The following is a 72089-nucleotide window of genomic DNA, read 5'->3' on the forward strand; positions in this document are numbered from 1 at the left end:
TCGGGTGTTGCTCTGCTGCAACTGGAGCCATTCTAGTGCCTGAGGCAGAGACCATGGAGCCGTCCTCAGCGTCTGGGTCAACTTGGCTCTAATGGAGCCTTGGCTACCGGAGGGGAAGAGAGAGATAGAGAGAAAGGAGATGGGCACTTTTCCTGTGTGCCCTGGTCAGGAATTAAACCCAGGACTTCCACATTCTGGGCCAACATACCACTGAGCTAACTGGCCAGGGCCAGGGTAATGTTTTTCTACATGGGACTATAGACCACTTAATGGTAGAGGACTTTGCGTATCTCCTGGCTACCCTCCTTCCCCAACACTTCCCAACCCAGGGCCAGAGCGAAAGTGAACCTGAGGAACCCACACATTCTCAGCATTCTCTTTAGTAACTGAATCTTTGTGTAATAAAAGGGATTTTATTGGTTCTGTTCAAATCGGAGACTTGATGACCCTACTTGTTTTGCTCATTTTTATTGTTTTGGTAATTACATCAAATGAATAATATCCCCTTCATGACATTCACGTGTGTTAGTGTTTCACACAAATCCACTTTTTTTTTGTTATTAATTTTCAAAAACTTAAGCAACACTTTTATGAAAAATTTCTTATTTTTTTCCAATATTTTATTCTTTTCTGAGTTCCCTTTTTGTATTTTCCATTTCTATCATGCTTTCAATTTCTACTCATTCTCAGGTATCTCAAGGATTAAAAAGAACATGTATATCTACTCAAAGCTTATAAAACTTGGAAAAATTTTCACCAATAATGTACGTCCAAGTAAATGTGACATTTTTCATCATTAAAATTATTTAATTGTCAAGACAGTTCATTTTTTCTCTAAATTATTCAAAGTTATCTACTAAGATTAAAAGGGAACCTTGTTATTCATAAATATAAAAACTCTAAATAAAATTAAGTTAAACAGAATTGAAAGCTTTTATTTAAAAATCTTTCCTTCTTTTTGAAAAAAGAACTTTTGGTTATGGAGAACTTCAGATAAAATGTAGGCGGACCAGTATAATGACTCCGCTCATACCTATTATCTAGCAGTGGTAACTGGTCAATTTATGGTCAATCTTATTCCATCTCACCTTTCCATCTCTCCCCCACCATTATTTTAAAGTAAATCATACCTGTTATATAATTTGATTTTAAATGTCAATAATGTTTCCAAAGATAAGAAAATTTTTACCTAATTACACTTATAATTTATTCTCAAATCATGACATTATTAATTCCTTAATGTCAGTAAATAATTAGCAAATGTTTAATATTCTAGTTATTTCATATATTACACATATTTTTAATAGTTCGAATCAAAATCCAAATAAAGGTCCCACATTGAAATTTGTTGAAATGTCTTTTAAGTTTCTTAATCTTTACATTTTTTTCTGTTTCTGTTTCTCTCATTCTCTCTGTCTCTCTAGCTCTGTCTCTCTGTCCGTCTCTCTTCTTTTCATTTTGTTAGTTGAAAGAAACACCTTGATTATCCTATAGAATTTTCCTCAGTTTGGGTTTTATTGATTACATCTATATTATGTTATTAACATTTTTGCTATTAATATCTAATTAAACCTTAGTTAACATTTTGTAACATTACAAGTATTTGCAATTTTGGTATTCAACATCCAATTAGTTGCCAATGTAAAGAACTGTGGAATGTGTGTATATGCACACGTGTGTATGCGTGCACACATATTTAAAACGAACTGTTAATATTGCAGAATTTTCCTCAGCCACCATATAACTTTTGCATTAACTCTGCTTTTTTTTTGACAGTTTATAAAATCTTTGTCTTTCTAAAAGTCATCAAGGTAGTTGCCAATGTTTTCTTCTAGAAGTTTTTACTTGTAACATTTAGTTTTACTATTTCTTAAATCCATAGCTTGATATGACTTTTGTCAATTTAAAAATATTTTGTCAATATCTCTAAATATAGCATATGCCCAATTTCTCTTTCCTCTTCTCTTGAGATTTCATTGCACATATACTATCAACAGCATTCTTTCCATGGTTTATATGTCTCAAATTCTTTTTGATGTTTCCACTAAATCTTTCTATGTTTCAGTCTAGATATTTTGTACAAAACCATTTTCCAGTTAACTAATTTCTGCCACTGTTTTCCTCTTTTGTCTAATCTATTAATAATTCATTTTCTGAGTCCTTGATTTCAGTTGTTGCATATTTCAGTTTCAGTGTTAACTTTGATTTTTTTAAAAAAAATGATTCTACTCTACTTCTCTAATAAAAATATCTATTATGTCATCTATTTTTTGTACTTTTACTGTACTTTCTGAAATATATGAATCATAGTTATTTTAAGGTTTCAGGTTCATAACTGTAATGTTTGAATTTTTAGTGCATGACATTTTATTGTCTGATTTTTCTCTTGAACTTAAGTCTTTTGGCCTTGCTTCCTTGAATAATTTGTAATTTTTAATTGAATGCTGGACATGATATGTGAAAACTTTAGAGGCTTGGGCAATTTCCTTCAGCCAGATACGGTTCATTTTATTTTTTGGAGAAAGTTAGCATTATGTAGATCATCTTGACCCCATTAGGTATTGAGATATTTTGAGACTGACGTTCAGGTTTTGTGAGGAATCATCTATTTCTAGTTTTCCCTGACTCTGAGGATGTTATTTTTCAAAACTCTCAGCTTAAAACCTGAAATGTCAACCAGAGTTCCTTCTTCTTGGCAGATCCTGAATGCTAATTTATTTGCCCCCAGCTCTATGGGACAATTAAAAGCTCTTCTTAGCTTTTAAAAGTTATTATTTTTAATAAAGTTGGCTTTTTTAGGGCAGTTGAGGGTTCATAGCAAAATTGAGTGGAAAGTACTAGAGTTTCCACACACTCCATGTCCCACCACAAAAACCATCTTCCTTCACTATGAAGCTGCACTAGAGTGGTGCATTTGTTACAACTGACACCTCATTGTCACTCCAAGTTCACAGTTTACACCAGGGTGCACTCTTGATGTTGTGCATTCTGTGGGTTTGGATCATGTACAATGACATGGACCCACCACTGAGTAGCTTGACTGCTCTAAAAGTCCACTGTGTTATGCTTATTCTGTTTACCCTCTTATTAGCTGCATTTGTCTTAATTTGTTGGCTCCTGGATTCCAAAACCTTTGAATTCATCAAATGTTGAAAGTATGGAAACTACATACTATTTTAAACTCTTTTCTTTGAGAGTCCATTTTCTTTTATATCTCTGCTCTTAAAGTCCTAGATACCTTGGTTGTTTTCCAAAGCCTTAAATAGCTGCTGTTTTTTACTTATTTTTTGGTTTTATATTGTATACAGATTTTTTTTTTAGCGAGTGGTTTTTATCTGATCAAAGCTAGTCTTCCAACCATGTCAACTTTATAGAGCCACTAGCATAACTGTTTTTCAACTGAGCTAATCATTGTGTTGACATATAAAGACTATTAAGTTGTTAGGCTAGGGAAAACCTTTACCCATGGTGAAGGCACTCCCCCCCTCCAGTAGAGTACATGTACTCACTCATTCATTAATTTATTCATTCCTCAAAAACTATGAGCTGAGCATGTTTCATATGCTTATATGAAATGTAAAATATGCTAGATTCTGGAGAAATGGAAATAAATTTAGCAATGATTACTAGATTTGAGAAGCTTTCAGCTTAGTAAGTTGCATGCATGGAAAGATTAGGAAGTAGAAATAGATCAAGTTTGAGATTTGGACTAAGGTTATTTATTAGTGTGACCTTGAACAAGTTATTCAAGCTTTAACTGGGGAAACTATTGAGTGTTATAAGATTAAACACAAAGTAGTGACATGCCTATCACTATGCCTGCAACATAATAAGATATACATAATTTGTAATTCCTATTGCTATTTCAGGTAGAGAGATATATAAAGTGCAAAGTCCCTGGGAGTGTTTGTGGAAAATAAGGGAAGGTTTTATAGATGTTAAAAAACACAAGAAATATAGATCACTATCTGAAGTAGGTAGTAATGACAGAGCTAGTGTGTGTATGTGGCGAGGGTGGGTACTGAAATGAGTTTCGGACATAGGAAAAGGAAAGCAATTAGCATGGAGGGAATTGTACAGGTGTTTCTTTTATATCACAAGTCAGGTATTTTTAATATGTATGGCACAATCTCATGAAGATGCAGTGGTGACTAAGATAGACGTCGTAAATGGACTTACTTTGCAAATCTTACTAATCATCAGGGATACAGACAGCAAGGAGGCAATGATAAATAGTGTGGTCCTGTGTATCTTTAGGGTTACAGCTCATCCCATAGCCATTGCTCTCTTTTCTAAAATGGGCCCTCTGTTGGATACCCAATTTAATTAGAGTCAATACGATTATGGCAGAAATTTGAAATTACTATTCAGAGACATTAAGTTTTTGGCGTGTGGCTAGGGCTGTGGTCTGTCATATGACTAGAGTGCAGAGAAAGCTGGTTTGTAGAAATTGACAGGAAGGAAGAAGATATGCAAAAGCTAGCCAAAACCCAAGGGAGAAAGACTTTTATTGACTTTCAATCTCTGGCTCGAGCCCTTTCCCGAGGCCTGATTGCATGCCTGCCCGGATTCTGGTCTCACCACATTGGATGCGTGGCTCACATTGCCTCAAGCTCATTTCCATGTCTTGTAACCAACTTATTAACTAATTCACTTACAACAGATGCTGAGATAGAGGATGCATACTTGGCCCCAGAATCACATGTGAAAGGTGCATAATGCCGCTTAATTGGTAGGACCGGGGAAGGAAGAGATGCCTGATCTAAGCTTGGAAGGATCAGCAACACTTTACCAGGTGAAAAGAAGGAACAAGAGTGTTCTAACCAGAGGGGAAAGCCTGTGTTAATTGGAGATGACAGGTGGTTAAGGGGAACAGCAGAAGTTCCACCTGAGGTGAAACAGTGTTGGAGGCCGGGGAGGAGGGGTAAACAGGTATCCAGTGGGAGAGGTGAACAGCTTCGGATCACCCAGGCCCAGTTGACAAGGAAGGGTGTGATGTGGACCCCCATCCTCATAATTATTTTTCTTATCTCCCACTTCCATTTTGACACCCTTCCCCCAACTCTCATACACTCAAGAGATTTCCCTACTGTCACACAGTAGGTTTCTTACCCCATCTCCCCAGGGGAGAACGAAGGTATTTGGAAGCTGAGTGATAGCCATTGTTCCACACATCCTGATAGGATGGCGCTCTGGATTAAGAATGGGGCTTTTGGTCTCATTATCTTCTCTCTGTCTTCTTCTCCAACCTGCTCTTCCGAAATACAGTTTGTGCCAGCAGGATGAGGATCACCAATCTCAAAATGGGTAATGAAAAAAGATGTAGATACTCCATTCCTGAGGTGGGAAATCTAAACATGCTAAATTGGTTTGGGTTTTGATAAAAGAGTCTGTAGAATCTGTGGTGACATCTAGCATTGATTTATTCTAGAGACTGCTAGGCCAAATCAGACCAGTGAGTTCAAAGTTAGTAGTGAAACACTTGGGTTTTATTAGAGTAAAATATTGTTTGGTATTTTTTTAAAGCCTTTTTATAAACAACTTGAGTTATGCGAAGAAGTGTGCTAAATATTATGCAATTTTTTTTGAAATAATTATTCCTTTTTTTTTGTAATTAACACTTTTCTTAGGCTGGTATTAAAGAATGTGACTTTTATTGTAGTGACTTCGGATGGGGGAGAAAGCAGAGTTGCACGGTCCCTTGTTGTGTCCTGTAGGCTCACAGCAATGCTCTTCGTGGGTGGGACCTCAACATCAATGGCTCTTAGAGACCATGGCTCCATTACCTCCTCCTCTTCCAACAAGGTGCGTCACATTTCCCCATCAACTCTAGACCTTCCCCCCTTTCTGCTGCTTAACCAGAGGCAGGATGAGACTGGATCTGGTGTGCTACCATCTTATCTCAGAACCCTGTGTGCTTGACCAGACTCAAACCCAGACGAGTCATCAATCACTACAGCTGGCCTTAATTGTTTATCTCAGGCAAATACCAGTTTATCTGGAGGAACCGCTTTCTCTCCAATCAACATCTAATATCAAGTGACAGCTAGCCTGAGAAGGATTTGGAGGATAATAAATTAAACGGAAAAATCAATGAAGGCAGGGATTAAGGAATTTATGTAATCACAGCAGGTGCATGGACACGCTATCAGGTAGAGTCAGTGCATCTCAAACACGTGAGGATAGAAGCTTAGAGCAATCAGTGCATTCAGGGGTGGTGTTGATGTCGGGCTGCACTTAACACACACCAAAATGGTAGATACAATTTCTAAATTGTGATATAATAGGCACTGGGTTAAGCACTTTTGGGGGCTCATATTATTTAATATAGGTAACCTGATGAGCTTCAGGCCGCCATTGGCTTTATTCAGTAGAGAAGGAACTCACTGAAGGTCACACAGAATAGTGAAGGGCAAGGGAAAGATGCAAACCTTAAGATGTGATGTTTCAGGGCCTGGATCCTTAGTGACATACTGCCACATCCTTAGACTGACCATTTTGTCCACCTGTTTCCTTTAGCAGCTTGACCTCTGATCTCCTGTTTACTTGGGCTGATTGGACATTTTTACCTCGTGACTCTCTCACAGTCCTGCCTGGTCACACTCACTTTCTTATTATTCCCTCGTATTATGACGAACTGGAGGCCAGACATGACAATGTCCCCAGGTAGGCAGGGGAGCACCCCAGGAGGCGCCGCAGGCCCGCGCACCTAAGCTTGGTTCTGAGTGATGACTGCACCGCGGCTGCTCCTCGCACTCGCTTTGCTTTAATAAAACAGTGTTAGCGTTCCCACATTTGTTCTTGGCTCCGGCTACCCAGCAGCCTGATACCACCCCCCAGCCACACGACAGCAGACTCTCAGCCAGGCTGCTTCGAATGTCAGCTCTCCTTGCCCCTGTGACTTCCTCCCACACCTGCCCCTCGGTGGGCGCTCCCAACAGTCCCTCCGAAGGGCTCGGCGGTGGGCGGGGGGCGGGGAGGACCAGGAGGGGCTGCGAGGCCTGGCTGAACAGTCAGTCTTTTGTCCATTCCCCTGGTTACTATTCCGACATCTTTGTTGAAATGGAATTTGAATTTCAAAAGATTTAAAGAACATTTCGCAAACCCACAATTTCCCAGCAGCTTGTAAAGCTCTTACAACATTACCTTCAATCTGCCGCTTAGTGATGAGTGGATGGTGGGCACTTATGTGAGCTGTGTCGTGCTGGTTAGTCATGAGCCGCCTTCCGCATCTCCTTGGCTCACCCACAAGAGAGCATTCAAACCAACGAGGCTCCCTTTGGTTTCTGGGAAGAACAATCCGATTCTCAGAAAGCTGATACCTATGGCGTCTCTGCAGAGAAGTAATTCCCGAACTGTACAAGGGATGCTCATCTAAATAAGGAAATAAAGAACTGGATTAGACGGTGCAGGGATAAAGAGGGGATTTCTAAGGAAGCACGGGGAGGGGGTTTCTCGTTCCCCTCTCCCTCCCCTGGGCTAGCCTCTGAGGTTGGTATCTTGGTCGTGACCTGTCTCTGGCAACCTAGTGGTCATTTTTATTTAGGGTGAATGAGGCTGCTGGGAGGGCTTCGGTGGGAGTTCCATTGTCAGTTCCCCATTAAAGGACCATTAAAATAAAGTGTTACTGTAAGAAGCTCTCTCTGCTAGACACTTCTCAGAAGAGCTTTGTGCCTCTTCAGAAGGCTGCTGGCTCTGCTTCCTTCCATTTTCAGGAGGAGGAAAAAAAAAATGCCCCTAACAAACTGCACCTTTTTAAATGATTGTAGAAACAGAAGAGGGCCTAGCGGTGGGAACGGCTGGCCACGCCGTTCAGGAAGTGGTGAATCACTGCATATTCATTTGTTTCTCATTGGCCATGATGAATCCTCTTTTGGTATTAAAGCAAATGTGCTGTGAAGTTGCAGAGGATGGGGTTTAACAACTTTTCCTGGCTGAAGGCCTGGGTAATTTTTTTTTTTTTTTTTTTTTTTTTGGTGGAATGGTAGGAGGACCAGGAAGTGGGGAGGGTGTAGGGAGAGGAGCGGGGGGAGTGAAGTGGGAATGTTGGAGCAAGAGCAGGCGTGGGGTAGCACTAAGACGCTCTCTGAAGCAGCTGGAAAGAGGAGCCTTATTTGCGTGGGTGCAAGGTGGGAGACTTGGATCCCAATGCGGTAACTACAGGAATACACGGACCTCAGGGTGACAGCACTCGGCATATAACACCAGCATTTTGGTAATCCAGAAAAGAGGACTCAACTGGGTTCTTTTAGGACAGAAGAGAGGAGCTAGCTCCCCAGGCCTCAGTTTGTTTCCACTGTGTGACTATCTGGATTCCCGAGTAGTTGGAACAGAAGCTGGCTGGATCTTATATCAGCTATGAAGCGTGTCTTACTCCTTCACTTTTTCTTTCTCCCTCTGTCTCTGGCAGCACCCATTGTCCCTGTGTTCCCTCCCACTGTCTTCACCTCCCAGTGTTCCCCTTTTGCTCCAGTAAATCTGGACTCATACAACTATTCCATTTATTTTAAAGGTCACTTTCTTCCAGCCGCAGGACCTTTGCACTTACTATTGCTTTTACTTGAACTGCTCTTTCCCAACCCCCTGCTATTTCCCACCTGGCTAGGCTGGCTCCTACTCATCTTTCCAGTCATCACATAATACTGCCTCCTCAGGGAAGCCTCCCATGGATACCCTGACCAGCATGAGCCCTCCTTTAAAGGCTCCTTTCTGCCCTACATTTTCTTTACAACAAGTACCATAATTAAATAATTGCTAGCTGTACCTGGAATAATATGTATGTTTCTAATAGCTCCTATTAGTCATTAATAACAAATTTACAAGTTATGTGTTTCCATTTATACATTTCATCACGAAAAACTCACAATATTTTTGGAGCTAACGCTTAGTGGTTTCAAGAATTTCATTATTGAGACACTAGCAGAAGAGTATTCCCTGCCTGATTGCGGAGAGTATTAGAACATTTGGTTAGAATTCTGTCCTTGTAGCCTATTCAGCTCATGAAGTCCTACAAATTCTTTCCTGCCCTGTATTAAGTTCTATGTAGGTAATGCCTATGGTAAAAATAAGTACATTATGGTGAACATTGTAGGAAAAATAGCAAACGGTTTAAGTGAGTGTGTGCTTGAAATATGTGTATATATTAGATGGCCAATTATAAACCTGCAGGTGAGGTTTCCCTCAATCAGTGCATGTTTATGTGTTCTTTGGGCCAAGTGGCCAGAAAAAAAGTGATGCTCAGCTGAACCTCAGGAGCACGTGTTATGAGCACTTTATATTTTCACGTGAATCATCCAGGACTAGTAGTTGCTTAATCAAGTCTTTCAAAAGAATGAGCTAAGGGGCAGAAATAAAACGTATATGTAAATATTTTATTTTTAGCTAAAACATAAACATACATCTATTTCTCAATCTTATGCAGGCTGTTCATTTGAGTCTGGGTCCACTGACTGAAGTCCTCCACCATATCTTGAATCATCACACACGAAATGCTGTAGGCACATTTTCTAGTTTGTTTTTTAAAAGCAAAGAGAACGAAATGACATTTCAGAGAAAACCTAAAAGCAGAACCTTCTCTATTTTATGTTTTTCTACTCAGTCTTTTGGAGTTGCTGCACCCACACTTAATTTAACAGACTTTTTTAGTAGCTTGTCTTGATTGCATTTACATAGTTTTCATGGAAACAACTCTTTCCACGCTCACTTTATAAATTTGTGTTAATATGTACCAAAGTTATTTAATTACAATAAATTATGCAACTGGCGTCAGTGGGCTTGGGAAAAAACACAACTGAGTCTTGGAAAAGCTTATAATAGAATCGATGGGAACAGAGGAGTTGAGCATTCAAGCAAAGAGGGATCAGCGGGCTATAAGCATCAATCAGGAGGTTTTATAGACTGGGTGGAGAGTGTTGATTAATCCCTTGAACTTTTTTTTTCTTCTTTTCCAAGTGGGAGGAGGGGAGATAGAGAGACAGGCTCCCGCATGTGCCCGGACTGGAACCTACCTGGCCACCCATGTCTAGGGCGGGTGTTATGTCAGTCTGGGGTCATGCTTGCAACTGAGCTATTTTTATCATCTGAGATGGAGACTCCACAGTATGATCCTCAGCTCTCAGGGCCTATGAGCTCAAATCAATAGAGCTATGGCTGCGGGAGAGGAAGAGGGAGAAAAAGGGGAGGGGTGGAGAAGCAGATGGTCGCTTATCCCATGTGCCCCGACTGGGAATTCAACCTGGGACATCCACATGCTGTCCAAACGCTCCACCACTGAGCTACTGGCCAGGGCCTGCTCAAGCTGCTAATAGTGTGTAGTTAAAGTACTTTATTCTGTGTTTAAATGTGTTTAATGCTTTATTAATGTCAATTGCTTTTGACATACAGAAAATTCCATAGAGGCAAGAACAGCTCCTGCACATAGTAGGTGCTCAGTCAAAACTGGATGAATGAATGCCTGGCTTCCTAAAATCAAAACTCACTCTCCAGTCCAGGCTTTTGCTGATCCTTGCCTTTAGATCGCTTCCTACCTCAACATTTTTTGTAAAACCAACCCGATATTTTGATAAGAGCCATAGGAGCAGCTATTATAACCTTAAATTAAGGCAAGAAGTTTTAGCTTTTTTTTCTCAGCCAAATAAACTAATCAAGTAAGAATTGTCTGACAATCTAGAGATTTTCATTTTTAAAAAGTGTCAAATAGTCCTTATAGCATGAATAAATGTGACAAATAAAAGTGTAACATCATTGAAAAACCACAAAAATATTAGCACAAGAAGTGGCTGTTTACAACATTGCTAAAAATATCTGAGTCAAAACTAAAGGCATTTTATAAGGCTTGATTCTCTCTTAGTTCTTTTGTAGCTCTAAGTACTGACATCAGAAGACTGACTCCTGATGCTTGTCTCTGAACATGTGAGCAGACATTTTATGAGAACCTACTGATTGCCAAGTCCCTTGGCTCTGATGGCTACAGGTGAACATGGTGCGTTTTGTGACTTTAAGAAGATCATCATCCAGTGGTCCAGACAGTTTGAAATAGAATCACTTCCTAAGGCAGAGTGAAAAAGAGTGCATGGAGGAATGAGAGAGTTTGTTCAACTGGACAGATGAAAAAAAAATAAAAAAGATTTCTGAAGCTACACAATATTTAGCAACAGATAAAAAAAGCCATAATCAACCTGCTTGGGGTGTTACCTAGAGATGTTGGCTTCCTTGAGTTCAAGTTCCTGGAACACAGAGAAGTAATGCAATAATGTGGAAGTTCCACTACTCTCATGCCTGCCCTTTGCCAGAACCGGAGTCTAAGTTCTCTTAGTAAAGGATAATAATAATAACAATGCCAAGACAATAACCCCCTGTGCCCCAGGGCAACAATTCCTGCTGAATAGTAGCAAAGGCTGAAGTGCAGCAGATGGGTGGTGGGAGGCTTCCACGCAGCAGCAGCAGCAGCGTATGAAAAACTGGAGGCTGCAAAATCTGTCGTAATCGGGTGCCCCGTCATCAGTCGGGGCTTGTGGCTTTTCCAGGCCATCTGTGGAAATGGCACACACTGTGCCTCCCTCTCCATGGTCTGAGGGCGTGGGCTGAAGGCAGATAATCCCAGCTTGCTCCCTTCTGTGAGGTGACAAGCACATCCTCTAAAACCTCATGAGAAATGTCAGAGGTTTGTGGTAGAAGCAAATGGACATAATAAGAGGTCTCACTAGCCCTGGCCGGTTGGCTCAGTGGTAGAGCATCAGCCTGGGGTGCAGGAGTCCTGGGTTCAATTCCTGGCCAGGGCACACAGGAGAAGCACCCATCTGCTTCTCCACCCTTCCCCCTCTCCTTCCTCTCTGTCTCTCTCTTCCCCTCCTGCAGCCAAGGCTCCATTGGAGTGGAGTTGACCCAGGCGCTGAGGATGGCTCTGTGGCCTCTGCCTCAGGAGCTAGAATGGCTCTGGTTGCAACAGAGCAACGCCCCAGATGGGCGGAGCATCACCCCCTGGTGGGCATGCTGGGTGGATCCTGGTCAGGCACATGCGGGAGTCTGTCTGACTGCTTCCCCATTTCCGACTTCAGAAAAATACAAAAAAAAAAAAAAAAGAGGTCTCACTGAGAGTAGGAAAGGAAGAATTTGGGCTGGAGGGCAAATAGGGAAGCTCTCTTCTTAATTCCTAAGTGGATGGCGGTGGTGATGGGAAAGCCGGGTGTGTAACCGACACCAGGAACTCAGTGCGCCATGCTGTTGATTTTGATTTAAGAGTATCAACAAGCGTCTTCTAAGACTTCCTGAGTGTTGTAAGGAGACTTACTGCCTCCAAGTCCTTTTATTTGGTTGTGTGCCACTCAGCTACTTATAGAGTTAGTTGGTGAATAATGGAGCAACTTAGCTTTTAGGGAAAATAAGCCTTTTTTTTTTTTTTTCTGAGTTGCTTACATAAAACCTATCTCTGGCTATAAGGTTTTTTTTTCTTTTTTAAAGAATATATTTTAGGATCATGGAGCAATCTTCAGGAATATAAGTGTTATAAAAGAGGTAATGTGAAGAATCTATTAGTCTGGTGGGTCATGGTTTTCTGGAAGAATTGTGCTGGTTGTGTAGCATTAGTTAAATTTCTTGGGTCCACAGACACTGGCCAAACACCAACATTCAAATAGATATATCTATCAATATTCTTGAAATGAAGGTGTCCTAGGTTGGTACATTGCCAGAGAGTCAAGACAAATTTACTTTAACTTTTAATCGTTATTCAATTTTTATGAAACACCTAGAGGAAAATCTCAAGGAGCCACAAACCTCAGGTTTATTAATATTTCAGTTCTAGAAAACTGCCTCTACTTCTAATTAACTAATGGCCATATCGCGGCTATTCTAAAGAGCCTAAAGAAATAGCATCTTTGTGATTAATAGTCCACAAATTATACATGCATTTTCAATATGTATTAAAGTCTAAAGCAGATATGATTCTTCTTCAGTGCCCCACAGTTTTTCACACACTTTTATTTATAATGTGGCACCCCTTGCCCTAATTTTTCAGGCATTTTAGAATTCTCAAGACTTGTAATCACTGCCCTTTCTATTTTCACTTTCTCTTCTCAAAGACTCCTCTTATGAAAGGATCTGATATTATGTGTATCTTTAAAGTATATTATATTGAGTTTATTGAGGTTACAATGCTTAATAAAATTATATAGGCTTCAAGTGTACGGTTCTATAATGCAGCATCTGCACATTGTATTGGGTGTTCACCACCCAGGGTCAATTTCTTTCCATTTCTACTTAGTTCCCCTTCTACTCTCTTCTACCTGCCCCCAAAGGTAAGAGCATCATCTTCCTTTTTCTTTTTCCCCTTCTTCTTCCTCTTCTTCCCCCTCTTCCTCCTCCTCCTCTTCCTCCTCCTCTTCCTCCTCCTCCCCTTCTTCTTCTTCTTCTTCTTCTTCTTCTTCTTCTTCTTCTTCTTCTTCTTCTTCTTCTTCTTCCTCTTCCTCTTCCTCTTCCTCTTCTTCTCCTTCGCCGCCGCCTTCTTCTTCTCCTTCTCCTTCTCCTTCTCCTTCTCCTTCTCCTTCTCCTTCTCCTTCTCCTTCTCCTTCTCCTTCTCCTTCTCCTTCTCCTTCTCCTTCTCCTTCTCCTTCTCCTTCTCCTTCTCCTTCTCCTTCTCCTTCTCCTTCTCCTTCTCCTTCTCCTTCTTCTTCTTCTTCTTCTTCTTCTTCTTCTTCTTCTTCTTCTTCTTCTTCTTCTTCTTCTTCTTCTCCTCCTCCTCCTCCTCCTCCTTCTTCTTCTTCTTCTTCTTCTTCCTCTTCTTCCCCCTCCTCCTCCTTTTCCTCCTCCTCCTTCTCCTCCTTCTCCTTCTCTTCTTCTTCCTTTTCTTTTTTTTTTTTATAGCCAAGTAGTATTCCAGTGTGTGAATGTACCACAGCTTTTTTATCCGCTCATCTACTGCTGGGCACTTCACCGGCTTCCAAATCTTGGCTATGGTAAATAGTGCTGCATAAAGGTGAATAGTTTCTTTTTCAGTGTTTCAGGTTTCTTTGGACATTTTCCCAGAAGTGGAATCACTGAGTCATAAGGCTGTTCCACTTTTAATTTTTTGAGGTAACTCCACACTGCTTTCCACAGTGGCTGCACCAATCTACATTCCAACCAACAGTGAGTGCACAAAGGTTCCTTTTTCTCCACATCCTTGCCAGCACTTATTGTTCACTTATTGATGACAGCCAGTCTGACAGGTCCGAGTTATCTCATTGTGCTTTTAATTTGCATTTCTCTGATGATTAGTGACATTGAGCATCTTTCCATGTGTCTATTGGTCATCTGTATGTCTTCTTTGGAGAAGTGTCTATTTAGGTATTCAGATACCTTGTCCTTTTAAAAATTAAATTTTTAGGGTTTTTTTGGTGCTGAGTTGTTTGAGTTCTTTATAAATTTAAGATATTAACCTCTTATCAGATGTGTCATTGGAAAATATGTTCTCCCATTCAGTGGGTTACATTTTTGTTTTGTTGAATTTTTTAAAAATCCATTTAATCAGTGTATAAATTGAGTGGTATGTCAATTTGCTTTTAATTAGCATTTCATTGATGACTAATGAAATTGAGCATCTTTTTTTAATAGTTTTATTTAGACAATTAATTTTTTTTTTTTTTGTAATTTTCTGAAGCTGGAAACGGGGAGAGACAGTCAGACAGACTCCCGCATGCGCCCGACCGAGATCCACCCGGCATGCCCACCAGGGGCGAGCTCTGCCCACCAGGGGGTGATGCTCTGCCCCTCCGGGGCGTCGCTCTGTCGGGACCAGAGCCACTCTAGCGCCTGGGGCAGAGGCCAAGGAGCCATCCCCAGCGCCCGGGCCATCTTTGCTCCAATGGAGCCTTGGCTGCAGGAGGGGAAGAGAGAGACAGAGAGGAAGGGGTGGGGTGGAGAAGCAAATGGGCGCTTCTCCTATGTGCCCTGGCCGGGAATCGAACCCGGGTCCCCCGCACGCCAGGCTGACGCTCTACCGCTGAGCCAACCGGCCAGGGCTAGACAATTAATTTTAATGGAGTGACATTGGTCAACTAGAGTACATAGATTTAGAAAAAACATCTCAGATCATTTTGACATTTGATTATGTTGTAAACCCATCACCCAAAGTCAAATCGTCTTTTGTCACCTTTTACTTGGTTTTGTTTATGCCCCTCCCCTCCACCCACCCCCTCCTTCTTTTCCCTTCCCCTTCCCCTGGTAACCACTGCACTCTTATCTATGTCCATGAGTCTCAATTTTGTGTCCCATCTATGTATGGAATCATACAGTTCTGTTTTCTGAATTACTTATTTCACTTAGTATAATATTATCAAGGTCCATCCATGTTGTTGTAAATGATCCTATGTCATCATCTCTTATGGCTGAGTAGTATTCCATAGTATATATGTACCACATCTTCTTTATCCAATCCTCTATTGAAGGGCTTTTTGGTTGTTTCCATGTCTTGGCAACTGTGAACAATGCTGCAATGAACATGGGGCTGCATGTGTCTTTACATACCAATAACTTTGAGTTTTGGGGTAAATTCCCAGTAGAGGCATTGCTGGGTCATATGGTAGTTCTATTCTTAATTTTTTGAGAAACCACCATACTTTCTTCCATAATGGTTGTACTACTTTACATTCCCACCAACAGTGAATGAAGGTTCCTTTTTCTCCACAGCCTTCCTAACACTTGTTATTACCTGTCTTGTTGATAATAGCTAACCTAACAGGTGTGAGCTAGTATCTCATTTTAGTTTTGATTTGCATTTCTCTAATAGCTAGTGAAGATGAGCATCTTTTCATGTATCTATTTTCCATTTGTATTTCTTCTTGGGAGAAGTGTCTGTTCATGTCTTCTTCCTATTTTTTTTTTTTTTTTGTATTTTTCTGAAACTGGAAATGGGGAGGCAGTCAGACAGACTCCCCCATGTGCCCTACCGGGATCAACCCGGCCTGCCCACCAGGGGGCGATGCTCTGCCCATCCGGGGTGTCGCTCTATTGCGACCAGAGCCAGTCTAGCCCCTGAGGCAGAGGCCATGGAGCTATCCCTAGCGCCCGGGCCATTTTTGCTCCAATGGAGCCTTGGTTGCGGGAGGAGAAGAGAGAGACAGAGAGGAAGGAGAGGGGGAGGGGTGGAGAAGCAGATGGGCGCCTCTCCTTTGTGCCCTGGCTGGGAATCGAATCTGGGACTTCCGCATGCCAGGCCGACACTCTACCACTGAGCCAACCGGCCAGGACTTCTTCTCATTTTTTTATTGGATTGTTTGCTTGTTTGTTGTTGAATTTTGTGAGTTCTTTTGTATATTTTGGATATTAGGTCCTTATCTGAGTCGTTTGAAAATATCGTTTCCCATTTAGTTGGCTGACTGTTTGTTTTATTGTCAGTTTCTTTTGCTGTGCAGAAGCTTCTTAGTCTGATGTAGTCCCATTCATTTATCTTTGCCTTCACTTCCTTTGCCTTTGAAGTCAAATTTATAAAATGTTTTCTATGGCTAAGGTCCATGAGTTTAGTACCTATGTTTTCTTCTGTGTATTGTATTGTTTCAGATTTTATATTTAGGTCTTTGATCTATTTTGAATTAATATTTTTTTTTGCTGTGCTAAACTTTTTTATTTTAATGTAGTTTCATTTGTTTATTTTTTCTTTTGTTTTCCTTGACTGAAGAAATATATCAGAAAAAAATATTGCTATGAGAAATGTCTGAGATTTTACTATTTGTTTCTTAACTCTTTAATCCACTTTGAGTTTATTTATGTTATGGTGTAAGGAAGTGATCTAATTGTCTTTTATTTTTTTGCAAGTACTTGTCTAATTTATCAACACCTTTTATTGATTAGCTGTCTTTATCCCATTATATGTTCTTGCTTCTTTGGTCAGGTATTAAGTGATCATAAAGGTGTGGGTTTATTTCTGGGCTCTCTATTCTTGTGCAGTGATCTGTATGTCTGTTTTTATGCCAGTACCATGTTGTTTTGATTACTATGGCTTTGTAGTGTAGTTTCATATCAGGTAGTGTGGTACCTCTTACTTTGTTTTTCTTTCTCAAGATTACTGAGGCTATTCAGAGTCTTTTAGAGTTATACATAAATTTTTGAAACATTTATTCTAGTTCTGTGAAATATGCCATTAGTATTTTGATAGGAATTGTGTTAAATCTATAGATTGCTTTGAGTAGTATGGACATTTTAATAATGTTAATTCTTCCTATCCATGAGCAGTAAATGCTTCCACTTAATTGTATCTTTCTCAATTTCTTCAGTACCTTATAATTTTCTGAGGACAGGCCTTTTAACTTCTTGGTTAAATTTATTCCTATGTAACTTTTTGTTGTTGTTGTTGTTGCAATTGTAAATGGGGTTGTTTTCTTAGTTTCTTATTCTAATAGTTCCTTATTGGTATATAAAAATTCCACTGATTTCTGAATACTAATTTTGTACCCTACTACTTTACTGAATTCATTTATCAATTCTAGTAGTTTTTTGGTGGAGTCTATAGGGTTTTCTATACACACTATAGTGTCATCTGTCAATAATGACAGATTTATTTCTTCCTTTCCAATTTGGATACCTTTTATTTCTTCTTGTTGTCTAATTGCTAGACCTTTTAGTACTATGCTAAATAAGAGGTGAAAGAGGACATTACTGTTTTGTTCCTGATCTTAAGGGAAATGCTTGTAGTTTTTTTCCTATGAGTTTTATGTTAGCTGTGAGTGTGTCATACCATATGTGGCCTTTATTACATTGAGACATGTTCCCCATATTCCCACTTTTATTATAAATAGGCAGTGGATTTATCAAATGCTTTTTCTGCATCTATTGATATGATGATGTGATTTTTATTCTTCATTTTGCTTATGTGATGATGTGTCATGTTTATTGATTTGTGAATATTGTGACAATCTTGCATCCCTGGAATAAATCTCATTTGACATGGCGTATGATCTTTTTAATAAATTGCTGAACCTGATTTGTTAATATTTTATTAAGGATTTTAGCATATATGTTTATTAGGTAATTGGACTATAATTTCCTTTTTTTGTAGTATCTTTATGTGGTTTTGGAATTAAGGCAATGATGGCCTCATAAAATGAGTTGAGTCTTCCCTCTCCTTAAATTGTTTGGAATAGTTTTAGAAGAACATGTTAGTTCTTCTTAGAATGTTTGGTAAAATTAGACTGTCAAGCCATTCAGTCCAAGACTTTTGTTTGTTGCAAGTTTTTTGATTTTTGGTTTGAGTTCATTATTTGTAATCAATCTATTCAGATTTTCTGATTCTTTCTGATTCAGTGTTGGAAGATTGAATGCTTCTAAAAATTTGTCCATTTGTCCAGGTTGTCTAATTTATTGGCATATTGGTTTTTTTTTCTAATATTTTCTCACCATTCTTTGTACTTCTATGTATGTGCATCTTGATGAAAATTCAAATAAGCATGTTACCTGGGACAAGGGGACAAAAATAAAAATGGTGTGGGGGAAATGTTTTACCTTTTAAACTATTGTAAAACAGAAGATAGCGTTTCAGTTCAATTTTTTAAATAGGTGACACATTCATATGGTATAAGATCTTTCTTATTTTTTTGTATTACTCCAAAATATTGTATGCCTCTAAAGATAAATATAATTTCTCATCCTTTTTTTATTCAAAAGGTTGCATATTATGTACATTGCTCACATTTTGCTTTCTTCACTTTATGCATCTTGAAGATCTTTATCAATGCATAGAAAGAATATTCTTTTTTTATTTTTACATTCACATAAAATTCCATTTTATGGGTATATTATAAATTGTTCAATTAATTTTTTATTTAGGAATATTGAATTGTTTTACTCTTTGATTGTTAAAAATAAGGCTGCAATGAAGAACTCTTTCATGCTCATTTTGAACATGTACAAATATATCTGTAAGAAAATTTCCCAGAAATGAATTTTCTGGGTCCAAGACTATATACATTTGTAATTTTAATAGATATTGCCAAATCACCCTCAGCTGGATTTGTACCCATTCATACTCCCACTGGTGATATTTGAGAGTGCTCATTTCCCCATAGCCTCAACAATTAACTGTGTTGTAATGAAAGGTTTTTAATCCTTATTAAACAAATTTCCAGGATGAGAGAGCTTTTGAGAAAGAAATTTAGTTTATATCTAAAAACCCTCTCAATCTTTTAAAACCACTTCCCCTGGGCAGAAACAACAAAGCAATACTTGCTATGTTCTAGGCATGGAGCCAATAACTAAGGAAACAAAGGTAAATGCATTAAGTTTTACGGAAACTTTTCTCTCTCTTCCTCACTTCCTTCAAAGTTAACAAGTCCTCTCAATGTGATATGTCAAATTAGAATGTTTATTTATGAAACCTCCCTCTTCTCCGTAGTTATATGTGTGATTTTAGCAGCCTCCTGTCTGTTGTCTTGGTCCCTCCTAGCTCTCATCAATAGTCTCTCTGCCTAAATCATCTTTCTAAGATATGAACTAAGCCTTGTCACTCTTGCTCATCTCTTTATGGTACCTCTTGACTAATGGGATAAAGTCTAAATTCTTTAGTCCAGCATCTAAGACTTCACAATGTCATAATAACCTTCCTCAGAGCTCAGTTGCATTGTGGATTCGTCTTCTGTAATTCTCTCCTTCTCCCTCTCTACCTGAAGGAATCTTTCTCACAGTCAGCCTTTCATTTTAAGCACCATCTCCTATTTTATAATTTTACAGATAGTCTACCCCAAACTGTGCCATTCCACCTGGAATTAATTTTCTCACCTTCCTCTCATACCTACAATACTGTTCTCTGTGTGGTTGTGTTTCCTTTACTCAAATGTGAGCTCACTGAAGACAGACAGGGATCATTTCTTATTCATCTTTAGATGTTCAGTGCTGAGCACTGTGATTGGTCAGATAGACTCAGTGACTTTTGTTAATCACTTAATAATAATTGGTTGATAAATATCCTGGACCAGGCCTCAGATCATACTCTAAAGAGAAATTATTTTAGACCTCAGGCTGGAAATGGAAATGAATAACCTTGAATTCAAGGTACCTTCTTTCTGAGTCTGTTTTGTCACAAGTCTGAATTTACAAGTTCAGACTTGTTAGTCTCCTAAGATCTGGGTGACACTGGTGACAATAAGGCAGCCTTTCACACAGTGATAGAGAATGGTTAGACACTCACCCAACCCATTCCTCCTCTTGCACACAGGTGTCTTCCAACTACCCTTAATGTTAGGGGTGCCCAGGGACTGAGTTCAGGCTAATGACTTAGGGATGGAAACAATAAATGCCACTTCCAGGTCTAACACCTCATAAACTCCCGTGAAATGTTCCACATTCATTCTCTATCCCCCTTCCCTGCCTGCACGCAGAAGGTCATGTTGAAAAACTTCAAGGTCTTAGAAAATGGTGGAGTTGTGTATCAGAACCACAACACAGAAGGAAGGCCATTCACCAAATGTCTAATTAGACTGATAGGATTAAAAAGCAAACCTTTTATGGTGTTTAGTTACCAAAGTCATAGGTTGTTTGTTACAGCATTTAGCTTGTCCTGAAAACACACAATAGCCAACACACACGTATCATCATGTTGTTTAATAGCCACTCAGGTCCCTCCCCAGTGAAAAAAGGGTGGTAGGTACATGTGCAAATAGAAGCAAGTCAGAGTGGAGACATCACTTGTTCCCCTGTAAAGGCAGCACTAGGACAGAACCTGCTGGTCATTCTTGCTACACCGCTTTGTGACCAGCACGTGAGCAAAGTGGCCGACAGTGCTCAGTCAAGAATCAAGTGCCAAGATGCCCATCAGTGAGGGATGATGTCATGTTAATACCCACTTTCTTTTCCCACCAGTAATGGTTGCTCTTTATGGAACCATAATGTCCAGACACCATTTTCATTTTTTTCTCCACTTTAATTCCATGTTAGCATGGTTTGCATGATTTCTTCTTAGACCAGTCTTAATTCACAAGAGAAAACCCTTTCTGCTAAATCCATTGTAACCATAAATCCTTCTTCCTAGCTTCAGGACATGAAAAAGGATTTTTCATGGTATTTTCAGCATAGATAGCATTGGTCAATTATTTTTTCTGGATGGCATTTATCAGCGTTCATTAACCCAGAAGTCATTTCTAGACTTTGTATTCTTATTCACTAAGAACCATAGTTACAAGTTTCTTTTTTCTTCTGTAACACTCATTCTCTAATGAATCTTATCCGGTCTCATGACTAAAATAATCTATGTGCTGTTGACTCTCAAATATATACCACAAGCTGTCTCTCCTGAAAGTCAGATGTTTATACCCAACTGCCTACTCCATATTCTTAGTTTGAATGTATAATAGTCATCTCTAACTTCAAACTGAGTTTCTGTTCTTTCTCTCTCTCCCAGCCTTCCTTAGCTCAGTTGATAGAAACTCCATCAGGTCAAAAACCTCACTTTCTGTTCTTCAGCAGCATGCCTGGAATTTGACGCTTCTCACCACCTTCACTGTGACAACCCTTGTCCAACCACCTCTATTTTACCTGGACCTCTACAGCTGATGCCTACTTTATCCCTACCCCTTTCAGTTTGCTTCCTCCACCCCCCTCACAGACTATTTTTTTTGTATTTTTCTGAAGATGGAAATAGGGAGGCAGTCAGATAGACTCCCGCATGCGCCCGACCGGGATCCACCAGGCACGCCCACCAGGGGGCGATGCTCTGCCCTTCTGGGGCGTTGCTCTGTTGCAACCAGAGCCATTCTAGTGCCTGAGGCAGAGGCCACAGAGCCATCCTCAGCGCCCGGGCCAACTTTGCTCCAATGGAGCCTTGGCTGCGGGAGGGGAAGAGAGAGACAGAGAGGAAGGAGAGGGGGAGGGGTGGAGAAGCAGATGGGCGCTTCTCCTGTGTGCCTTGGCCGGGAATCAAACCCGGGACTCTCGCACGCCAGGCCAACGCTCTACCACTGAGCAAACCAGCCAGGGCCAGAAATCATCTTGTTAAACATGTAAGGAATACCATGTCAGACCTCTATCCAAAACTCTTTTAACAGCACCACCTCCACACTAGTCAGGTGGAGTCAGGCTCCGCAGCAGTAACAAATGGACACTAGCAACGGCAGAGGCGTAAGGCAGCAAAGCTTTGTGTTTAACTCAGGAGATATCTGATGTAGGTCAGAAGGTTTTTATCATTTCCATGCAAAACACTTGAATTTGAAGGGCCTGACGGTAGATCAAAGAGATATGGAAGAGGAACAGTGGCTTTTTACTGCCTTGGACTGGAAATGTCAAACATCAGAGCGTAGCACACGGCGTGAGCCTGGCTGTAGTGGAGACTGGGATAGGTAGAAGAACACGTGATTATTCTGTGAGAACTGATGCTTTTGCTCACACCATCTCTCTCAGAGGGAAGGCCGAAGTCCTTGTTATGAGCTACAAGACCTTACAGGATCTTCCTGCTTCTCCCATCCACCTCCTCTACCCTGTAACCCTGACTGCATCCCTACCGCCTTCCTTTCCGTTGCCTCTACTCCAGCTTCTCTGGACCCCTTGCTGTCCTTGAACATGCCAGGTGCGTGCCTGCTGCAGAGACCTCCAGCTGCTGCTCCCTCTGCCCCGGTGCTCTGTCCCCCCCACCTGCATGCCTCCCTCCTTCACTTCATCAGCTTCCAATTCAAAACTCGCCTCTCAGCTCCCGCCCTGAGATTGTATGTCTCCCTTCTTTGTGTTATTTGCCTACTCTGTATGGTATTATCCAACATATATATTTTCCTAATTTATCTTGTTTATTAATTATTTCTTCTACTAAAATATAAGCTTCATGAGGTTAGACCTTGTGGTTCAAACATCCTTAAAGAACCTGATATATATTTGGCATGCAAATAATTATTCAACACATGGTTTAATCATTTCTTTAAAAAACTGTCTAATGAGTCTCTTTTGGCCTTACTCAACACTCTGAAGTGATATAAGTCTAAGCCTCTAAGTTTAGCTACCTTCAGGCTAGACTTGACAAAACAACTTACAACATATGTCAGTAACAAAAGAAAAGTGAAAACCCTTAAGAAAATCAATTCAAAGAACGTGCCTTGTTAATGATGTAAGTAGACGATGTACTGTATATAGACAGCATCATGTTTAATTACTTCTGTCTGTGTGCCCATCTTTGTTGAAATGTAAAATCTCCCAGCAATAGTCTTTCTATCATGTATTTAACCCAAATCTGATTTAAATAAGTCTCTAGTTTGCTCCCATGCAATACAGCACCCCCAACAATGGTCTATTGGTTGCAGAATAAGAAACACTTAAAATTTATAACTCTATATTACAACACATAACCCCCTTCTGATCTTCCTCATAGGATCAGTTTCACATTCCTGAATTTACTTTAAAACATTTCTGATGCTTATTATTGGAGGAAAGAAGCATATATGTAGACAGAGCCAGTTGGAGGCAGGAAGTGAACTCATGGTCTCAATTCTTCCATAAAAAGAATTATTCTGCTGGGAGCTGCCCTTATTTAGTGAGGGATGGTTAACACCTACCAATGGTTTCCTAGCAACACAGATCTTTCCTGCAGCTAGGACGAAGGGTCATTTTTGCATCTTCTCCTCATTTTCTCTTGGACTCTACAAGAAGCTATTAGCCTGGAGAATTTCCAGCACATAAGATGTATCACAAAATTTTGTGTGTGGGGAGTCAGAGGCATGGCTGTGCATCTGGACAAGGAGATGAGGAAGAAGGAGAGGAAGGAGAGGTGGGAAGAAGAATGACATAGAGGATTAGAGAAAAGTTTCTTGATGAAAATGTCAGAGGGGTCAGAAGAATTTTGAGAGTGTGTGTTCTCATTGGAGCCCAAACAACTTGTATTTTGTTAGAGGCCAAGAGAAATGATGTGTATTCACCAACTTAGAGCTCATTTTGAGGGACAAATAAATTGGACAAACAGGCACTTTAGTCCTCTGCTTTCTTTTCTTTTAGAAGCCAAATCCACAGATATTCCCTGTCTAAATTTCATAGGTCTTTTAAGTCATAGCTATTTTAAATGTTGTCAGTTGGTTGCTTCTCTTTCCCTCCTGGAGGAGTGGTCTTCCGAAGGTAAATACATCAGTTTGAAGAACCCAGACAGGTCTGGCTTCATTTTTGATGACTACCTATTAGCTATGTGACATGGATCAAATATGTAACCTCCGGAACTCTCAGCTCCTCACAGAAAAAGAGGAATAAAACTACCTGTATGAGCAACTCAGATAATCATCTTACCACTAGCCCTTTGTCCTTTCTCATTATTAACATTGACCTGATCTGGTTTGGAGCAGCAATGTGTCTGGCTTTCAAAGAAAAGAAAATCCAACTCAGCTTTCCAAGGTTCCTTGCAGGGACGATTATGGAATAGTTCTGGCTAATTAGATAGAAACGGACGTCTACCTGGTGGAGCTTGCAGGGAAGCTGTCGTTTTTCTAGATAGTAAAGAACTAACTCCACTGGAACAAATCTTCAACCCCTTCTCAGCTTCCTTCTTAAATGCTGTCACTCGGACAAAATGCCTAGCGGTGTGGCATTGTTGAGTGACCATGAACATGAGAACTGGCCACTGAGGCTAGGAAAGCCTCAACACAGAATGAGCCCAAATCCTTACCCATTTCCCCCAGTGGCTCTACCCACTGTCTACCTGCAGGTGGGCTTTAACATGTCGAACACAATCCTCTATTTTACAGCCACTGTTTGCTGGTCTCCTGTTTGTTGAGTTTTCGGCTATTTGCCATCAAACTGATACTCTATGTCGTCACAGAGTGGTTGCGAAGCATAGTTCAATATGATAATCAGAGCGCATACCAGGTAGGAGGAGCACATGAAGAGTTCCTTTGCTTATCATTTCTCTAATTCTGTATTGCTGATAAACCATTGTCATGGGTTGTTTTGTTTTTTTTTGAACAAAAATATTGTCACTAACATTACCATTTTATGTATAGTTCACCTCATGGAATACTGTGTATAATCATAATTTCCCCTCATCCCCATAATTTTTCCTAAATAAAATAGAAGGAGTGTAGAAAATTCAGGTGTTATTGTTCTATTTCTGCCACTGGCTTGCTTTGTAATTTGCACAAATTCCTCTCACAAATCTTTCTCTTCTCTTCTAAAATAAAGAAATTAAACCAAGGCTGCATTTTCCAAATTGTATTTTATCAGATGTTTGTACATGTTTTGTGACGAGAGTTCTATCTGTGGTCAAATAACCCTGGAAGATGTTCGGTGCTTTCTCACACCTTTCTGTTCACCTCTCCTGAAGGTGCACTAAGTATGTTACCATATTAAGGGCTCTGAGAGCGATAACAGGGAACAGATGGAGTATTCATTTATTAACCACCATTTCCAAAATTTATTTGCTGCTTAACCCTTTTATTAGCAAACATTTTATAACATATTATGACCTAGGGTTTTTAAGATCCCAATTTCCGGAAGCCAAAATCAATTGATTTCTAAATTTCATCCCAATTCCAACATGCTGAGTTGTTCTGGGTTTTTAATTCCCTGATTCTTTGGGGAATTCTCACCAACCTTGTGGATTTTCACCTCCATTTATTCCAAAATACCAATTACTTGGAGTAACACATCAGAGGAGGGTAATTTGATTAAACTCAAGGCAGTCAAGATGTCTACCTTTCTTCAGTAAATCCACAAATCTTAAAATGAAAGAGTGCCTTAAGTAATCTTCATAAGAGAATTATAAAGGGATATTCAAACATTGACCAAGTAGGGTGACCACTAAGTTTTCTTTCACTTTTTAAGATCTACAACTCAGTTGGTTCTTTAAACATAACGTATCTGCTTAAGTTTTAAGTCATTACTTTTGTCAACCCAAAGACTGCAGTGACATTGAGGGGATGGTATATATAAACCATCATCCCATGAGGAAGTGGTGAGGTGGACAAGGATGGGTGTTGTCTGTCATACCTCTCAACAATGGCAAGCAGCCAGCTGGAGCTCTTAACTCATTTTTGCTCCAGGAAAGTAAAGCATTTTAACATGTGTAAAAGTCTTTAACATGTGTCTCTTTAAGAGTTAAACTAAAAAAAGAAGAGGGAGAAGTAAACAGGTGAAATTTGCATACAAATTTATTCCAATATGAGTGTGTGTTTCTATGCACACATGTATGAGATATATACCAATGGTGAAACTTATGCTAGACAAGGTAGATGAATTCAGGTGATTGTTCCAGCCTGGATTTCACGAGCTTTTCTCTTTAGACTCACTAGGGTTCATGGTGTGAACTTGTTCATTCTAGGGCAATGCTCAGCTTTTGTCCTTTAGCTTAATACTGGTCAAATTTGGGGAAATCATTTGATTTTTACCAAAATTATAACAATCCAACATAAATGCAACATTTCTCCTCATTCATTTATACTATAAGATTGACTTGACCTAAGAAAAAGATCCAAAGTAAATTAAGTAACCAGAAGCAGTTATATCAAAGGAATTATTCAGGTATAAGACCTTGTTGTCAGGAATATTAATTCATTAATTCATAGTTTGTTCACACATTAATCAATCAACAATTATTTATTGTCTACCACATACACGCAAATTTAATTGAAGAGATAAAATTCAATTAAATGAGAACCACTAATATACTCATCATGTGAGTGTTTATTAATTTCTTGTTCAATTCATCTTTGAATGTTGCTTAGCCTGTAGACTCTAACACTATTATTTTGTGTTCTTATCTCAGCTAGAACTAATCTTTCTATGAAATAAACTCTCATGATGCTTAGTAACTCTTTCCCTGAACACTCTCTCTCTGTTACCATTATGCTGTTTACTCTCACTTACTAAGCTGTAAGTTTTCTAGGGCTTTTCTTATTCAGGCTGTACTCAGGCTGTGGTAGACATGGAGACACCTGGCTAGATATTCCAGATTCTACAGGGGTGACAGTGATGAGGATATAAAAACCCAATTATTTTGGTCAACAAAGGATACCCTAATGCAACATTTTTCAAATGCGAATCTGCAAACTGGTCTACCAGCAATTTTGTGCTGGTCTGCAAAAGAGTTCACCACCCTGATGTAGTATAAAGATAATGGATGGACCCAGTGATCTTAGTTGAATTTACTTATATGCTCAGGGTGGTTTTTGACAGAGCAGTTCCTGAAATAATTCTCCTATTTTCACTGGTCCCCAGGTGTAAAAAAGTTAAAAACCACTGTTTTAATGGACTTTACGAGCTTCAGGACAACCTGCAGGTTGGTCAAGAATTTGCTGGATCTGAGTTACAGTTCACTTTTCCCTTTCTCCAATCCTGATCCTCCCTCTTACTTTTCCAGGTGTTGATCCCACAAACGTTTTGAACCATAGACTCCATCTCAACATCTACTTCTGGTGAACCTAACTTGGGAGAAGTCCCCCTTAGTCAGTGAGTTGGTAAATAAAGCTCTCATGCTCAGCTTTATTAGTCTGGTTTAAAAGAGATTTAAGGTGAAGTCGGGTTGAGAGAGGAATAGTTGTAGACATTGACTTTAGGGTCACAGGGTATAAAGTTCTGGCTGGCGAGTCACATAATGACGGCAATGATGATGATGGTGATGGTGATGGTGATGATGATGAAAAGGAGGAAGAGGAGGAGGAGAAGGAAGATGATAGCAGCTTATATTTTGTGAGAGATAGACTTCTATGACAATACTATGAGACAGGTACTAATATCATTTTCAGTTTAAAATGAGAAAAATGAACAGCAGAGAGATATAAAAATGTGCCTTTTGCCTAATAAATGGTAGAGCCAAGATTAGATTTCATATCTTAGCCATTACTTACCATTCTTATCTCATAATCAATGTCCCAAGAGAGCAGGAATTTTTACCACTTGTCTTCATTACTGACCCCCTACCAGAGCCATATTAGTAACTGGCATATGGTAAAAACTCAGTAAATATTTGTTAAAAGAATGAATGAGTGAATAAATAACCATTATTTAAGACTTCTGGATCAGTTTTAGAAAATTCTTAGTTTGATAGCATGTGTCAGTTCTTTCATCCTTTTTAATAGGCCCGTATTATATAATGTGGCATTTTGTACATGGTACTTATACTATTGGTGTTTGCAAAGTAAGTTAAGTAAAACCAGAGCTTTCTATTTACTTGCATAATATATGCTAATTTTATATTTCTTAACTTAGTCTTTGCAAGTTAAACTTGGGAGATCTCCTGGACTGTTACCCTCCAGGGAACCTCAGGGAATTCAGGGGTGCTATGCGTTGACATGGAGCCGGCGTCGATGAGATGCCTCTTAGGGGAGCCTTGTGTGGCTCAGCAACTTTCCCTCTTCAGAGCAGCTCCTGGAACCCAAAGTTGGTTCTTTTTTTTTTAAATTATTTTTATTTATTTATTCATTTTAGAGGAGAGAGAGAGAGAGAGAAGGGGGAGGAGCAGGAAGCATCAACTCCCATATGTGCCTTGACCAGGGAAGCCCAGGGTTTTGAACCAGCGACCTCAGCGTTCCAGGTCGGTGCTTGATCCACTGCGCCACCACAGGTCAGGCCCAAAGTTGGTTCTTGCTAGCTGTTATACATGCAGGGACCCTGAGTCAAATAACGAAACCTGAAAGTAGCCACCTGGACTAAGGAGATAGTCTCTCCGAGATTCTAATGATGGAACAAGGACACCAAATCGGAGCGTCTTTGAATGGATCATGGTAAGTGTGTAACAGTGGTTCGAATGCCTATGAACTCTTGCAGTTGCTGTCCCTAGAGACTCCCTGGTTGCTCCCTTAGCCAAGGTTTGGTTGTCATAGGAGATAACATGGTATCTTGCTAACAGACATCCTCTTTGGCTGAATCACCCATGTTGGTTTCTGGGACTGGCAACACAAAGAGCTAAAACAAATACTTTGTGGGTCAGACAGTACTTATGTTCATTTAGCAGTGGGACCAGATATATTTACCTTGTCCAGTAAAATGGGGAGATCTCGGGTTTAGTGGAGATGCACACAAGGCCTTGAGTGGAGGTGGGAAAAAGCTTATGGTTATTTGGGGTCTTTTATTTATAACTTCAGCTGGTCAGTTCCAGATTCTTTCTGGAAAAAGGAGAAAATAGCAAAGGGGAATAGACTTGAAGGATTGTTGCTTTTAATTTTGGATTCAGGAAGCAGCCAAGATTTTTGTGTTACCATAAGCTTATAGGGTTTGCCTAACAGTATTTTTGAAGTCCTGCTGAATTTTCCCTTCTGTTTTCCTCCCCAGAAAGATCATTAAGTGAGCTCTCACTCTTGCCATGTTGGCCTCTCAAGGAAGACTCATGATTGGATTATGTTCCTAAGCAATATAAATCAAACTCGACGGCGGGGATATGTTGATGGCTTGAAGTAAGTGAAAAATAAATTAGGAAACAAGAAGGCCTGGGGTAGCAAAGACATAAATTTAAAATTTAAATCTCCAAAGATGAACAAACTACAAAAGCCATTTTGAAAATCTGGCTTAGACTCTTACAAATCACTGTAAATGGGGAGCAAGGGGAATGTGTTGGAAGCGTGTGAACAAATTGGGTTTACATGTAAGTCCTCAAAACTCTATAAAATCTATGTGTTTAAGCAATACCAGAAGGCGGTAGCATTTGAAAAGAGAACTTTGTATTGAATGTATATACAGTTACCAGGGTAGGCAAAGCTACTACGATGAATTTATTATATTCATTGGTCTTATTTTTTCTACATTCTACTGCTTTATCTACCTTTTTTTTTTAAGAGGCTAACTACACATGACTCAGAATTCCAATTACCTTAGTTATTGGCTATAATGGAAACAAACATCCCTAAGAATAGTGTAAGAGAAAGGCGTTGGTGACTTCAGACTCATATAAATTTTGAATGGGAGCCTGTCGCCTAAGCAGCTGTATGATTCTGGGCAAGTGGCTTGGCCTCTGAAACCCAGTGTTCTCAGCTCAGAGAACTTGGCAAAAATGAAGTGATATATGTTCCCAAACCAAAGCCACAGTGTCAGCTGACAGTAGATACCTAATAATTCTAGATTATTAATAGATCCCCCTTTCCTTCCCTCTGAAACTGGAAACTGAACAAAGCAAGCTTTTAATTTATGTAAATTTGTCTTAGTTTAGAGAGAAATAGCTCCCTTGTGGCAGAGATAAGGAGGATGATTATTAAGTTCTACTAAATTAATAAAAGTGTGCGTTTCTAATCTACAGAGGCTTCATTCTACCAAAACATATACAAAGTTTCTGTGTCTAATGGTTTATTCACCCAGAATGGACATCTGCTGCTCCTTCTCACATCTCGTTCCTAGGGAGATAGGGAATGGCACTGGGTTGTGTATTATATACATTGGAATTAAAGGGGAATTGCATTCAAAGTATTTTAGATTTAGGAAGTTTGAATACATTTTGAATGATGCTCTTTTTTTTCTTTAAATACTTGTTTTCCCAAACTTTATTTCTAGCTATTTTTTTTTATTTTTTTGTCTTTTCTTCTTCCTTAAATGTTTATTTTTTTTTCTTTCCTGAGCTCTAGATGTGTGGAGCAGGATTTAATATACATATGGCATCAACTGATGAAGAGCGAAGCTGGCTGGTGGCCCAAATGCTTGGGTCTGGCTGTTGGGTGTGGGTGCTGCTGGCCAGCGAGCAAAGGCAACTTGAGCAAAGATAGGGGTAGGGAGAAGAACTTGACTTAGTTTAGTTTACATATAAGTTCGTACCTTCTTTCAAAGGCAAGGTGCTTAGCTGTTTCAAATAATAGTATAGCATTTTTCTGAGAGCTGCTGGTGCTGGGGGTGTGTGTGTGTGGCCTTTCATATCGCTCTCCTGGACTGAGAACCTTCCATCATTCCCTGAAGGGCCCCTCTGTGGGGACACAACTTTCCTACAGTGAGGAGCCATTGCAGTGGCTCTGTCCTCTGGCCAGAGAGCCTGGGTTGGGAGTTGCTGGAAGGGTTTTCAATTCTTCTCTACCTTGTGATAAAATGATAAAAGGATCTACCCTGAAGGGAACGGAAGGGAAGTAAAAGTTTAAAGAAGCTTATATTTCTTTCAAAATATGCACGTTTATTATAGAAAAAAAAGAAAATTTAAAAAGTAGAGATAGCCACTGATAGAACAGTTGTGAATTTCTTCCCAGGAAATTTCCCAGGTGTCCCAGTGATGCTGGAATGAAAGCTTATCCCTCTCATCAGACTTTGTGGGACTGATGGTCTGTGATGAGTGAAAAGGTCGCATGAGGATGTCGGGAACTTGTCATGGGTCCCAGGGACTTGGCTCATTTTCTCCCACATTATCCTGGGTCCAACTCATTTGTCATCTTGGCTCCGAGTGATGAGTAATGCTCACCTCCTTTGCTCTTACCTTATGGCTCTCATCTCTTGAACACATGTGCATGCTGCTTGTCATTTGGTTTCTGTCAGCTTTCTGTGTGGCGGTGGGGGCTTGCCAGACCCATGGGGCTGACTAGCTCACACATGGTCTGTGCGAGTTCCAAGGAGAGAGAACGATGCAGAAAGACAGGACATTAAAGCGCCAGCAGTTCCGAAGACGTTTGCCAAAGCCTCTCATGCAGGCTAGCTGAAATGACATTTCTCCTAGGACACGAGATTTCTCAAGCAGCCGGCCACAGTTGTATGAGAACAGCGATTTGATAGGACAAGTCTTTTTCTCTCTACACAAGGAAGGACACAGAAATAGTTCCTTACAATGATGGGGTAGACAAACCGCTGGAATTCACTGAGAGGTCTGGCTGATAACATAGACTTTCAAGTAAATAAAGCATGCTATTCTGCAGGTCACAGGGAAAAAAATCCAAACTGCTTAAAAAAAATTTTTTTTTAAATCAACTTCTTGCTATAAAGAAATGTGAATCTGGGCAGACAGAAAAAAACAAAATATGATAAAATTGTAAATAAAAACCTCTCAGCCTTCATAGCCTTCTTCCTTAATTCAGAATCTTTCCAACTGACGAGCTCAGGAATAAGAGATTTAAAAGTAAGAATATGCAGGGAATGAACAATGTGCTTCTCTTTCCTTATCCCCCACTGGAGTGCTAACAAATGAGACTCTTTGGTAAAAGGCGAAAGATTTATGCGATCTGAAGAGAAACCAGAGTATTGACTCTTTGGGATCCCAGAAGGCCGAATACAAGAAGATTGCACTGTTAGCCCCATGTTAGCTCGTCTATGTCAGCCACAAAAACAAGCCTGTGGCATGACTTGGGGTTACTGGAGAGTAAGGAGGATAACCAGCTAGAGAGTGAAGGAGCTTGAGGCTTGACCAGTTCAAAGGCCTTCACTTGCCTGGAGCCCACCATCTGTTTAAATTTCGTTAACATCCACGTGGACATCCAGTTTAACAGTCTGGACTCTCAAGTTATGAAATCCTTTCCATTTGACCATCATATCTCCAATCCTTTTCAGATCTCTCCAAGTTGTTCTACACATGAGAACTTGCATTAAATGACCTGCCCTTCGACCACCCTCTCCTCTCCTGAAAGTTCTCTCGTGTCACTACACCCACAGCCCCTGCCCTTGGATCTTACTGAGACATCCGAGATCCCAACTACTCCTTCACCACTGCCAGCCACCCCCTGCCTGCTCTTCCTTGTCTACTCAGGGTCTAGTGTCCATCTCTATTATTGTTCTCTTATCATTTATCTTACGCACTTATTTTTCTAATACATCTGCCTGTCAAAACCTTAAATTTGGAACTCCCTGTTATGAGTGCCCATACCTGAGTTGGAGAGCCCTGGAGGAGAAGAGCCACACAACTATGAAGAGCTGAGACCATAAATTCATAGTCATAAACTCAACTCGAGAAGGTTGTGTAGTGGTTAAGGACACGAGCTCTGTGATCCAACCGACCAGATTCAAATCCCAGTTCACCACCTACCGGAAGTGACACCTGGGGCAAATTCTTCTTCTTCTCCTTCTTTTTTTTTTTTGTGGCTCCATTTCCTTATCTGTATAATAAGATTATAAAAGCAATTGCCTTAAGGTCTGTTGTGATTATTAAATGTCATGTGCAGAAAGAAGTATATGGCATGAAACTTCAAACCCATCATCATCTATCTCACTTTCACAAATGATACTTTCCATTTCATAAAATAAACAAAAGCCATTAAATAAGAGAAACTCATCATTCATTCATAAATTCAAGGAGCTGTTATTGTCTTCAATTTTTAGGGTTTATAATAATCTTCTAGTCATGCAGATGGTAATCTTGATATTGTTCTGACCATGTCCAGAGGGTGAATGGAGTATCCTATAGATCATACAGCTGATGTTCCCATCATTTACAATGATAATATTAATCTGACAAATATGCATTGAGTAGATAGTTGGTTGCAGACACATGATTAGGCAAAATGAGGGATAAATACGCAAGTAAAATGAATACCATCAAGGGGAGTTAGGTTTTCCTTGACTGTCTAAATATTGTCAGCTCTAAGTTGATAAAGAACCTATGTGCGTCTTATCTTACCTCTTCATTTTCTTTTCTCTAGCTTGAAAAATCACTCCCCATGTTTATAATTCCATGTGAAATGTTTGCTACTGGAGCACATATTGAGAAAACCAAAATCAAAAGTGTCTGGATATTAAAAGAAAATGAATTATGTGCACTCAATTGGACCATAGCTTCTTTCTTTCTTTTTAAAATTCAGGAGTTTGAACAATAAATCCAAGTTTATTGAATTAGAGAATTTTAACTTGGAAGCAAATCAGTTGATACACTTGGATATACTTTTCTTGTGCACTGCAGCCTTACTAACTCCTGCAAACTTTCTTACCTTCCAAAAATGACTTACCACCACATAAAATTTCAACTCTAAGCAATATGACAGAACACCGGCCCTGGCCGGTTGGCTCAGCGGTAGAGCGTCGGCCTGGTGTGCGGGGGACCCGGGTTCGATTCCCGGCCAGGGCACATAGGAGAAGCGCCCATTTGCTTCTCCACCCCCCCTCCTTCCTCTCTGTCTCTCTCTTCCCCTCCCGCAGCCGGGGCTCCATTGGAGCAAAGATGGCCCAGGCGCTGGGGATGGCTCCTTGGGCTCTGCCCCAGGTGCTAGAGTGGCTCTGGTCACGGCAGAGCCACCCCCCGGAGGGGCAGAGCGTCGCCCCTGGTGGGCGTGCCTGGTGGATCCCCGTCCGGCACATGCAGGAGTCTAACTGTCTCTCCCCGTTTCCAGCTTCAGAAAAATACAAAAAAAAAAATATGACAGAACACCAAAATTAAATAAGTAACTCACTGTTTTATGAGCTACAGTGCTTTTAAAAAAGGTTCTTGGTGCACTTTCTTTTTCATCCCAGCTAATTTTTTATTAAAGTATAGTTGACATGCAATATTCCATTACTTTCAGAGGTACAACATAGTTGTTTTGATATATTAGTGATTTACAATGTGATCACCATGGTAAGTCTAGTAACCATCTGTCACCACACAAAGTTATTCTAATATTATTGACTGTGTTCCTTATGCTGTGCATTACAACACATGGCTGATTTACTTCTGTGATATAAAAGGGATATTCTCTGCATATAATGTCAGTTAAAATAGTAGAGTAGTGAACTCTAAGACTCTGTCTTTCCATAAAACTGTGAATAAATTGGCAGAACATTGTCAGAACGAACTTCATCAAGACTCTGAAAACTAGCCAAATATTTACAGCAACTGAAAAAATTTAACAAAAAGAAAAAAAAAAAAGAAAAAGATGGCTGACTTTCAGTAGGAAGACTATGTGGAGTCTTAATTTATCTTGAGCCCAGTCCTTCTCCCTGCTCAAGAGTAATCTTGAAGATGGCAGCCTGCATTCCTGGTGTGGTTTGTTGGTGCCAGTTGAAGCAGAGAAGGTCTCTTTCCAGTGAACGGTGGTTGTGACCTGGCTGGTGGCTCCCTGAAGGACTAGCTCAGAGGAATTGCTTTTATTTGACCTAACTCAGAACTCTCCCTGGTGTAAAGATGGCCACATGTGAACATTTGTTAGAAACCAATCAAGGCAACTGTGCTAGCTACTGCCACTCTTCAACAAATGGTTCTAAAACAACTTGGTATCTACATGAAAAGGACCAAAGCTAGGCCTTTAGCTCACACCATATACAACAATTGTTTCAAAATGAATCAACTCAAATGTCTGTCAACTGAAAAATGGATAAACAATGAAATATTATTCAGCTATAACAAGGTATGAAGTACTGACACAGGCTACAACCTAAATGAACCTTGAAAAGGTATTCAAAATGGAAAAAGACAGACACAAAAAGCCACACATTGTGTGATTCCACATATGAGGAATGACTACTTAATGGATACAGAGTATCATTTTGGGGCGATGAAAATGTGGAATTAGGTAGTGGTGATGGTTGTACAATATCGTGAAAGTACCAGAAGCCACTGATTTGTACATTTTGAAATGGTTAAAATAGTGAAATTAATGTCATGTAAATTTTACCTCAATTAAAAAATCAATCAGGGATACAGTAAAAATGGAAATGCCTCAAATGAACAAAAATAAAAATAATCACTTTAAAATGGCCTCAAATCATCTAGACTCTTTCTTCTTCAGTTACAGGCTTCAACCAAAAAACACTTTGTTTCCTCAGTAATGCAGCCTTTTCTGTAGGCACATGCTGCAGTAATTATTACAATTTCCTTGCAAAATTTGTAAAGCTATAGATGTATTTTCGGCTGTCTTCTACTCCTTCCATTACCATGTTTTATGCCAGGAACTACAATAATTTAATCAATAGTATAATTAAACAGTTCTCACTATAAGTATATATTTATATACTATGGCATTGACAAGTGGCTTTTAAAAAGCCTAGAGTTTAATAGTTCTGTGCATCATTTACAGTTCCTCTGTACCACTGACATGATTGATTAGCCCCACAATAAGAAATTATGTCTTCTGCAGAATTCATCCTATTTTATAGGGAGAATTGATTATATTTCCCCAGGGAGGTTAGGTCCCATAATGCAAATGTTAATTAATTTTTTTGTATTAAAAGCCAAATACAAAGATTGAATCACTTTTATTAGGAACTTCTTTTAATGAATTCACTGCCCTTTGAACCAAAACAGTTTATCTTTTGGCACATGCATGCTATTAATGAACAAAAACAACTGATTGTGCAATCACCCACGTGGAGTCTCCTTACGAGGTTGTAGAGATATGTTGCTATGGCCTCTTAGTCAATGTTGAGTTTAATCTCGCACACTTAGCAGATTTCCTTCCCTTCATTTTTCTCATTTTACTTTCCCGTTGAGATATAATTTGAAGAATAAGTCAGGAAGTTAAAATAAGTAGCATCATTTTATTTCTTAATGTGAGGGTTTCGAATGGAATGGGACTTCATATCCTGTTTATTTCACATATATTATACTGGAAAATCATCATGTCAAAAGTCGTCATGGCTATACACATGATGAAACAGTCTATAATTAAACTAGAGAACTGCTAGGCTATCTGTCATAGGCTTTTGTACGTTATAAAAATTCATGAATTTTAATGGTGATCACCTCATTTGTATTTTACCAGAAATTTTACCGGAAATTGAAGTTAAGTCGTAGCATTGGTGGTTTGCAGTTGACTGGTCTTTGCGATGGCTAGGTCTGTCTGCAAGGTGTGCGGAGTTTCGAAACTGTTCTGATCTAGCATTTCTGTATTGAAACTAGTTTTAATTAATTTTATGATACATACTTTGGTTACCATTTTACCGAAGTCCAGATTTCTGGGACCAAAGTATTGTTTTTGGCTCTCCTCAACATAGGATCATTGCTATGGTTTATTTTCTTTATATTGTTCTTGTCTTCTTTCAAAAAGTTTTATAAGCCCACAAATTAGCTTGAAAAAAATCTCATTAGGTATCAAGTGAGGAAATCATTAAATGTGGTCATGCAGAAAACATGCCATCCTTTGAAACCTGTATTAGTTGGACTGTTGCACTTCAGAGCCCCATGCTAACTAGGCCACTACAGGAGACTGAGTCAAGCCATCTTTCATTTACGTAGCATATTTGTGGCCCATTGTATACAGCGATGGTGATAAACATTTCAGGTGCCCTCCCATTTTGGATTATTTATCACCAGGCAATTTTCCTAGACTGTAATCATTTTGATATCTTGTAGAGCTTCTTTCCCCATACCTCCTGACCGGGCTTAACTAACACATAACAACAAATTGAGTGGGTTGTCTTTAGTGTGATTCTTTCTACTCATCCTTCTTCTCTCTTCTGGCATCTTCCTTGACTTCTTTTCTCGAGGCCCATTGCTTTCTCACTCCCAGAATGCCCTACTCAGACACATTTCATTCAACAGTACGTGGTTCTAGGGCAACGGGAGGTCCGCACCCCATCCCATCTTCCAATGCCCCAAAGAGGGGACAAATCGTAGCTTCCCAAAGCATGACAGTATATAAAGTCTGCCTCATGAATTGTAAAACAGAAATCAGATTTTATTTACCTTGCCTCAGTATAAAATTGTATGTTTTCAACAACAATGGGGACAATAATAGCAATTTTTAATAACATGTTAATTGATTACAAACATGTTCATTCCCTTACTCTCTTACTCTAGGTAGAAAGTGAAGCTTCTGCTAAATTGGGTCAGGTTCTAGTGTTTGGAGGAACTGGAGAATGGACAAATGGCAGCCAGAGATCCCAGATAAATTTACCCACATGATAAAAGTCTGAGCCAGAAAGAGGAAGGGCAAGATACAAGAAAGCTGCCAAGAGCTGAGCTTCTGATAACGTGAGGGAGCACGGAGTTGGGGGAGCCGCTGTGGCTCCAATAACTGCGTTATAAATGTGCTTTCCTTTGATCATGGAAAAATATACTGGGGTAAGTTAGGTACTTTGTAACCATTTTAGATGCTCAACTGATGTATATATTTCAATGGCACCCAAGATAGAGCTAGAACCACAATGAGTTTTATATGATACTTTATGCAGCTATTCCTATGCGTGCCCTCTTGTGGGAAGTTTGATTACTACTACTACCTGTCTGGACACTCAGGTGTTACTCTTTCAAGCTTTGACACATCCAGTGAATTTTAAAGTCTTTCTCCTCCATCAAAATTACCTCTCTTAACCAGCTGCTTTTTTTTTTTTTAAAGAATCTACTTTCTTCTGCCTGTCTTTTGGATTCATCTGGAATGTGTCTGATGGAAGGTGACACATATTCCACTTGATATGAGTTTCCAAAAAATATGCTAGACTCAAAGGAGAGTTTTCAGTTGTGGGAATTCTAGGCATGTTGACTTGCCAATGACACTTTTTCCCTGATCAACAAAACACATCGAATAGGAAACCACTTCTACTTTATATACTTGCTTCCTACTGTTTTTCTTATTTTTTTTCTTTATGGAGATTTATTTCCTCTGAAGTCAGTGATTAGGGAATTTATGCAATTAAAGAGAAGTTGGAGTAAGAATCAAATATATGACCAAATACATAATAAACATGCCATTTTTCTAAAGACGGGGGTTATGGTAGAATACAGAAAAAAAAACTTTCAAAAAATATTTAAAAGAAAAAAAAGAGAAAACTTTCATATCCTTAAGTAATTTGTAATCAAATGGAAGTGAAAAACATATGCCAATAAATATTCATAAATATAATGATACATTTATGAACTATGATAAGACAACAGATAAGATTTTATGAAAGCGTATAACAGAGGACTTGTCTTAGGATAACATTAGGAAAGGCTTCTCTGAGAAAGTAGCCATAAAGGCAAAATAATATTTGTAAGTATTAATTAGGCAAAAGGGATGGAGAAAGAATGGTTCAATCAGCCAAAGGGAACAGCATTCACAAAGGTCCTGAGGCAGGTCAGAACATAGAACATTTATCCAAAAAGCAGAGGGAAGTCAATGTGGCTGAAGTACTAGGAAGAAGTAGGACGCAATACGAGCCTGAAGAGACAGAAAGGTCAGAATCATGTTGGATTTGGGGGTTAATTAAAAATTTTTTTAAAATAAGAGTTATGTAAACTCATAGATGTGTTTTAAGCAGCAAAGTATCAGATTTGCTGTAAGAATATCAAACGGAGAAAGATAAGCAATTAAGATGAATTAAAGATTGTTGCCATAGTCCCGAAGAGGTATGATGGCAAGTTGGTCTAGTTTTGTTATATAAGTGAAAGATGTTTAAGAGATACGGATGAACAAGGCCGAATAAGGAATCAAATACAGTGTTAGGGAGAAGACGGTGTTGAGAATACCTTCCAGGTTTCTGGCTTCTGCAGCTGAGCAGAGGAGGGTAGTTCACCAAGGTAGAAAACAACGGGAAAGACTAGATGGGAGGATGGTACAAACGAGCAGGGTCAGAAACGAGCTCTGTTTGCAATGCTAGAGTTTGAATTGCTTTTGAGTTGTCCAAAGTGAGATGATATCATCTCTAGAGGGAGCCTCGTAATACCTGTCTCACAGGATGGCTCTGGGTTTTACAGGATAGAGTGTATGGAAAAGCATGGTTCCTGTCACTTAAAAAGGTCCTCCATATTGAAGCTTGCACGCCTGCATGTAAATAATCCTCTCCAGTTATATTTTAATTCCACCAACATAAAGCTACTATTATATGGAGGATAGTTCTTGTATTTCTAATTAACCTCTGAACTCCTGAGTAATTTAATTCCTAATACGAGATAGACAAGATAATATATAGCTAACTTGTGCTATGCCGTTTTATCTCTGCGTTCATTGGAGCTTAGGAGTTCACAAAGTCAGTAAAAAAAAAATGGTAGCCTGGTTCTAAATAATTACAGTGTTTTAACTTTAATTTAATTATGGTGCATTGAACGGCAGACCTTTAAAACTATGTAGTAATTTGCCTCAGTGAGTTAGACTAATCAGTAAAGCCTCATTATCGTCAACATATAAAAAGATACATGTCTCCCACGTTCCAACACATTCCTTAATGTGCTCCCACAGTTCCATCCACACTGATGCTGGAGCACTTTCAGACCTTGTGTTTTTTCCCCCCTTTAAATGAAAATCCTCAAGACTAAGGTTTTATAAGAAAGAGCTATTGGGAAAGAAAGTTGGCAAACTGGAAAACCAGCTTTCTCCTGGCAGCATCTGGATTCTGAAGGAGCCACAGAGCACTGGTGACTAAATTTCTGTCTGACAGGTGGACTAAAGATGATCTATGGAGTCATTACTATTTCTATGTGGATGGAAAGGGAACATTAGAAAACTCCAAATGGCAATAACGTGGCGACGGACATTCAGGTGATGTTCCTCGGTAAGTCCACACAAAGATTTCTGCGTGAAAAGACGTGAGATGCACATCCTTTGAAAAGACTGGGCTAAAATTAATGTTATGGGAAGTCTGACAAAGCAATAACCAGCTAAAATGAAGTGAAAGGTTTTGTTTTTGTTTTTCAATAGAATGAGCAAGTTTATTCCAAAGGAGAACAGTTACCAACACAAAAACAGTTCTTGAGCTATTCCTCAAGTTCTCTCTTTGACTAATTGCACAAACACCAAGAGTAGGACATTGGAATGGGCAGAGCTAGGACTCCAGTAAGTAAGTAAGATTTGAATATGAGAAATTATGTTAAGTACTTGGACAGTGAGAATGACTGGTCAAAAGATTTTCATCTTTAATGATTTGACTTGACCGTAGGAACAGAAGATGAAATATTCCTGGCATCGAAAATGAAGGCTACGTCTTGAAAGACATCCAGATTGAGAAGGCTTTGGGCTTGAATGGCTCTCGCCCACCTACAGGATGGTGTGGAACAAACCTGGAGTGATCGCACGGACCACGGACCAGAGGCACCGGGCCATGGGTATCACATAACAGGCCTATAATCCCTGGGACACGAAACAGGAATGTGGCTTTACTTATTTCCTGATGGGTTGCGGGAGATGATCAGGCACCTGTGGTTTGGATAAAAATGCACCATTTCTTTTCCTAATCCAGCTTCTAATATCCCCCCATCCATTAGACGTGGATGGAAGGCTGGGGCCTTTCAAAGTCTCTGTAGTGGAAGAAAAGCACGTTCCACTGATGGGCGGTGGCCGCGCAGGCTCAGAGCGCTGCACGGAAAAGGTCCGCACTTCCCCCGCTGCATATTTTCCATGGCATCCTGGGAGGATTCAAGGGTCTCTCTTCCAACAACCAGATCTTGGAAACATTTTTCAGAATGATGCAGATTTGGACCAGGAATCGACTTTGTCTCTTTTGTTTGACATTTCTCTGGCCCCCTCCAAGCCCAGAGGGCTATCGGAATGACACTCATAGTGAAAGAGAGCTTAGTGGGAAGAACTCCATTTTCCCAGGATTTGATAAGGAGAGAGCCTGCATATTGGTAGGTATATATTTCTATTTGGGTGCCATTCATTCATCCAAACTGCCTCAATTTCCCTGGTTGCACTTCCTGACGTCTTCCTAGCTATCTTTCCAACCCAGGAGCAGATGTCTCTAGAATCTCCTCTCTCTCTCTCCTAGGCCTGTTCTCTTTCAACTTTCTTGGGTTTCTTTTCATTCTCCTGGGCCGACGGCAAAACCAACACCATTCTGTGTGGGTTCCCCAGTACTTTCTCTTAGGTCAGCCTGTCCTGTCCTGTAAAGTAGATTCTGACCTTCCATGGGCCCATATTCTCCTACGAGAGTCAACATCTCTTAACTTTCTCGCTTTCCTTGGCCATTTTCTCTCAGCCTCAAATACTTTCCTCTGTTTAATCCTTTCCTACCTGACTCTTGCTGACGCTGGCGACCCATTACCAGACTCCTTCGGGGTGTTCTCGCGACCTTTCAAGTTGGATCCGATTTTATTTCTGTTTCTGAGGACAGTTTTCCTTTTGTCTGGAGCCCCCAGGACACCCCTTCCTTTTGTCTGTCTCTCATATACACACACACACACTCACTCACATGCACATTCACACACACACGCACACATGCACACATACACACACACATACTCATGTGCACATTCACACACACACGCGCGTGCACGCACACACATGCACACACACACACACGCGCACGCACACACATGCACACACACGCGCACGCACACACATGCACACATACACACACGCGCGCACGCACACACATGCACACATACTCATGTGCACATTCACACACACTCACGCGCACGCACGCACACGCACACATGCGCACATACACATATGCGTGCGTACACACAAGTCAGCATCAGCAGGCATGTGGCCGGCCCTCAGCAGATATTTTTGAATTCCCATTTTAGGACTTTCATCCCCTGGCCCCATGGCTCTTTTCCTGCCCTGGCATTTCTCAAGCTAGTTGGCATTTCACAATTTCTTACATGTACAATGAAACAGGGAACTGTGTAAGTGAGGTTTGGGGGGGGGTTCCTACTGTCACCGCCCTGAGGTGGTTTGCAGTCCACCCTGGAAAGTACGTCTGGAGAGTTCAGAGCAGGTGCTATCTGCATCAGGTACAGCCAGCACACAGACGGGATCTCTTCCAACGCAGCAGGGAACCTGTCAGGGGCATATACAGTGTGTCTGTAAAGTCATGGTGCACTTTTGACCGGTCACTGGAAAGCAACAAAAGACGACAGAAATGTGAAATCTGCACCAAATAAAAGGAAAACCCTCCCAGTTTCTGTAGTATGATGTGGCAGCCTGTGCACATGCGCAGATGATGACGTAACACCGTGTATACAGTGGAGCAGCCCACGGCCATGCCAGTTGAGATGTGGATGGTACAGAGGAAAGTTCAGTGTGTTCTCTGGCTCGCTAAATTCGAATCCGTGACCAAAGTGTAATGTGAATATTGGCGCCTTTATAACGAAGTGCCACCACATAGGAATAACATTCCTCGGTGGGATAAGCAGTTGAAGGAAACCGGCAGTTTGGTGGAGAAACCCCGTTCTGGCAGGCCATCAGTCAGTGATGAGTCTGTAGAGGCTATATGGGATAGCTGCCTAAGGAGCCCTAAAAAATCTGTGTGTGAGCCCACATCGGACTGCACTGAATAGGTATAAAACTGGGAGAGTTTTCCTTTAATTTGGTGCAGATTTCACATTTCTATCGTCTTTTGTTGCTTTCCTGTGACCGGTCAAAAGTGCACCATGACTTTATGGACACACTGTATATTGCAACAACATAGTTTCTTGATTTTTGTGATAATTGTGATTTTTTTATTTTTTGGGAGAGAAAGACAGAAGGAAAAGAGAGAAATGAGAAACATCTACTCCTAGTTGTATCACTAGTTGTTCATTAATTGTTTTTCACATGTGTCTTGACAGGGGAGGTGGGGGAGGGCTCCAGCCAAACCAGCGATGCCTTGCTTAAGCCAGAGACCCTGCGTTCAAGCCAGCAGCCATAGCATCATGTGGGAGATCCCTAACTGGTGACCTTGTGCTCAAGCTGGTGACCTTGGAGTATCAAACCTAAGACCTCAGTTTTCCCAGTCGATGCTCTATTCACTAGGCCACCACCGCCAGGTGATTATTGCAAATTTTTGATGGCTGTCTCTATCGAGTCAGAGTAGCAATGACTTGTTAACACTATGTGAATATATGACTAGATAAGAAAGCTAAAATGAAATTTGTCATCCTGCACAGATATAATGACACTATCATACCTACCAGGAGATGATTGTTTTTAAGAACACACATATACACAGAGATATAAGAACTCATTTTCTCTTTTATTTTTTCTATTTATCACCTTAAAAATGCCTTGGTTTATGTGACACAGAGTTAGTTATTCCTATTCCAAGTTTATAAATTAAAGCTTTGAGAATGAGTTTATATAACCGGAAAGTGAATTCTTCTTTTGCAACTGATGCTAAAGAAATAAGTTTTTTTTTTCTGTCTCTAAAATTAAAATGTTTGAATATCGTTCAGTTGTATTGCATGTCTAAAGGGTTACTCTGGTGAGAGACTTTATATTTTAAGCTAGGTACAGATAGTTTTTAAATATCCCCAGTGTTGATGCAGAAACATTTAATTAAAAATTAATAAGGGCACCTTCAAGGACTAGCTGAAAATCCCTTCAGAAAACCCAGGCTCTGGTTGTTGTGACCTGAGGGTTGAAGCTCTGTCCCAGGGGAGTGCAGCTTTTTCTGTACCCCTTGGGAACAGAGTACAGGTGCCCAGGGAAAGAGAGAGGTTTAATACAGGGTGTTTCCCAGGGTGAGTGGGGTGGAGAGAGTGAGATGGCTTTCCCAAAATGGTGCTTCCTCAAAAACACTGTGTGTCCCAATACAGGGAGCCCCACCCTCAACCACTGAGCACCACGTGGTCAGCAACCTTTTTAGAAAAGTTATAGTTTAATTGCCTTTTTGTGTGTGTGAGTACAGAGCCCAAAGGAGTGTACACAACTGTCCCTTCCTGCCCCCCATTCTGGTGTCTCTTCATTCTGAACAGAGGTGGCCTTCTTCCGGGAAACCTTGACGTCCCCTCTGTCTTTGTTTCCTTCCTGCTTTCTTTTTTCTTTTTTTTTTTTTTTTTTTTTTTTTTTACAGGGACAGAGAGAGAGTCAAAGAGAGGGACAGATAGGGACAGACACAGACAGGAAGGGAGAGAGATGAGAAGAATCAATCATCAGTTTTTCGTTGCGACACCTTAGTTGTTCATTGATTGCTTTCTCATATGTGCCTTGACCATGGGCCTTCATCAGACTGAGTAACCCCTTGCTCGAGCCAGCGACATTGGGGCCAAGCTGGTGAGATTTTGCTCAAGCCAGATGAGCCCCGTGCTCAAGCTGGCGACCTCGGGGTCTCAAACCTGGGTCCTCCGCATCCGAGTCTGACACTCTATCCACTGCACCACTGCCTGGTCAGGCTCCTGCTTTACTTTTCTATCTCTCATTTCCCCAGATCCACCCACCCCATACCACTATCCCTGGTCCAGCCTTTTGGATCCTATCACATGGTTCGATCCGGAGAAAGCTTTTTTCTGTCTACCTTGCCCTGACCTTTTTTTTTTTTTCATATTTATTAAGGTACAATTTACATACAAAACATTGCACATAATTAATGTATATGCAATTTGCTATACATATATTTGTATTTCCATCACCACAGTCCACATAATTAACATTGCCTTCACCTCCTAAAAATTTTCCTGTGTGTCTCTCTCTTTCTTTGTGTGTATGTTAAGAATGTAGCATGAGATCCATTCTTTTAACAGAGTTTTAAGTATACAATACTTTATTGTTAACTACAGGCATTTTATTACCTAGAGGATCTCTGGAACTTCCTCCTTTTGTGTGACTATAACTTTCTAACAATTGAACAACACCTCTTCTTATCCCCTCCCACTATTCCCTGGTAACCACCATTCTCTTGTCTACCTCTACGTCTTTATCTATTTGTGGCACCCCATGTAAGTGGAATCATGCAGTCTTTGTCTCTCTGTAACTGACCATCCATGTCGTTGCAAGTATCTACAGGCCAGCTTTAATGAGAGGTGGCCATCATCAGTGGCTCCTGACATTCATTAGACTGATAAACCAATCTCTCACTAGCCTGATTTTCTCACATAATGTAACTTAGAGGCTAACAGTCCCCCTTCCCACCAGGCATGAGAGTAAGAAGGAACTGGAGGGTGAGGAGAGAGAAACCATACTGTCACTTTAGGCATCAACTCTCATTCCTCTAACCAAGAGTTTGGGAATATTATTCTTAGAATTTAAAGTAGTAATAAATTAATCTATTTGAATATTCTTGAGATCTTGGTTTTATAGAAAGGACCTTCTGCGAGTCTGTTTTATTTTTATTGAGAAATTGTTTTAAAAATTAGTTTATTGGGGTGACATTGGTTCATAAAACTTACACAGGTTTCAGGTGCACGGTTCTGTAGTACATCATCTGTATATTGCACTGTGTGGCCACTACTCCAACTCAGGTGTCCCCTGTCACCACCTATCTCCCCTCTCCCTTCTACTGCCTTAACCACGTGCAGTCCCCACACTGCCATCTGTGTCTATCCGTCTTTATTCTTTGCTTATTCCTTTCATCCAGCCCCAATCCTCATCCCCCGACAGCTGTCAGCCTGTTTTCCATATCTGTGAGTCTGTTTCTATTTTGTTTGTTAGTTTATTTTGTTCATTAGATTCCACATATAAAAGAAATCATATGGTACTTATCTTTCTCTGACTGGCTTATTTCACTTAGCATAATACTCTCCAGGTCTATCTATTCGGTGGCAAAAGTAACATTTCCTTCTTTTTTATAGGTGAGTAGTATTCCATTGTGTAAATGTACCATAGCTTTTTTATCCGTTAATCTTCTGATGGGCACTTGGGCTGTTTCCAGATCTTGGCTACGGTAAATAATTCTGTAATGAATGTTACATAAGGGTGCATATGTTCTTTTCAATTGGGGTTTCAGGTTTCTTTTTTTTTTAATTTATTTTTGTATTTTTCTGAAGTTGGAAACGGAGAGGCAGTCAGACAGATTTCTGCATGCACCCGACTGGGATCCACCTGGCATGTCCACCAAGGGGCAATGCTCTACTCATCTGGGGCATCGCTCTGCCACACTCAGAGCCATTCTAGCGCCTGAAGCAGAGGCCACAGAGCCATCCTCAGGGCCCGGGCAAACTTTGCTCCAATGGAGCCTTGGCTGCGGGAGGGGAAGAGAGAGATAGAGAGGAAGGAGGGGGGTGGAGAAGCAGATGGGCGCTTCTCCTGTGTGCTCTGGCCGGGAATCGAACCTGGGACTCCAGCACGCCAGGCTGACGCTCTATCGCTGAGTCAACCAGCCAGGGCAGGTTTATTTTTAACATCTGCGTTTTCACCAGCAAACTACATATATTGCTGTGCTCATAAAGAAGGAGCAGACAGGTAAAATAAGCTAAACAATTAAAACATTTTTTTTTTTTTTACAATAAGTGATTTGCAGAATAGGGGTTAGAATTCAGAATCCCTGGTGTGTAAGAGGCATTATCCAGGTAACCCTAATTTCAAGTATAGCTAAATTTTAGGTTAATTCTCATGGCATCTATTCTGAGAACAACTCAGGAATATAAAAAAAATATCTTTGACCCATTTAACAAGCCAAAGTAACTGAGGCAAATATTGGTCGATGTCTGATGTTCTGTGTTGTGTAGAACTGAATATTTTTAAGCCAAGTAACAAAACTTAACAGAACATTGAGTCTTAACTATAACTTAGAAGAGCATATTTGATCCAGTGCTTGAACACTTAACTTTGGGCCAGATGGACACCCATACTTTTGCCTGGGGAGTCACACAGGAGCAGCGGTAGGTAGGACAATTGCATCTTATAGTGTGGTTTCTTGGTTTCCATGGTTCTAGCTGGCCACCACCTGGCCTGCAGGCAGTTTAAGGGTTTCAGAGGAAATGCAAAGAAATGATTTATTTGCAAATATTGCTGAATTTGGAAGGTACGATTAGTGATTGCATTCCGATAGACTCTGCTTGTTCTGCACGGGCTGTGGTGACCTTTTTCTCTTTGACAGTTCATTCAGTAAACAGGGTTTAGTTTATCTTGACTAACGTACTCTCACCTCTTTTGCGTATTTTTGTTGACATTTGTTGGATTTTCACATTTCTCTCTTACTTTGCTAAGGTGTTATATTCTTGATTCACAGAAATGGATCAGTGGCTCAGAAGTTGTTAACGGAAGCATGAAAGTAGTGATGAAAATAGTAAAGCGAGTACCACAACTTCGAACCACATCGTCAGAGTAAATAGTGAACAGGGCTGAGACGCGAAAACAGAATGTGACTCTGCATCTGCTGAGATAACTGAATTTTTAAATGTGCTGAATTTTCACGAGCTGTAGAAGAAAAGTGCAAAGAAGAACAATGGATGTCTAAAGTCTGATTTTGTTGGACCAAGCTTTGATTTTCTCTTAAGATTTCAACACTCCATCTGATATGAAACTTTGTCAAATAGTGGTATGGGACCATCCGATTTTCAAATCATTCTGAAGTATAGTCAACACACTAGAAAGTTTGTCAATATATATATTTTTTCAGAACAATGATAAGATAATGTTTTCCAATAATCAATGGAAAAATTTTATTTCTGAAAGACAAAAAAGGTCATTCAAGATTTCTCTTCTGTAGGGGAAAAAGAAAAGCAAAACAAACTAGAAAACAAAACCTGTTCTAGAAGACAAACTTATAAAATTGAATGATAAATATTGTACTTGGAGAGGAAGTCGAATGAGCTACTGGAAGGGTCCTTTTATCAAAGGATGCTGTTGAGTGTCATATAATACCAGTAGTGTAGTAGCAGGTATTTTGTTTTGGAGTAGCTAAGACCACAGATGGGCAGAGTGTATAAATCAGTCCTTGCCAAGCAGGAAAAGATATCTGAAAAAGTCAAGTAAACATGTACTGAGAACTTCTTCTGTGTTCTGTGCTTAGATATTCTATCTCATTTTTTTAAGCTCCTAAATCCTATAAAGCAGACATTCTTCTTATTCTCCCTTGAAAGCTTGGAAAATGATAGTTTGGTGAAGGTTAGAACTATAGCCAAAGAGCTTGACCACCAGGGAGTCAATGCTCAAGTCTGAGCAATCACAATCCACTGCTTACGGAGAAGAAACATCTGATGATTTTTTATTTTATTTATCATGGAAACATCTATACCAAAGGGACAAAATTATTTACTGTATCAGAATGACTTGCCAAGGTGCATTGGAGTCAGTATTGATGAGAAACCAAATGAATTTCTAAGTGTACTTTTCCAGTTGGGTTCCTTGGGAAGCAAACACTAAGAGGGAAGTTAGCATTGAGGATGTCTACTAGGGCATGTTCCTGGGATGGACACCTATGGAACGGAAGAGAAGGAGGAAGGTAGTATCAGGCAATGGGGGAAGTTGAACAGTGTCATTGAAGATCTCAGATGACTTCTTCTAGGGCTCTGGGGAGACAGTGATGGCCCTTCAGAATCGTCCAACTTTGAACAAACAAACTGGGTATTTTTAACTGTGTAGATCAAGCACTGGATGTGAGCTGCCATTGAAAGGAGTTGTTACCTCGAGCAAAGCAGAAGGCTGATGGCTGAGGGTCATCTTTCAACACCGAGTCCCACAGGTGAATGAATAAGTCTATTACTTACTGCTGGAGGTGCCTGTTTTTTAGAGCATTCACTACAGTGCTTTAAGGAGAAATAAGAAGTGGGGTAATTCTTGTGCTTTTCTAGAGTGTTCTGATTGTTGAGAAAGACATGCACAATTTTTAAAAAATTATAATGCGAATTGAGCTGGTTAAGGTTCTAATTATTCTCCATGGGGTGTGTCAATTGCATATCTCAGCCACATTCAGTATCTAGAAAAGCCTGATTTTCACGGCTGATACACCATTCATTTTAGTTGGATTATAAATATCAAGATTTCTTCAAAAGCCAGAGTTGTGGTGGAAAGAGCTTAATTACTAACAGTTTGTCTCTTTTCTAACACTTCTCTTTCTACAAAACTCAGTGCCAGGATGCCTGTTGAGGTGCAACTGGTATTGGGGAAAAACAAAACTAAACCACCCACAGCACCTGGAAATGCTACAGAGAGATGATGTGAAGCCATTTATCATTATTTCCCAGGTTGAAATATTTAACCTTCTTGCTTTTGAGAATAATGTGTTTTGGTGAAAAAGAGACGATGGTTAAAAAAAATAGAAGGTCCTTTGGTTTCCAGATCGATGTTTTGTCTGAATATACATAACTGTTGGACTTTCCAAACCCCTGTCATTGTCAGCGTGGATGGTCTAGCTTGGTAAAAATAAAGTGTAAGGAAATAAATGATGATATAGAAAAGTAGACCAATGGCTAAGAATCTCTTATACATTTGGAAGAAGAATTCCAGGAGTGTTATTCACTCCCTGATGAGAAATAATTATCCACCATCATTCTTTTTCCCCCCACCATTATTCTTAATTTTGAAATATTATGTTACAAAAAAGAAATATTATCTTTTTAATCAATTCCTCTAATTATGAAAAAGATTTTAAAAATTTCCTAAAAAATGAGTGTCCTGTCCATGTGCCAAATGTTGAATGAAGGAACTATAGATATAAAGCCACTGACAAGTACAGTGTAACACAAAGAAGACCAGATAGTAGGTTGTAATTCTGACTCAGTTACAATAGAGCTTGAGATGTGGGGTGACTATTTACCCCTCTGGGTCTAGGGACTTTCATCTTTAAAATAAAGGGGTTTATTTACAGCAGTCTCTCGACTTCAGCAATATGGACATTTAAGACCAGATAATTCATTGTTGGGAAAAGAGAGATTTTTTTTTAATACCTTGTAGAATGTTTAGTAGCATCCCTTCCCTCTAGCTCCTAATTCCTCTAGTACCCATTCCTCCTTCCCTTTCTTTGTGAAAACCAAAAATATATCAGGCACTGCCAAATACTCTCTGGCGGCAAGGCGGATTTAACAGCAAGCGCACTGGGCGTGCCCTCTGCCCCGACTTCTGAAGGGCCCCACAAAACCCCAACTTCACACGTTTTTCTAATGTAAGGGGCCCAATATTTTCTTCTACACCCGGGGCCTCAACTGACCTTAATCTGCCTCTGTCTGATGAATAAAATGCTCTCCAGTTGAGAAGCACTGGTTTATATATTTTCTAAGGCTGAACAGTTTTAAATTTTTGTTAGCCTTATGAACTTTTCCTGACATGTGACTTGGGGAACCAGTACTTAATGATGTGGACATTTTTCAGTTTTTTTCTAGATGGCAAATGATACTAAAATTAAGAAATTGCTTCTGCAAGCATGCCATAAGGAAAAGCTGAGGATGTTGTTGTGTCTCATTTCACTGAAACCTTTTACTCCAACTCTGAAAGATGGAAAAGTCAGAGTGCTCACTAGCAGAAGGTTCAGGGTCAGAGATCTCTCTCAGATGCCCCAGGAAGCATAAGGGCACTGTCCCTTAGTATCTCAGCACGAGCTAAAAATAGAGAAAAGATTATTCATGAGACCTGTATACCACCCTTCCTCTAATGGCATGAGCATGCGTAGAATCCATGCCCACTAGCCTTTGGAGAAGTTCATGTCAGCACAAACCTTGTGGGGTTGGATCAAAAGGCATACAGAGATTACAAAGGTTCTTCAATCAACAGTCTCCTGACAAGCAATACTCTAATAAAACTACTCAACTGAATTTGCGTACTGCCATTTTTACGGAAAAGAAAGGATGAGTCCGAAAGCAGAGCCAGGAGCACAGAGGGTGAAACCCAGAGCACAGAGATTTGGGATGAAAGCCACAGAAACCTGGACACTCACCATGGCTGGATAGCGTGGCTGGTTACATCATTGCCCTGAAGTGCAGAGGTCGCCAGTTCGATCCCCAGTCAGGGCACAGACAGGAGCAGATCAATGTTCCAGTCTCTCTCTCTTTCTCCCTTCCTCCCTTGCTAAAATCAATCAATCAATAAAAATTTAAAAAAAGAAGAAGAAGAAGAAAGAAAGAAACCTAGGCACCTAAGGAAATTTGATCAACTGAATCTCAACACGGACTACTTTTTATTTCCCATTTTACCCCTTTTAGATTCAGAATGTCTATATCTCTTATCTTATACATGTCCCACGATTGTGTTAGGAACAAATAACCTGACTCTTGAATTTCATAGATCCACAGATAGAGGGGAAATTGTGGTCAGGAGTTCAGCAGCACTTTTTAAAAATGATTATCTTGGTCTTTAGATGAGATGTTGGACTTTTGAGCTGATGAGAGTTTTGGACTTTGAGTTGATCCAGTAATAGGATGAGACCCTTGGAAACCTTGCGAGGATATGAATATATTTTGCGCTAGGGATCGGTGTGGCTCTTTGGGGGCTGGAGCATGGACTGTAATAAGCAGAATTTCTAATATGCCATCTCTGTCCCTCAAATATGTCCCACCCTGATCCTTGCAACTTATGAATATGATGAGACATCACCTCTGATTATATTATGTCACATGGCACACTTGACTTTAAAATAGAGAGCTTAAAAGTGGGCCTGACCTAGTCTCACGAGCCAGTATAAGCAGAGGAGGAAAGGAGAGAGATCCAACGCATGAGGAGGCTTGCCCGCTCCGCTGTTGACTTGAAAGGGGGTGGCCTTGAGGAGCTACAAGGGGCCCCAGCTGACAGCAAAAAGTGTGGGTCTTAGTTCTCCAATTGCAAGGGACTGGATTCCTGCAGTTCAAATGAATGAGGAAGCACATTCTTTCCCAGAGTCAACGGGTAAGAACCAGGCTGGCCGACACCTTGATTCCAGCCCTGTAGTACCCTTAGCGTGGAACTCCGTTGAACTCTATTGAATTTACTGTTTTCAGCTAAGTTTGTGGTAATTTGTTATTTAATAATAGAAAATAAATGTACATGCTAAATCTAAAAGACCTGCTTAAGATACAATTTGAAAAAAAATAGTTAATAGTGTATCAGTAGATGTCAATGCAGCCAATAGCTTTCTGGAGCTTAAAAACATGTGTTTCCAAAACTATGATGCAAGATGAATTGCAATGGAGGAGATAGCCAGTATTCAGATATAAAATTATGGCCTAAAATATTAAAAGAATAAATGTACTCAAATAAGTATAAATGAATGAAAACAGTGGCAAAAATACAGGCAAAAAATAATGAAACAGCTAACAAAGAAAAATTCAGAAAAAATGCAAAGTAAGAAATGACAAGACAACTAAAATGATAAAATTAACAGAAAAATAAAGGGAAAGAAAATTATGAGACATTATTTGTAAAACTCTATAGGAATCAATTCAAAACCTTAGGCTGAAAGGGTAACTTTATAGTAAAATATAATCTACCTCAAATGACCTCACTACAGATAGGATATATAAAAAACATTTTCTCAGAAATAAACAGGAAGGAGAAAAACTTCCAAATTTGTTTTAAGAAACAAGTACACATAGATCAACACTTGACAAAGATTGCACAAATAGAAAATCATATATAAATCTGACATATGAGGAACCAATGAAAAATCTTTTAAAACATGAACATATAGATTTTAACAGCACCTAAAAATAATACATTATTGCAAAATGTGGTTTATTTCAATATTAAAATATCTATAAATAATCTATGAATAGAATATTAAAAATCTAAACAACTCATCATATTACTATAGCTAAGAAAAAAATCAGGGTTATTCCCATAGGTTTTTAAAAGACATTTCACAACATTCAACACCCATTTCTGATAAAAGCAATAAATGAAACAAATATCCTAGATACTTTTGTATGGTAAATATATATACCTATGTATAATGTCTGAAACTTGCCTCTGAATGGAAACACATTAGAGGCATTCTTGCTAAAAGGAGGACCAATGTAAGAATACCTAATATAGAAAATACAATTTAACATGATTTTAGGAATACGAAGCAAAAAAAAAAAAAAAGAAGAAAATTAGAGGCATAAGAGTTAGAATAACTTTTTGAAATTGTTTATCTGGAAAACTTAAAAGAATTATGGGAAAACAATATATAACAAACAAAAGATGTGAAAGGAAGAAAAGCAGGATGTTACAGTAATTGACAGAAATTAATTGAGCTTTTACATATAAAAGTTAGCTGTTTTAATGAAAGAAAAGTCTCAACTAAAATTATAGCAAAGAAAATGAAATACCTTAACATAAACTTAAGAAATGTACAGAAGTTAAATAAAAAAACTTTAAAATGTCGTTAAAAGATCCAAAGTTAGATTTGAACAACTGGAAAGATTTCTGATGTTCTTAGATAAGAAGACTTAGTATCATAAAGATATTAATTCTTCCTAATCTATTTTACAAATTTAACACAATCTCAAATCCTAATCCTAAAGTAGTTAGAAAATTGTAATGATGTTACAAGTTGATTTAAAATTTTACATGAAAAAACAAACAAGCAAACGTAGGTAGAAAAATCCAGAAAAGAAGAAGTATTAGTGGTGGAGTGGTGACTTACTCTGTCAGATGGTCGTATATGTATACACTTTTCATGTGAGTGTGACATTGGTGCATGCATAGACAAATGGAATATTGTACGGAATTTACCCCAACGAATACGGACATTTAGTACTACATATCTGTAGGGAAAAGTTGGGTTTTCTAATTAATGATGTTAAGACATTTGAAAAAGATACAATTAAATCTGTACCTCACTCCATATACCAGGATAAACTTCAAAATGACTGGAGAGCTAAATGTAAAAATTCAAAGCCTACAACTCTAGAAAGAATGAATGAATCTTTTATAAATTGGAGGTAGAGATGCTTACCAACTGTCTGTCAAAATCCATAAACAATTTCAAATAATTACGTTCAATTATTTTTAAAAATCACATGGAAAGTAATAAAATAATCTAAAAAGTTTTAATTTATACAAAGAGCTATTGTCACTAAAATATAAACAGCTACTAACATCGAGGGAGAAAAAACCAATAACCCAATAGAAAAATGGACAAAATACATGAACAAGTAATTCACCAAAAAGTAACTTAAATTCCTTTACACATATGAAAAGATCATTAATCTCACTCAATAAGAGGAATACAGATTGAATTATACTGTCATTTCTCATGTGTCAGTTTTGCAAATATCTAAAATTTAAGAATACAGAATTTTGGCAAGGCTATGGGAAGTGAGCACTCTCGTATATTTTGTGGGAATGTAATGTTGAACAACCCCTACGGAGGGGCATTTGGTAATATTTAGACAACTTATATATACATTTGTCTTTTTCTCAGCAATCTTACTCCTAAGAATCTAGTCTAAAAATGAAACAAAAAAATATGAAATGGCTTATGCTCAAGATTATTCTCTGTGACATTTTTTATAGTAGCAAATGACTGAAATCAACCCCGTGTTCATCAGTTGGAGACTAGTCAAATAAGCTTTGGTGCGTCCATACAATCTAGTATTGTGTAACTCTAAGAAGGAAATAAGAAAGAGTTTTATATACCCATGTGGCTTGGGAACTAGGATATAATTTAAGGGGAAAGAGCTAAACACAGAAAAACATAAATGATATGCAGCCTCTTGTGTATAGAAAAGGGGTTGACTACATAAATGTAAATAAATATATTTGAAAAAATACTAGAGAATTAACTAAAAATAAAAACGATTACCTATAGGGGAGAAAAGTCATAGAATGGGGAGGACAATGACAGGAATACGGCTTCTCTTCTCAGTGATACAGTTTTGACTTTGGAATCAAGGGAATGCTTTACATATTCAAAGTTTAAATAGGGTCCAAAAAAGGAAAAAGCAATTCCTAAAGATTGAAAAAATTATAAACATCTGCTACTAACCGAGATACAGAAAGAGTATTTTCTCACACATTGTTGGTGTGAATTAAAACATTTTTTTGAAAGCAACCTGCTTGGCAATATTTATTAAAATGAAGGATTTGTGTGTGTGTGTGTGTGTGTGTTGTACACGTGAGCCTACCGACCGAAAAAATCCCACTGCTAGGAATGTATACCAGCAAAGTAAGATACCCAAGGATATGGAGACATGCGTTTATTGCAGTAAGAATCTGGAGGCCAAGTTCTCATTTTTATGAGAATGATTACAAAAGCATTTTGTATCCACCCTATGGGGTATTATTCAATATTAAAAAGAATGAATTGGAGCTCTAGTAGAAGACATAGAGGAGTTCAGATGAGAACTTTTGAATGAGAAAGACAAAATACAGATAAGTGTGCATAATATAAGCTTATTTTTGTAAGACAATGATAAAACATATAGATATGCATATGAGTGTGTGTGTGTATGTATGCATGATTAAGTAATCGTGAGGACTGCCTAAGAATAGGAATTAGTTGTGTAATTAGGGAAATCTTAGAAAACGGGAGGGCCAAGCGAAGTAAAGACGGCAGCAAAATTGCTTTAAAATGATTGAAAGTAAAGTCTGTACTCGCACAGTTTGATTCCCTTTTGCTTTTCCGTAAAATGACATACATGTGACTGTGTGAGAAAACAGGCCAACATTTAAGAAAAGACATACAATTAATACCCTTAGAGATGGTGCGCACAATTAACGCTGAAGTGAAAGAAAACTATGGGAGGAAAGGAAAAAGGAAAAAAGCTCAGGACTGGAAGTCTGTGGGGGAGAGAGAAATCCTGCAGTGTAGGAGGTAGGGGGCTTGAACAACAAGGATTGCACAGGCCACATGTCAGCTTCAGATCACAGTGCGTGGCCTGCAGAGATTGTCGCCGACATCCCCGTTCAGTTGTATCTTCTTTCCTCTTTTGTTTTATTTAATATTTTTTATTTATTCATTTAGAGAGAGAATGAGTGAGAGAGAAGGGTGTAGGCCAGAGCAGGCAGTGCTAACTTGTAGTTGATCAACTTGTAGTTGCTTCTCGTATGTGCCTTGACCAGGCAAGCCCAGGGTTTTGAACCGGCAACGTCAGCATTTCCAGGTCCACACTTTATTCACTGCGCCACCGCAGGTCAGGCTTCTTTTCTTTCGACTCAAGCAGAAAGGATTACTTTCTTCTTAATGCCGCCTGCGCTCTAAGGTGTACCTGCAAATATCTCACAGGGTTGTAATTCTTTTCCTTGCAATTTCTCTCCTTTAATCTCCTTGTCGTCTTCGCTATTAACGGTTTTTGTAAGCTCGATCTTTTTTGTCCATGTCTTGCACGTAAAAGATTCCACAAATATTTATCAAAATAACTGTTTAAGTTCAACAGTTGAGATTAGAACCTAGCTCTTCTTTCTCTAAGGCTACTCTGCTGCCCTGAAGATAACTTAACGTTATGGAGTGCAGATTTTATGTGAAGGTTCTGAGGCACTTACTTGCCATATCCCAACAGAGCAGGGGTGCGTTCCCGGGAAGGAGAGACAGGAAATGAGCAGGAAGGAGAAGAGAGAGACCAGCTTCTGTTCCCGTTCTTCAGTCTGCGTGGCTGTGAATCTCTGTGTGCACAATAACGAGGCAGGGGAGCATCTAAACTGTTTTCCTATATGGGCAGCTAAGCCTGGGGGAGGAGTGTCCTTCCTTTGTTTATAGCATCTGCAGGCTCAGAAATAATGAATTTAAGGAATGGAGACACAGTCTCTTACATCCTAGAAGTGAACTATACTGGGGACCACCTCCACCTTAAGAAAGTCCTGGGCTGTCAGGAGCTGAAGGCTCCCTCCCTGCTTCCTACCTTTTTACTTTGCTTTCTTTCACTGTTCTTACTCTACATTGACTTCTGTGTTACCGGCCTCTCTCCCTCAGAAGAAGAGCACACACCTAGCACCGTGCAAAACCTTCGCCGTTGTCATCCTTTTGTTCTTCTCGTTCTTTATTAAAACCACAAGCTTTAGGGCTTCAGTTGCCTTGCCTACGTGTGGTCTTAATTCATTCTAAAAATACTCAATCTATTCAACAGTTTTGAGTTATAGGAGCAGGGTGATAAAAATCCCTGCCTTTTCGTTTTAGGAATCTATGTGTACGAATAGCTCTAAGCGATAAAGTCTTATAGCCTTACAATTTCACATGGTAAGTTCCCTGTGTGAAGTTGAAAGTCTAAGCAAAATGTTATGTTTTAAGAATAGAACATTACTTAACCATTTCGGACACTTTATCCACATAATATTACTGTGCTTTCCTTGTACCCGTGATTTTGAAAACAGGGGGAAAAAATCTCTAATCTTAAAAATAGGATAATGATGAAGTATCCCTATGTAAGAACTATTTTTGTAATAAACCATATGTAAAGAAACAACCAATAGGATATGTATATACATATACAAAAAAAAATTTATATATATATATAACAATAGGACTCCGATGATATCTGTCTCCTTATATAGAGGTTTTATATACATAAATTATAAACTATTATAATGTAATATACTATAAATATACCATGTATAACATATAACACATTTCCCCATGTATAAAACGATCCCATGTATAAGACGCACCTTAATTTTGGGGCCTGAAATTTGAAAATAAAAATGTATTACATTAAAAAAATGTATTACATAAAGTTATTGAACTCAAGTTTTATTCATCATAAAATTCATACAACTCCTCATCACTATCAGAACTCCCATCCATTAGCTTGCCCTCATCTGTGTCTGATGACCAATCGCTGTCTTCATATATTGCCTCATTCTAAGTTCCACCTCTGGCATTTGAAATGCCACACTTCTCAAATGCAAGTAAAAAAAAACAAAAACAAAACTACAACTACTGTATAAGAAGCACCCAGTTTTTAGACCCCAAATTTTTCAAAAAAGGGTGCATCTTATATATGGAGAAATATGGTATTTATGTATAGATATGTATAATATATATTAATATATAGACATATAATAGCTATGTGTAGAGCAGTATTTATAGATCTATATGTATCCGTTTATTTATTGAGAGGAAGAATGAATAAGGAATTGACTCAGACGATTATCGAGGCTGAGAAGTCCCATGATTCGTGGTGTGCCGGCTGGAGACCTGGGAGACTAGGTGCACAGTGCCGGTTTGTCCGAAGGTCTGGGAACTTTGCTGCTGGAGTACGCTACAGCTGAGGTCAGGGGAAGACGGCGTGCCGTCTCCACTACAAGGGCAGGTCAGGTTCCCTCTCACTCGGTCTTTTTCTTCTATTTAGGTCTTCAATTGACTGAAGTGACCAATCCATATTAGGGAGGGGAACCTGCTTTGCTCAGTCTGTCAAGTCAAGTGTTAATCTCACCCCAAAACACCCTCACAGACAGGCCCAGAATAATATTTAATCAAATGTCTGGACACCCTGTCATGTGACCTAGTTAAGTACACACATAAAATTAACCATCATACCCTATGAACCACAGGACACTTTTTTTTTTGAAAAAATATCCTTTGCAGGAGTGGCTAGATCACTACAGGTATTTGACTCCCCTTAAATAGCTCTCATATAAGGTATTAGAAATTGCAAACACGAGCTGCCAAGCGATTCTTGTAGTCTGAAACGGCCGTGAGCAAGCAATTGTGTATTATAGGTGCAATTTATTTCACCCATTGTTTGGATTGGAGCTCAACATAAATCCTAATTTGGCAACATTTTGATGTAGTTCCATTATTAGATAGATCAATTGCTCTTATTCAGAAATGTTTTATGGAACAATTTTCCAAAATAGTTTTTAATAAATTACCTGTCTGACTTTTTCTTTTCTCACCAAGGTAATTAATTTTATATTTTCACCCCATCATTAAATATTTTAAATATGCAAATCTACTGTCTATCACAGCAGTGCCAAAAAAGCCTGCAGAATCTTGTTTTCAAAGGTTTTTTTCTTCACAGGCTTCCTGAATAGAGTAAATTTGCATAAAATAAGCTGAAATCGATTTTATATTTCTGATAAGATTTTCTATTCACGAGACTGGAGCCGGGAGAAGGAATTCGTGAGTCACCCCCGGTGACTGTCCTCCTTCTGGTCAAATGGCTGTCTGCCACCCTGAGCCCAGAACAATGTGCCGGGGTCAAGAAATCATTTGTCAGTATTTCTTTTAACACTGTGGTTATGCATTCCATGAGTATTGAACTTGTACGTAGCTGGTTCACATGCTTCATCCAAATAAAGATAAGCAAAGAGAAAAGAGAAAAGGAAAAAGCTTTTAGAACCAATTCCCCACACCCCGAGCATCACTGTAGCGGCACCAGAGGAGAACATGATAGGAATTTGGAAATTGTTTGTGTGGATTTGGGGAGTAAATCACAATGAAGTTATTGATTCAGTACCCATGAGTCAGTTCAAAGTTCTAAAGCCCATAAACTTAAAGTTATTTCCCATGCCTGCTCAGAAATCAGAAACATTCCCTTCCTTCAACAATATTCAATCAACAAATATTTATTGAGTGTGCATAAGTCCTAGACACTGGCTAGAGGCAGAAGGGAGAAACAAATGAAACCTGTTTCCACCCTGCAGAGCCCACGGTATAATAAGAGACACACATTAACTAAATAATCACACAGTGAGTGATCACAAACTGAGACAGGCTGAGAAAAGAAAGAGCTACAAACTGACCCACGCCAATTTGATAGTTCACAGCAAGAACGTTATTTATGGCAGATAAAGGCAGGCCTCCAGAACTGAATGTTGCCTAGGTCCGCAGTTCTTCCCCTTCACCACCTAACAGCCAGGGGTCAGTTACAGTGACAGTAAGCCTCACATGGACTTCTGTCACACATGTGATTATCAGTAAGCTTGCACCCAAATGGAAAAAAATAAATGCATTTACACAGCCTGGTCTATAAGCTTGATGAAGTCCCAGACTACAGTCCTTAAATGTGGGCGGTGCTTCTCGATTGCCTACGTGCAGTGAGCCTGGGTGGGATCATGAAGCCTGCATTTCCAGCCAGCTCTCAGGCAAGGCGGATCTCGCTGTCCCCAGACCACACCTTGACCAGCGAGGCTTTTAGATGTTCTATTGTAAGTTCATATTCCAGTTGCAAGATTCAGGTGTCAACCACCTTTGTAAGTATCTGGCTCTAGAACCAGATGGACTCCTCAGCCTAAGGCACCCTTCCGAAGAGTTCATGCTACTGACTTTGCTCAGTTCTTTACCCTATTTCTGCAGAAGCAAGAGAGGTTGTATGAGATTTCTAGCCAATTCATATTTTTAAAATGCCACTCATTAAACCAATGAAAAAAATTCAAAATGCAATTTTCAACCCTCTGGTGTATTAAAAATGGAGTTAAAAGCAAAACTTTTGTGTGGCTGCCTCTGAAGTGTTGATTTATTTTATATATATAAATATATATATATATATATATATCTTTAAATTCTAACTACAAAAAAATTCTAACTATACCTTAAGTGTATATTTTAGATAAAGGGTCTTCAACTATGAGTTAAATGCCCTGAAAATGAAGATCAAGACTCACAAACATACTGTTTAGGTTAAAGTATTTATAAGAAATTTATGGACGGCATAAGTGGTCTATAACTGGGTTCCGTGCATGACCAGGTTGCAGAGCGATGGTCCCGAGTGGGAGTAGCTTCTCCAGGATGAGCTGAAATCTACAGGATAAGGAGGGGCTACTTGGAGGTGAGAGAGGACAGCGTGGGCAAATCCCCCTTTCACGACAGGAGAAATGGTGCCTTTTAAGAGCACTGCCATTGGAGAATGACAAAGGTCAAGCAAATGTCCCAGGATGGACGAAGGAACACAAGTCCTCAGTTCTTCTTCCCTTGGGGCTTAGAGCCTCTGACCTGGAGTGGAGTAGGCAGTGCAGTCCTAGTTCATTCTGAGATTAAGCTGTGAAACTGACCTTCCGGGTAACTCAGTTTTGTCCTCTGCCCAGCTGATTGTGCCATGCTTAGCATGGCAATCAAGACTCCTCTGGCTGCTAAGGAGTCGCCTGAGGCTTCTGGGAGAGAAATTTAGGGCATCAGCTAAGGAAACCAAGTATTATTCGAAGAAAAGCACCTGTTAGCAATGCAAAACTTTGCATTTGACTCAAGGGATGCTTCCGTATTTCACCAAAACTCATGTGACTCACGACAAAAGAGACTCACGACGAAAGAGTTATTTTAATGTATCCACACACACAAAAAGTAATGTGAAATGGCAACAGCATAAACAATAATTTCTGATTTAAACAAATTTGAACTATATAAAACTTTATTTTTAAAGTGAGAATTTATTAGTATTTTTATATAATATGTTTTCTAACTAATGTGATTAAGCTCATGCAGAATGTGATTCCAGAGACTACACAAACGTTGGTTCTTTTTATATGATTTCCCTCAGAACTCATTGGCAATATGCTATGCTCTTTGAATGTGTTTCCCTTGGACTGAGGTTATACTGAAACACTCCCAGAGTCACTCAGTTTCATCTCCTGACGCCTTCTCCTCCTCTACCCCGCCCTACTAAACAGCAGCTGATTGCATAGTAGGGAAAGGAAGGGGTCAGGAAAGGGACCCAAGCTAGCTTTTGTGGCAGAGTTGAAGGTTTCGTTTACTTGAAAAACTAATGAGCAGGTTTGAAGATGAAAATTCATCATCTTAAGAATTATATTTTAACCTCAAGAGGCAACACGGCGGAACAAGGGTGTCTGATTTATATGTACATACACGCATCCACGTAATATTCGTTTTTAACTTAAGAAAGATAAATGTCCAGACTGAGGCAACTGGCGTTAAGAACAGGAAGAGTTCATATATACATACTTACCTCCCCGGGTCTAGATTGTGCCGTGAGTTATACAATGCCTCCTGGTAACTTCAGTTTAGAAGTATGCTCACCTCTGACCGGGTAAGGATTTATTGGTTTAAATGATGAGCTCTTTAGTACTAAAGAGAAAGTTGCACTGGTTGAACCGCTAATCCCACTGCTTAGCTTTGAATTCCTTTGAACCCAAGCTGGGTCCCGGGGGGGGGGGGTGCCTCATTATCTGTTCCGCGGCCTCCCAGCGCTGCTCTCTTGTCTCCATGGCCTCTCCCAGGCTTTTTCAGGACTGGCGCAGACTAGAAATAGAAATGGCTTCCCAAAAATGCTTAGATAAACTTATGGATGGGCTGCGTAATTAATTATTCAGGGAGGTTGGCATGGTTTGTGTCACCTCCCTCGCCTTTTCATGGTTCAGATCAGAGGCAATAAATAGGCCCTCCTGCCAAATTGCTATCTGAGACAAAAAGGCTAACTCCATGGACTGACCTAATGAATGCAATGACCGTTTTTATGACCTTTTAAATCACCTTCTCTTCCTAAGAAAGGGAGCAAACACTTCATATCTTGGGTAGATTTGCTTCAGCAGTTCAGACGGAGTCTGCTCGGAGGAGTGGTTCATTATAACTGAGCAAGGCAAGATACGATCTTGAAAGGCCGGGCTGCCAGCATTGCCAGGTTGAAAATATGACTTCAGTCAAAAATGTAATTGTGCAGCATTGAAATGATTTAATAGTTATGAAATTATTTTTATAGCCATAAACTTAAAAAAGTAATTGTGAAGCTGTCTGAAGGGTACATAGGAGTTCAGTGTCCCATTCTCCTTTTATATATTATTTGACATTTTCCATAATAAAAATTTTAAAGTAATCATTAATAATACCATTATTCCCTGACCAGGCAGTGGCACAGTAGATAGAGAGTTGGCCTGGAATTCTGAGGACCCAGGTTCGAAACCCGAGGTCTCTGGTTGAGTGTGGGTTTACTAGCATGAGTGTGGGGTCGCTGGCTTGAGTGTGGAATAATTGACATGATCCCATGGTCGCTAGCTTGAGCCCAAAAGTTACTGGCTTGATTGAGTCCAAGGTCGCTGGCTTGAGCAAGGGGTCACTCACTTTGCGGGAGCCCCCCCAGTCAAGGCACATATGAGAAAGTAATCAATGAATAACTAAGGTAGCACATTGAAAAATTGATGCTTCCCATCTCTCTCCCTTCCTGTCTGTCCCTCTCTCTCTCTCACTCTGCAAGCAATAATAAAATAATAATAATAATAATGCCATTAAAAGAGACTATGAAAGTGTATATTTGGCCTTACCAATTTGTAGATAAATCTGACATCATTTAGTTATGTTTAGCACTTGACCACTCTAGGGCTCACGGGTCAACGTGGATTTGAAACATTGAGACATCACAGTTTCCAGGGCTCTCATGGCTCAGCAGGAACAGGCAGCTTAGGCAGCACAGAGTGGATTTTGCCGAGATCAAGGGAAACTTAGGCAAAAGCAGTCATCTGGTCACCTAGTGTGAGCACAGCTAAGCGTCTGTTGGGGCTCGGCTTGGAGATGGGGAGCCTGGTTGGCATCAGAGAAGAAACAAGAAGAAAAGAAGTTAAAGCAGAGATGTGGGGAATTGGGTGAAACTCAGCAGAGACTGGAAGGTGATCCCAGGCTCTGCCGCCCATGCGAGAGCTTGGTACCTTGGACTGAAGTTCTCTGTGGGGTGAGAAGTACTAAAAGCTGGCGTGGAATCAACCTACCTGCTCAACCCTACTGAGTGTCAAAGGGACATGTTCCCTTTACAATCACAGATTTGGAGAGACTTTAGTAATTCTCCCTGACCGAACATCACCTAAGGGTTTTACAGAGATGGAATTAGTAAGTAAAACATGTTTTGTTTTTTTTTTTAAAAATAAATATAAAAAAATCCTAGTTCTTCTAAAATCTCAGCACAAATCCAAGACATTAGATGCTTAAGGGGAATTCCTATCTTTGGCTATTGTGCTTTCTCCAATTCCCAACTTCAGCCTCTCTCTGTGGGGCGGGAAATAGAGATTCATTATGGATTTTGGCAGGTCTTACTGACAAGTGCTGAAAATGCCTGCTTCTGATCAGTTCCGGAGGCTGTTTAGACATTTTACTCTTTTATCATATTTATGTCTTTCCTTCAAGGGTCCATTCGTCTGTATTCATTGAGTTTTTCTTGGTTCCAGGCAGAGCAGTAAGCCTGGGGATAAAATTCTGAATGACATAGAATTCCTTCTCCCAAGTGCTTGTGAATTTGTGCTAATGATGTCTTTTGGGCAGTTTCGACACTGTAAAAACAGAGGCTGCCTCTCTGCTGAAAGGGTGCCTCTGTGGTTTGCTTGTCAGGGCTTGTCAGTGCAGAGCCTCTGCTCCTGCCAGGACCTTCGTTAGGTAACAAAGAGGGGGGACAAGAGCTACCAAATATTCTACTTCACCTGAGGGCCCCTGTCGAATTGTCTTTCTTTTTTTGTGTGTGGGCACACACGTGATTCAGGTGGCTGAGTTAATTTACAGAACTCGGTTCTGGCTGAGATCAGAGATGGTAGAAACTCCTCTCCCTGGGACAGTACGAGGATTTGCAGTGAGGAAAGGAACCTGGCAGACCTCTGCAGGCTATCTGGATCTTTCTGGCACCAGGTGTTTTCTGCTTCAAGTAACCTCACAATAGAGCTGTACAGAATTTCTGCATTCCATTGGCTTCCATTTCTCTGGGCCATTCCTATGCAATTTGCTTCTAGAGTAAGTTGTATCCTTCAAAACAAGAAACACGTTCGGCAAGCTGCAAATTGAGGCCGAGGAGATTTTATCTAGAGGGCTGACTGTATTCCTAGGGTGGTATTTATCCAGAATTTGCTTTCCACTTTTCCCGCCAATCTCTTCCAGCTGTCACAGCAGTAGCAAGTTGCTGGTTCTTCAGCAAATAGAGACGCTGTTGTCACATCATTAGATATCAGATTTAGAAGAGTAGAACCATTTATTGGGACAATTTTCCCCTTCAAAGCAATTTTATTGGCTTCTCTTTCAAGCAAGGACCAGAAATAGGAGTGATATCTACTCTAATTTGACAAAATCACTCAAACATTTTATTTTCTAGGTCAGTGAGTTTTTTGTGCTTTTCAGTTTTTTTTTTTTTCTTTTTTAGTAACCTCTTTATCCTTCACAGCTTAGCTTTCAGTAAGTTCCTGGATTTGGAGGAAAGAGCGCTGAAGTGATTCATGAAATAACAAATGGCTTTGTATTTTTTGGATCTTACCTTTCAAGAAGCACTCAAGGCCAGGTGTTTTCATTCCCAGGCACAGCAGCTCATCCCAGCTAGTGACCTTGGGTTCCTTCTTGCTTTGATAATCATCTCTTTGTATTCACCTGGGGCATTGTGCTGTACTAATAATACTAGTAATTGTTGTAACCATTTTCTTATTTTATACTATAAGCTGGTCACTCTGAGACAATTTACATATATTCCTTTTCTCAGTCCTTGCAGCCAACATGGATATTATCATTATTATTATCATGACTTTACGTACCAGAAAATTGAGACACAGAGCAGTTAAGAAAATTGCTCAAGGTCATATAGTTTTGTGTTTTATACCGGCTTATGTGTCTAAGCTTCATGGTAGTCAGAACTACTTGTATTCTTTCTGTCTTGAAATGTCCACTTTGATGGACCTGTGTGGCACAGTGGATAAAGCATAAACCTGGAACACTAAGGTCACTGGTTTGAAACCCTGGGTTTGCCTGGTCAAGGCACATATGGGAGCTGATGTTTCCTGTTCTTCCCCTCCCCCTTATCTCTCTCTCTCTCTCCTAAAATGAATACATAAATTTTAAAAAATCTTAAAAGATTTAAAAATAAAAAAGAAATGTCCACTTTACTCAACATATACCCATTACGTATTTTGCACATATAACTCGGAAAGAGCCTGAGTGGGGATGGGAATGGGGGTGCACCAGGAGAGCCTAGGCTGGGCAGACTGCCAAACTCTTCTGAGCTTTCCTTCTTCCTTCAAAAACGCAAACAATTGCATTGACCTTTTTCAGGAAGTTTTTAGTTTACATAAAGTCTGATACTTCCTATTATACACCAGAAGCTCAATAAATGTCAGGTCCTTTTTCTTCCTATAATGATTGTGTTCTTTGGGTCTTCATTATTTCATCTGAACTTCACCCAGTTCATCCCAGTGGAAGGGGGTGGGTGTAGCCAAAGCTGACCTCAGTGATTGGTCCAGAGAAAGGCACATGACTCAAGCTGCACCAATCAGAATAATCCCCAGGATTATTCAGACTAAAGTTGGTAGGAATGACTATGTCTTTTCTTAAGAATCATAAACTTACTAGAATGTCAGTTCAGAGATGGGGCCTACAGTCATGGTGCCCTCTGGATGGAGAGCGTTTATATGTTTGAGGACGGAGTAAGCCAATATTGAGAGAAGTGCAAGAATAAGTGGTAGAAAGAGAACAAGAGCAAGAGGAAAAGTTCAGAGTTCTTTCTGGTCCCCAGAGCTGGCCACTCCCAGGGCTGTTCCCTATCTCTTCTCCACTTCCTCAGGTTATCCTACAAGTCAATAACTTATTTGAACTATTTTCTAACCACCACCCCCCCTTTCAGAAACTTGAAGTTTTTTAATCTAATCTTTCTATAATTAAGTCCAAGGAATAACAGAAAATATATATGATGCTGGGAAATTGCTTCCAACTAACATTAGGACGGGGTGGTGGATGAGGATATAGATGGGCTGGCACTGGCCCTGGGTGGGTGGATTTGTGGAAATGTCTGATAGGTACATGAAGGTTTATTATACTGTTTTCTTTAGTTTTTGTATGTTCTATGTTCTTCATAATATCAGTTTAAACTAAACAAACACAAACAACAACAATAATAAAAACCAAAGACTGGGCCGTGAAACTGAATATCACATTCCAAAAATGATGAATATGACGTAAGACCAGTTTCTAACAGAGGAAAAAGAGAAGCTCTTTTGGTGCTGGAAGAAGGGGATCGAAGGAGAGGAGAACAAGGCCAGGGCTCAGGTGACAGCTCAGATGGCTCCTCTTCTGGGTTACAATCTGGAAGGAGTGGAGAATAAGAAGGAAAAAGAAGCCTGCGTGAATCAATTTTTGTACCTTTCATATATCACTCTCACTGGGTTCTGGAACAATGCCATGCTGTGGTTTTGGGAGGCATCTCATTATTCATTCATTTATTCATTTGCTTGTTCATTCATTCATTCAGTCAGGTAACGTTATTCAATTCAGGGAACAGAAAAGCTTTGCTAATGCAGTATCTGGCATGTAGGTGGTGCTCAGTAAATATTTGTTGAATTAATAAGTGGAAAAAAGGATATGTTATAAAGAAACACCTTTAATTATAGAAGTCTTTTGACATTACATCAATATCCAATCTCCTACATTTGGAACCTGCCAGAGCCTTGGCTGCTGATTCTTATTTAAAGGCCGCTATAACTGGGCCAGGAAAACATGATTACCACTGAAATTTTTTGCAAAGACAGCCACAGCTTGAAATTTGTCATAAGTGACAGTGTTTGAAACCCCTAAATCAAGTTTTCTGGTTTGAGTGACAAGGATGTCAAAAAGATGGAAATTAATCTTTCAAAATATGGATTTTTGCTTGTTGAATTGAAAACCTTTTATTTTCTTCTGGGTAGAGAAGCTCTTTCAATATGATGAATTTATGATGTAGACTTAATTGCTTTAGTAATATTAACAGCAGTTAATGTTTAAAGGCTGTAACAAGCATTTGTTATACTTAATATAGGAGACTTTAAATGGACTGTTATACAGCTTTTTATATGAGATGTGCAGACTGCCCTATGTTCATCAATGCCTCTATTTATAGCATTCATTTGAACCACAGATATTTATTCAATACGAGGTATGATGTGTTACAAAAGAAAAAAAAATGAGAAGGCACGGCTTATCCCTTCAAAGAATTAATAAACTAATAAGGGAGAGAAACTATATCATTTTTTGGCTCTTTCATAAGCAAGCCGCTTGCTTTAAAAATAAACAAGGACATTTTTATAAATTATGTGCCGCCGTCTGGCCTGAACCGCGCTACTCCAGCGCATTCTCCTCCCCGCGCGCCATCCCTGCGGGGCAGTGCACAATGGTAATTCTTCATCCCACTGTTTCTATTTGTCTTCAAACATGTGAAGGCAAACATAACTGGAGCTAAGAAAAATGGAGAAGCCAGTGGAGTCTGTGTCACCCAGGTATCCCAGACATGTCCAGCTCTTCAGAAAAACCCAGTTCCTTTTCTTAAAACAATAAAGTCAACTCTATTTTTAGAACGGTCTTCGATGTACGGAAAAATTGTTCAGATTGTAGTCATGTTTGTATAATTAATGAATCAGTATGGATTATTATTGTTAGCCAAAGTCTAGACTTGACTTTGATTTCCTTCATTCTTGCATATTTATCCATATAAGGATAATCCGAAATTGAGAGAAAATAGAAAGGAATGATATGGGGGGGGGAATTAGGTTTATCTGGTTACTGTGTGACTAGAACACAAAGACCCTGGAACTACTATGAGCTTGTATTTATTTGGCTCCTGCCCTTGCCTCCATTTTGAGATATCTAGTTGACTTGTTTTCTAGCTTTAGTTTGAATTCATTAAAAGGGTTCATTCAGATGGGTCTTCTAAAATAAAGAAGCAATTTGCTGTTGAAGTTGAATTCAAGTCTTCCCCTCAAGAAAAACAGAAACATTATTTTAAAATAATTTTAGTAACCTACCCCACATCTAGCCATTAAGTTAAGACAAATATAGCTCTAGATTGCATTTACCTTCATTATTCTGGACTCTTCTTTGATATCATTTCCCCACTATGTGCTGACTCAGAAATGACCTCAGGTATCCACTTTGGACTTTCCAGGGTCCCGAAGCTCTTTCCCAACCTCAAGAATATAAGTAAGGAATGTACCAAGAGAGTGAAAATAGCTTTCATGAAACATACCCTCCACACCAAGGATCAACCTTGCCTTGGCTGGCCAAGTTCTGTGGGCCCCGTTAGAAGTCCTCTATTGCCTACACATTGCTTCCTTCATCTATTATGGTAAAACCATGCAGAGATGGGAGGCAGCCACCGGGGGCACTAGAATTGGCGCCTTGACTGGGCTTGTTATTGATTCAATTTGCCTTTCTGCTTTGAGGTCCAAGGTGGAGTCATCATTATGATGAGGTTATAGAAGGGCAGACTACTCAATAACGGATTTTCAACAGGAATTTCTTTTATAAAGGAAAACTGCTTAACTGTGTTTAATCTTGACATTATAGCTTAATAAAAACCATCTTAACAAAATGCTTTATGAATTTAGGCATTTTAAGTGTGCTATGATAAATTTTTATGAGTGATACTGTTCCTTTTGCTATGCAAAGATGTAGCTCACTCTTTGGAAGGATGTTCCAGATGAACATTGCTTGTAAGGTTTTGTCCATTCTGGGAACTAGATTCTTCTCTGTATCCATCAGAGATGATTTACCTGTCTAAGGTCCCTAATATGTGTTAATACGTGGAAGCTTCTTTCTTTGGGAAATTGTAGCTAACCAAAGGATTTATTGAGAATTACATGAACCTACAGTATGGAAGGAGAAAACACTATACAGTAATGAGTAAAACAAAACAAAACAAAACAAAAATTGTAAAAATTATAAAGGATACAAAAGAATGTTCGTTTTCTTTCCCTGTGGAACGGGTAAGCATTTTAGCCAGCATGTTCTTGTCTTGAATAAAGCTCTCTCCTCCCAGTTTCCAAAGTTCTCCTTTTATGCCCAACAGGTGCAGTCTGGGATGAAATGATAGCATCTTATAATTAGACTTCTATTCCAATTTTCAGATTATTTTCTATCTCTTTTCATTTGACTGCACAAAGCTTGCTAGAAATGTAATCATACGCCTGTGGTGGAGGCTGTGCTTTGGCTAACATGGTCTATACAACATGCTGGTCCCTTCGCTAGGTTGCACTGTTGTCACTCTATCCTGAAGACTTCCGCTGGGTTGCCTGCCATTCTGCCGCAATAGGGAGGTCATCATCTCTTCCTGAGCTGGGGAGGATGTCAGTTTTGATTGGGGTCTGTCTCACATACCAATGTCTGCTATTGGTCGTTACTGGGCACACCATTATATATCAGAAGTGGTAGTTCAGGGACGTTCCCATTTAACAACTTCCTTCCCAGTGAGCTAGAGGGAACTTGGGAGCAGCCCTCAACGAGATGGTAGAAATTTGGTAAAGGTCCTTAGGGTATAAACCTAAAAAGGTTGGAAAACCAAAAGATAGTATCCCTGGGGAGCAGTCCATTCCAGCACTGCCTCTGTCCTGGCCTGAGGTAATTTGTAAAGAGGTTAATGACCTAAGAGAGGCAAGATGTGCATCTTGGTCTTTGAAACAAAACTAACTACAAAAAGGAGACGACCTTTTTTTTTATTTTATGGCAGTTATTTTTAAGTTTTTAACTACGAATTAGAATTGTCTGACTAGTTTGCTTAAAAGATGATTCTCTTGTATAATCCTTATGAATGTAAATAAAATAGGTTGAATGAGACACAGTATCTGAATTTTTACTTGTCCTCTGGGAAATTGCAATGCAAGTGGCCCCTTGATCAAGAATTGAGAAGCTCCCTGGCCGGTTGGCTCAGCGATAGAGCGTCGGCCTGGCGTGCGGGGGACCCGGGTTTGATTCCCGGCCAGGGCACATAGGAGAAGTGCCCATTTGCTTCTCCACCCCCCCCCCCTTCCTCTCTGTCTCTCTCTTACCCTCCCGCAGCCAAGGTTCCATTGGAGCAAGGATGGCCCAGGCGCTGGGGATGGCTCCTTGGCCTCTGCCCCAGGCGCTAGAGTGGCTCTGGTCACGGCAGAGCGATGCCCCGGAGAGGCAGACCATCGCCCCCTGGTGGGCGTGCCGGATGGATCCTGGTTGGGCGCATGCGGGAGTCTGTCTGACTGTCTCTGCCCGTTTCCAGCTTCAGAAAAATACAAAAAAAAAAAAAAAAAAAAAAGAATTGAGAAGCACTGACTACTCTAAGAGAATGAGTGGGCCTGATATAGAACTTGAGAATCCTGAAAGGCCACAGGTCGAATTATAGGATTTATTTCTTGGTATGTGAGCTTATTGGTATGGGGTAATATTGGTATCCAAGGGGTTGATTAAAAAAATACAGATCACGGGGCTCCCTCTAGACCAGGTGTCCCAAACTACAGCCCCCGCCGCACTTCCAGAAGGGGCACCTTTTTTATTGGTGGTCAGTGAGAGGAGCACAGGATGTGGCGTCGCTCACGTACAGTACTACTTCCGGTGACAGGCGTCACGGCTCCAGAAGTGTGTCATATCACTTGTTACGGCAGGCAGTGATAAATATGGAACTGGACATTGACCATCTCATTAGCCAAAAGCAGGCCCATAGTACCCATTGAAATACTGGTCAGTTTGTTGATTTAAATTTACTTGTTCTTTATTTGAAATATTGTATTTGTTCCTGTTTTTTTGTTTTTTTTTTTTTGTTTTTTTTTTACTTTAAAATAAGATATGTGCAGTGTGCATAGGGATTTGTTCATAGTTATTTTTTTTTATAGTCCGGCCCTCCAACGGTCTGAGGGACAGTGAACTGGCCCCCTGTGTAGAAAGTTTAGGGACCCCTGCTCTAGACCTACTGGGAACAGGACTCAGGAACCTGCATTCATACAAACATTCCTCATGACTCTTAGGCAAGTCGAAGACCGCACAAGGAGGGATCTTGTATCCAATTTCACACTCATTTACCGAGAGTGCTCGCTGAAAACAGACTGATTAGGAAAGAACCGTTGTATGGGAGCTTCTAACAAAATCTGGTAGCACACAGCAATAGCTTAAATAAAATTCAAACCTCATCTGTGTCCCTCTACTTAATGAAAGGAACAGAGGAGACTGACCTAGGTTTGAGGTTTGGCTTGTAGTTTGTTTGTTTGTTTGTTTTTCCTCCACTGCTTCCGAGCAGGGTAAATAACCCCAGTTGCTCATTTGATAGCAGCCCAGAGCCAAGCAGAAAGTTTCCTTTCTCCGCTTCGATATCTTAATGGAATGAA

This window comes from Saccopteryx bilineata, chromosome 5 (genome assembly GCF_036850765.1).
Source record: "Saccopteryx bilineata isolate mSacBil1 chromosome 5, mSacBil1_pri_phased_curated, whole genome shotgun sequence".
Taxonomy (NCBI): domain Eukaryota; kingdom Metazoa; phylum Chordata; class Mammalia; order Chiroptera; family Emballonuridae; genus Saccopteryx; species Saccopteryx bilineata.